The following is a 61,390-nucleotide window of genomic DNA, read 5'->3' on the forward strand; positions in this document are numbered from 1 at the left end:
CGGGGGACACTTGTCTCAGGTTCACGACGTTGATTGAACTGTTGTGAACTCTCGTCGACTGCGGTATCTATTAACCTCTGTCTGGTTTCGAGTTGTTTATGTTCACATTGATTCAAATGCTTATGTCCTGTTGAAAAAATGAAAATGAAATGCTCAAACTCTCCCACTTTGACCCCCTTTAGTCTGTCGACACTTCTTCTCCTCCTGCATGTGAGGCAGCCTGCATCAGTCAGTGCCAGCCACTGACGGATAGTGACATATCGAAATAGAAAAATGGTCAAATACAATTATCACCAGGTGAAATAATACAAGTCATTTTACAAGTGTCTATCCGCTTGGCTCTCTCTAGAGGAGGCTCATAGGTCAGGATCAGACTCACAGCAGCAACCCTGAAGTGAAAAGGCATTTCATCTGTGGATCAAAAACACAGTGGAACTGACAAATCCTGTGAAACAATGTCTGTGGTTTAAATGTCTCTGTTTCCTATATTGAAAACAAAACAAACCAAACTAGTCAGTTGTGGTACAAAGCGGCACCGCACACAGAATGTGAGAGAGAGAGAGAGAGAGAGAGAGAGAGAGAAAATGCTTTGAAGTCTCAGAAAATTCCATGAGTTTCCTGTTAAGGATCCCGGGTATAATCTGAACCAGGACGGCATGTGTGCGGGAAGAGGGAGGTCTCGCTGCTCAGTCTCTCTCTGCTGGTGAGAAAGGCCACAGTCTTTGCTGTTCATTTACCTATGAGTCATCTTCAATCAGGTCCCACTTTCTTTTTGTACACAGGATTCTTCCGTTTTTAATGGTGCTTTGAATTTGGAAAAGTTTTTGGGGCTTTTAAACACTTAAATCCCTTTTTGCCTCTGAATCTTTCTGTTTCAGATGCAAAATCCGGGCCATACGATCTGGCACAAATGTTTTTTATAATCACAGGAGAATTTGAGCGCTGCTGAGCAACACCCGCTGATCCACATTCAACCGAGTCAGCAAGGATGTTTCATCTCCACAAGGTGCGATCGCCTCTGCTGCTGTTAGCTGTTCTGTGGAGCTGCCCGGGTTGGCTCACCGCATGGCCCGGCACCAGTCGCAGCAAGCCTGAGGATCAGCTGGACCCTAATGTGAAGGAATGGGGGGACTATTCGGACCTCCCCCCGGGCGTCGAGCACGGGTTAGAGTTGGACCAAGATCACGCAGACAACACAGGGGTTGGAAAGTCCTCAATAAGCCTTGCTCCAGAGCTGGATTTCCTGGCAGACTTTGCAGGCAAGACGAATGAACTGATCAGCTGATGTGTCTTATATGTTTTACCTACTTACAGTACTTGCGGTACCCGTTTTCTCCTACAGGTATAAAGCGACTGTGGGTGATAACAGCCCCATCACACAATGACCACTACCTTCGTATGATGGAGAAGCAGTTGGAAGACATGGAGCAGGTACTGCTCCAGGACTTCTTCATACTCATTTTTTGGGGAGAAAGCATCCTTTCCATCTCCTCTGTTTTTCTCCGTCTCTTTTTCAGAAAGGGCTGAACTGCCGTCTAGCCGAAAGAGACACATTCATCATCACCATCATCCAGAATGCAATGATGGAAGGTCGAATCCAGAAGACAACTTTCCAAGGAGACGCCACAGTGGAGAGCCTGGACCCCGACACAGTTAGCAAACTGCTGCACTACCTGGAGCTCACCAGCCAGGTAACCAGTTACTATTATGACTTGAATTAATTTTTATACCTGCAATTGTTTAATTCTCCTACGAGGGTACCTGTGCCTTGGTTTTAATACTGCAACCATCATTTCAGGAGCAAGGGTTCACCATGCTGGTTCTGAAGAAGAACCTTCAGGTCAGTGAACGCTTCCCTTATCCGGTCCGTGTTGACGCCATTTTGGAGCTCATTGATCAGTTTCCTGTGAGGAAGCTGGAGAAGATGACCAGAAAAGGATCAAACTTGAGGTCTCACATACTACTACTACTACTACTACTACTATGACATTCCCTGTACTCATAGAGAATGGAGGAAAGATATAACAAGGTCACTTTCCATTGAAAAACATTTGTTGAAGGTTTTTTTTTTACATGTAAGATGTTGATGTGTGCCTCTACACATATTTCTTCATATTATTACAGTTACAGTTGTTACAGAAACATCTAAATGAATCCTTATTATGTTTGATTATTTAGGTGTAAAGCCACCAAAAAGAAGGTTGTGATGAAAAAAAGAAAGATGAAGAAAAAGATACTGAGTCCTCAGAGGCGAGGTAATCTGACTTCTGTTGCGGCCTTACAAAAAAAACCTTCCCTGGACATGAAAGCTGCCCTGAAGAGTAAAATCCAGGATATACTGAGTGGACGCTCGAGGTTTGTTATCCGTAAGGCGCCTGCTGCAGGCTCCGCGAGGGGAAAGGACTCCAGCAGCGGGGGTCCGACTCCTTCCAACGAGCTGGAAAGAATCCAGGGGCTTCCATCGGTGTCCAGCACTAACCCCAAAGTGAAGAAAGACAGGTACTATCTTCAACATTTCTGTCTCCATTCCTCAAAACATACTCAGTAGAAGTTACAGCCCTGCTGGGATATTGTTTTCCCACCTGGCAGGTCATGGCCCCTCGATCCTTTTACGCCAGAGAGAAGTGCCTTTTTAGTGCTGGACGAACATCAAAGTTTTTTTGGGTTTTGTTTTTCTGCAGGCCTGACTCTGTGGAAGAAGGGAAGACAAGAAACAAAGGGACAAACAATGAAGACAAAAAGGAGCAGAATGTAAAGGATGGCACGCAGGAAGAACGTGAAACCAAGAAGAAGGGTAAAGGGAAAAAAGGGAAAAAAGGGAAAGGACGAGGGAAAAAATCAAACAGAGAGCCAAGTGAGAAGGATAAAACAGCTCTGAAGGACTTTTTGCACGCTTTAAAGGGGACAAGAAGGTTAATGGTGAGAACTGGAGAACTGTCTGTTTTCGAATTCCACACCGTGTTTGATCTGTAATCCTGACCGTCGCCCACATTGTGAATGCATGACAACAAATGTCACTCATGAGACATAAGACATTTGCACCTGATCCGAATCTTCCATCTATTCGGAGTGACCTGTGTGTGTTTGTGTGTTGCACTAGTTGATATCAACGCCCAGCAGGGACGCAACACTGTACGTGCAGCAGAGAGACGAGAGCGAGAAGCAACACTGCAACCTCGCTGTTAGGAAGGTCACCGTGGCAACCGTTGTGGGGGAGGGAAGTGAGGCCACGCTTACGCTGAAACACCACCAGCTCGGTAAGGAGGGCTTGACACTTGTGCATTGTGTGTTTGAACGTTTTGTGTTTAATAATATTTGATTATGTTTTTTCTAGCTCAGAATCCGGAGCCATTTATTGCCACATGTGTTACACATAGAGGAATGTTACTGTGGTGAATAAAATAAAATAAAAATATGCAAGAATTATTAATGTAAACAGAAAAGTATGTTAAAACGCATATGTATGTCCATATGTTTCCATGCTGAGAGAAACCACTGTGCAAATGTTACGAGGAGGAAGTATTTGGGTCAATGGGGGTCACGGACTTTGCTTAAGAAACCAACTGTGTGCAAGCTGTGTTGCAACTAATCAGAATGTTATAAGATCATAAAAGTGTTTTTCAAGCTTATTCCACTTTGATGATACTTAAAGTACTTAAACATTAAGCTCCAGTCTGCTGTGCCTGAAAGGAACGCGTTTGTCTTGTTGGTATTTGGTCGTAAACCAAACTACTAAAATCCACCACAACACCCAAATGCAATAAATATATAAATAGTATTTGAAGCTTATGTTGATCAGAGGAGATGATTCATCTTTATGGTTGTTTTGAGTCAAAGGTTATATCCTTGTAATCGCATAAGATCTCCCGGATAGCTTGTCGGCCTCCTTCTAAATGCAGACATATTCTTTAATATATTATTTGTGTCTCAGAGTCGGAGCCTGCACTCAGTGGCCAAGCAGAACATTTCTCAGATTCAGGCCTGATCTCTCTGTTGAGAGCGGAGCTCGGCCTGTCGTCCTCTGACCTCTTTTCCATGACCGTCACGGACTACGACGTGAAACCAAAGGTAAGACCTCTGTACGTGGTTTTTAGTACCAACTTGCCCACACTGTCTGTCTTTGCTCCGCCTGATAAGCGAATATTGTTCCCGTAGAAAGTCTTCGAGGCTCCTCCTTCAGGCCCTGCTCTGTTTGAGTACATAGACAACTTTCCATCAAGGCGTTTGGAAAAAGAAAAAGAAAGGAGGAGTCCCCCGTCGTGCTCTAATGAAAAGCAAAAGTCTGAGAACTCACTGCTAAGGTACTCTGCTGTGATTCAGTGCTCATCAGTAACTTATTCTTCATGACTTATTATGTAGAAATAGATATCACAATGTTCTATATATATTATATTTAACATCATGAACTCGTATCACACAACACTGACTTAAAGCGCAGCACTTAAAGTCACGTGGCTATTTGTTCTTGATGTTTAAGGTTCATGTCTAAGAGGAGACTGCTGCTCATCTCTGCTCCCTCAGAGGACGACTACTCCTTCCAACAGCAGCTCTCTGCTCTCAATGGGCAGGAGTGTCATCTGGGTCAGTCGCTCAGCGCGCACATGTAACGCAAGTGTTTGGCATCTTTTTTTATTTTATTGTACATTTCTATTTATACAAAGCTAATCTGTGCTACAGTGCCTGACACAGTAATTTAACAGAAAGGGGAAAGCATTCAAGTTATTTAGTACTGTGATTGAGTGCAATTTTGTGTATTTCCATTGTATTATATCTACATTTCCATTTACTGTTTTACTAAACTACAATTATTTTACAGATTTAGCTGTAACATTAAAAGAATGCTTACAAGGGGTTAATGTATCATTTATAATTCTGCTTCAACATAATATGTGTTATTCTCAAATGGACCACTCTGCCGTATGAGCATTTCTTGTTTTTTCTTCCTCAGGTATTCGCCACTTCGCCATGTTAAAGTTGACTGGAACTGGAGACAAAGCAGCAGGAGCTGTTGAGCTTTTTCCCCTAAATGGTGAGTCACAGTAACATGGGGAAGTCTTTGTACCCCAAAAGGTATTGGAAACAACTTTACTTGTCAAACATTTTTTAAATTTACGAACTTCAAGTTGTGTTTTGGAATCTCCATGTTCTTGTGTTCAATCAAGTACACAAACTACTTTTCACCAGGTCACAGTCAGAGTGAAGCAGAGCCGTTGTCCCGTGACGCGGTGAACGATCTGAGAGAGCAGCTGAAGATCAGCAAGGACTACTTCAGCATGCTGGTTGTGGGGAAGGATAGCAACGTCAAGGCGTGGTTCCCATCGCCCATGTGGTCCATGGAGAGCATCTACGACCTGGTGGACTCCATGGACCTGCGCCTCCAGGAAGAGAAGCTGCAGAAGAGACTCGGGATCCAGTGCCCCGAGGACAGAGAAACAGGAGGCGTCGAGGGGGGGCCATATCCGGGCTATGGCGAAGACGGGGCGGACAGTGCGTACTTGTATCACCGGTCAGAGGAATGATGAGAAATAACAAGGTAGAAGATGCAATGGAGTGGGGATGAGCTAATAAAAAAGGAATCACATTGTCAAAGACTTGTGTATGAATCAATGTAAATTTTATGGACATTGCAAACGTAAAGCAGAAAATGTTCAGATGGTTAGAGGCAAAAAGAAAAAAAACATGTGCATCCTTCTTCGTTTTTTTATGAGAATATGGCATTCTGTTGTCATTTGCTGATTACAGGACGAAAATCTATCTGAAGCCAAGAATATTGAGTCTGTGGCAACACTTCTATCAACTTTATTGAACACATTCACTGTGTAAAGTATAAAAATAGAAAGTCCCTTTAATGAAATGATGGTAGCATTGAAATTGTATTCAAACAAAACGGTTCTTTTCTTAAACGCTGAGTGAGACATCTGTTTGTTTCAAATAAGTGCACCACCTCAGGGTTGGTAAATCAAGGATTTATTGTGGCTGACCTCAGACTGCTTCACAACAATAATTTATAACAGTCTCTAGTAAATAACAATTTATCCTTGTTCCAAGTTTTCAATTGTTGGTAAAAGAAAATATTACAGGTTAAGTTTTCCAGTTTTTAGAGATTCTTTAACAAATAACAAACAAACACACAAATATAATTCTATAGCAAAAATAGAGTGATCAGTGTCATAAGGGACCAACAAGGCCCTGAAGTGGAAATGGTCAATATGACATAGCAGAAGGCAATGCTTAGTGAAATCAAGAAGATATACTGTTTTGTGTGAATTGTGTATGAAAACATATAACACACTGGCCTAAATGTGGATCTAAGCGCAGCAGCTTTGTGCCTTTGGGGGTCTGAACTACACTACACTAGTTATGCAACACCAGAAACATTTAACAGCCACATAATAAGCATGTGCTGTAAATATCTTTAGTTGAAGCGACAGACAGACGATCTGGCTGCTTGCCCAAATAACAGGAATGATCAAGTTTGCATGTTGCCATTATGCACCTCCCACAGTCACAATGGATGCCAGGCGGGTGGATCAGAGACAGATTGCCGTGTGAGGATCCCCATCCCGGTGGGAAAAGGTTTACGAGGAGTCTCAGGATGAAAGTGCGTCGGGCCGCTGACAGCGTTTGCTGTCAGCGGCCCGAAGCACAGCAAGAGGCCGAGGCCGTTAAAATGACTCACTTACACTTTACCTCTGTTTACGTTTGGATGGATTGTTTTGCACATCGACAGGAAGCCCCCTGAGGTGAAGCTAGTTATATTTAGTGTTTAACTTTTAGTCGCTTTTAGTCCTGTGACAGTTCAACAGTTCAATAATGGGGGGGGGGTCTGTTGTTAAGCACAGAGGGAAGCTGCAGGGAGTTTACCAGGTACATGCAAATCCATGGGATCAAAACACACATAACAGAGGCTGAGACTCTCTCTCTCACACACACACACACACACACACACACAGACACACACACGTACACACAGATCACAGATACCACTGAGAGAGGAAGTAGTCTTCTAGTTTAGAACAGGAGTGTCCACCCGCCAACTACATACAAATGCAGAGGCAGACACCTAATGCGCTGTCACACTCTTTGTCATTCATTTCATATCGGTTACCTCCTTCTCTCTCTCTCTCTCTCTCTCTCTCTCTCTCTCTCTCCCTCTCTCTCTCTTTGACAGTAACTTCAACTCGCTCTGAACAAACTCACACTCTGCACCACTTTTTACACCAACCGTTCGAACGAAGCAGCTTTCGCTTGGATTGCTGTCATCAGCATGGTGAGTGCAACTCAACTCTCAACTAACTGTAAATCTATCAAGATCAATAACTTTGTAGATACTTGATTTCATTTCAAGCACAATTTCAATGACTAAAATAGCCTTTTATGACTGGATTATAATTCTCTATTTTATGAGAGTGTTTTTTTGCAACAACACCCTCAAGCCGCCATTGTCTTATCTATTCATTTGACCATGGCATTTGTTAAAGTTAATGTTTCTTTATTTATGAGAGGATCTATTATCTTTAATAACTTGGCTTGCATCAACAGTACTTTGAATGCAAAGTCACTGTTGTAATTCACTTACCCATCTGATCATTTGAATTGTTTCATTTCTTCATATAGATATGTTTAAGAAGTGTAGTCGTAGTTAGAGTAGTATTTCTAGTGGTGGTGTCAACTAGATTGCAAAAGACAACTCATTTTAATCACGACGGAAATAGGAACGGAGGTTCCTCTTTGTTTTGAGTAGAAGACTTCTCTCGTTATTTCTTTAGCAGCTAATTTGACTGCAAATGTATTTGTAAATGATTAACAAGTAGATTTGGCCTGCAGGCAGCAGAATTTTCATTTATATTTGCAAAACATGGAAACTAGCTGAACATCTAACAATCCCTTGGATGTAGTCTGTATCTCCCCATGACCCTGCACAACAACAATAGATTGCATGATCGATATACCAATTGATACCTGCTTACCCTGAAACTGATGCAGTCTGAAACAACAGGATAGTATTAATTCACACCTTAGTGAAACTATAGCTGAAGTGTTTTTTTTTTTTACAAAACTGCAACTGCAGAAACATTTAGAGAAGTGGTATTTGCAACAGTCTTTAAGAGAACATATTGTGTAACTTTGAGTGTATCTTGGTTGAGAAACAGAGGCAAATTTCCCCAGATTACATATGCCCGATCATGTGAACACACTTCATTATGCCACACCACATGTTGTTACTGGCACCCTTAAGGTGACCCTGACCCTAACCCCAAAGCCTTTCTATTTACAGGCCAAAAACAGAAACTAAAAAATGGCGATTTTTAGGCCAACTCTCATTGCACAGAAGGCAATGGGCCTTCTATGCAAAGAGAGACACTGTCTAACAGGGAATGCACTTACAACCATCAAACAGTTTTTCACAACCAAATGAAAATATCGATGGCGATTTTTAGGCCAACTCTCGTTGCACAGAAGGCAATGGCCTTCTATGCAACGAGAGACACTGTGTCAAACAGTTTTTCACAACCAAATGAAAATATCGATTCTACATCTTCACGCAAAACTGAGATCACTCCAGTCGCAGTTACACATTGCAACTTCTTCTATTTTCCTGTGTGTGTTAAGTGTCAATCTTTTTAAACTCTTGTAGCTGTTTTGAATATTCGTCAAGATCTGACGTTCAACTTACCATGTAGGTTCATGCAGTGCGTAGTGCTATCTCCATTTCCTTGTATGGCCCTGACTCCAGATAAACCTGCCTTATTACAAAAGGTGTGGCTGCTACTTGGTCAGTTCATTGTGTTACTTTGTAAAGCAACTGCATAAGTTTGACCAAACCTGCTTGCATGGGAATGACGGACATTTTGAGTTTCATCTTTGCGATGTTTGAATGGCTTATCCATTCATGCCAGAGCCAGAGCAACACGTAAGACTCCGTAAACTAAAGTGGGATAAAAAGTCAAACCCTTAAAGTTCATTCAACCTCAAAACAGGCATATTTGCAAGTGTATATCTTCCTGGTCAAATACTTGACAAAAGACACTTCTGTTTACCTACGCTGAAGAATGTGCCAGGAAGTCAACAGGAACTGTGGTCTCAAAATAACCAAGTTCTTTATGTACCATAGAACGATAACATTTAAAATATTTAGCTGTGAGTCGTTTCCATCATAGAGAAGCCCTCAACATCTAACCAATGGCAAGTCCTGTGTGTGAAGTTGTTTGTGTATTTGACATGGTGACAGGAGAACAAATAGACAGGTTAAATAAGTAACCGCACAGAGAGCAGGAGTAGCACTGATAGGATAAACAGTTTGGGAAATCCGAGCAGAAAATGCAGAGATAGGTAACCGGGTATTCTAAAACTTTCTGTTCCTGTGTGAACTTTCCCATCGGTCTATTTGTGTTTTCTTTTATTCATCTTTCTCCTTTTACAGCAGTTAATGTTTTAGTACTTTCCTGATAACAATTTCACTTCGGGTCATGTGATATTTCACTCTCTTTGATCCCTTTCCATTCTGTCCAGGAAAAGAAAGCTGACGTAAAAGCCATGTTGGCTCGCTTCCAAGCGGCCGGGGCGAGCGTTGATGAGACTTCTTCCTCGCCGGCGGTGCAACTCAAACAGCCCCTGAAACCCACCCTCTCCACCGGCCCCGCCGCCCCGACCAAGAAACCCGTCTCGGAGAGCAACTTGGGCGGCGCGATGAATGCCACCCCGAAACCCAGTTTTCTGAAACCTAAAAACGACGTTGAGTCACATGAACCAAACAAAGCTAAAGCGCTGGCCAGCCGGTTTGGAAACGTCCAGGATGACAGCAACGCAAAGCCCACCTTTGGTAACAAACCCTTGAAGTCACCTCTTTCACAGGCTCATGAGGCTAAGAGCCCTCTTTGGAAGCCCCCGATCACTCCGGCTGACTCTAAACCTGCTTTCCCCAAACCGTCGGCGGCATTTAACTCCAAGCCAAGCTGGGTGAAGGAAGACAGCGGTGGGGGTTCACCAAAACCACCCAGCAGCTCCATTGTGAAAATGCGGCTGCAGAGTGAAGAGACGGCCGAGGGCGGCACAAACGCTGCCAACAAACCCTCGCCACCGCCGAGCTTCGCTTTAAAGCCCGCGTCCAACTTCAAGGCGGCTCAGGGCAACTTCGGCAAGGAGCCGGATAGGGACGGGAAAGCAGACGGCGCCAACAAACCCACCCTCGGCCTTGCTAACAGCGTCCCTCCCCCGAAACCGCCTCCCAGTAAAAAGCCTAGCCTGAAGAAACCTCATAACTTCTCTGCTCATAATAGCAGCAATGTCAGTGAGGATGCATCAGGCCCCAAGCGTAACCCCCTGCCCAACAGTCTGGCTCTGGGCCCTCCTCCAGCCAAGCCCAACCGACCCCTCAAAGTCAACCTGGAGAGCTTCAAACCGGGTGCGGTGGCCTCTGGTCATGGTAAGCAAGGTTTAATTACCACAGGGGGAAAAAAGGGGGCTTCTCATAATGAGGAGGCAACCACCAGTCCAGTGAGTCAATGTGTTCCAACGCTAACACAAACTAAATCCATTGTCTCAAGCTCCAGTAATACGTTAAACTCCAGCAAGCAGTCACTATTCAATTAACTGTGACCTGTTTTCACTCACAGGCTGTAAAGAGCTCTCTTACAGGTGGATTTATGCTTGTTTTTCTGCCAACTCTTCCAAAGACGTCTTTTAGTGGGTTTCTTCATTGGTATTGCCAGATTGTTTCCGGTAAATAGTCAAGCAGTTTTAAAGTTAAAACCAACATGATTGCGTTATGAATTATGAAGTCTCGGCTGGGAAGTTGAACAGATGTCAGCTGAAGGATTTCGGAAGTGCAGAAGACCATTTATAACTGGAATGAATTGGTTACACAGTAAATCCTCTTGCCGTGCTGGTCTCTTCTTTGATGACAGCTGCCATTAAGATAAGAAAATATGATAACTAAATGAATCTTAAAACATTATACTAAATCAAACATGTCTCATGGTTTGCAATGACTTCACATAATAATAAGATAAGATAATAACTTCTCATCTAATTAAACAGTGAAATGGAATGAGAATCAACAAGCATAATGTATTGTATCCTTTTCAGTATAATTCTACTTCCTATATACTGTATGACCCTGAATTACCTGACCTGAGCAGCGTATCTCTGCCAGGCAGAAGCACTTCAACATTATCAGATGCATTCACAGCATTGGTTTTCCATTCGGGAGTTTATGTCTTTGTCCTTCTGCTTTCAATCCATAAGCAACAAATGCAGCAAACCAAACACTGCAAACGGTTTCAGAATTAATTTGTTTTAAAATCGTATGAGCAGTCTCTTAAAGCGTTAAGACGCTGGCTGTGCAGAGGATTAAAAGACTCATATCGTAAGAGCGTTTCCTCTTTGTCACAATCAGCAGTACTCAGGTCAGACCTTTTGGACGCTAATCTGAAAAAGGGAAAAATGTCTTGCTTCACAAGTTAATGCGGTGTGTTAATGATGTCAGCAATGCACCGCCTCCAGTTGTTGGGTTTGCTTGTGCATGGTAGCTTTAAAGTACATTATTCGTAGCAAGAAATGTTCAGACAAGAGCGGACTTTAGCTTTTTTTGGGGGGCCGTACAAAATTAGTGCAAGTCTCCCCCGTAGCTGCAGTAAATATAGAGCTTAAGTCACAGGAACACCCTTGGTTCCTCTATTTTGTCCGACCAAGTTCCCTGTCCAGTTTCTCCTTTCTCTTCCCCCCTCGTTTTCTGCTCTGACAGAAGAGTTTTGTCTCACCACATGAGGAAGTAAGTTGAAGCAAAGAAGGAATAGTTTCGACTGAGAACTCTGTTTTTAAACACACACCTGACCTGAATTGATTCCCGGTCCGAGGTGAAGGAATGCCCCGGGCTGATGATGTCTCAACACACGACACAAGACCAAACATAACATGTTTGTTACATTTAATATTTGCTTTCCAATTAAGTATTCAATTCAATTTACTCAATTACTATTATTTTCAGTTTTCGCTACTTTAGCTACACTTGCTACTTTATAACATCCTGTGGTTTTTACTCCCTAGGTGACTTATATTGATATTGATTTATAAAGTAGTAAAACATCTGATATTTAATAATGTATCACAAATAATCATACAATAATATTAGCAACACTGAAAGGGGGCCTGCGTCTCCATCTTGAGTATTTCCAGATTTTTTACATTTTCTATGATAATTTAATTCTGAACAGATTACAATAGAGTACTCTGCCATCTAGTGTTTGTTTGGACTAGTCTGATTTGGGGTTTCATCTTGATGAAGGCAACTAATCAACCGTCTGAGGATTGGTAGATCTATTTATTCATCCATTCATTCATGTACACCTGCTCTTAATTTTTCTATTTTGGGACCATCTATTTTTGTTACAGGTCCCGGTGGCTTTAAGAAACCAATCATCTCAACACCTCTGGCCTCTAACCCCAATAAGGACAACAACCATGTGACCTCAACTAAATCTCCCCAGGCTCCAATTCCAAGTCTGCCCCCACGACACCCCGGAGCCATGTAAAACTCACACACACACACACACATGCACATGTACTGTACACAGACATGCCGTGTGCTTTCTAGAGAACGCTTCTCCTCTTAACATAAAGGTGACCCTGACTCTGTTTTTCAGGTCCCAGCAGGAAGAGTGCTATGACGACATTGATCACCTTGAGTTAAACAGCGCTCCTCCGCCTCTACCACCATCGACAGGTTCGGTACCATGTCGGATCAAATGTGATGCGTCATGAAGTGGTGTCAAAACATGTTCATAGATAAACAGGAAGACAGACGAGGACTGCTGAAACTTGTACCTTATCTATAACACACATAAACGGAACAATAATGGACATATCTTGTTAGTGGTTAATTACTTTTACCAACTTTCTAAAACTACACTGGGGTGGTGGTTTTATATATTTTCGCAAAACACAACATTTTTTCTTTTTGTATCAATTGACTTTTTTGTAGGACATACATGTTGTTTAAATAATTTAGAAAGAAGAGACATTTTTGAAGACATTTTTCTAAATGTCTGAATGTTACTGAAATACCAAACCGAGTAAAAATAGTCTAAAGTATGAGTCTGATCATGATGCTCATGAGGCTAATGTTGATTCATTGTTTCTCCCTAGATCATCCAAGTAACAGGGCAAAGGTGAGACATGATGATTTACTTTAACATGAATGCAGATCTAATCCCAGTCACATGAGCAGATGCACACGTAGGTGCACAAACATACTGAGACAAAAAGAGGCATGAAGACAGTGGACGTGTGCAGCTCATGTCATTTTAAAAATGTTAATCTCAAATTTCCGCCACTAAAAAAAATAAATGAAGGGATTGAAATTATGACATTAAAAATCAAAATTCTGAGAGAGAAGGCCATTTTTTTATTGGCGGTAATGGGCTTCCATACAATTTACTACATCAGACTGTACGTACTGCTGAACTAAAGACATTTAGAACCATTTACTGAACTCTGGGTCATATGAAAGGTGATGCATAAACTGTACATACTGAAGTGTAGTTGAGCTTCGGAAACAATGGGAATAGACAACAAAGTCATTCAAATCAGTAAAGCCATTCATGGTGTCTTCCCCTCAATTACAAGTGCTTAATAAACCAAGTGAACTGAGCTTTGCAATATGTAGTCAGTAGTGAGAAAGTAGGCCAGACGAGTATCAATGAGAGTCATTTTCAGTATATGAATACACTTGCATTTCTGGGACGTACAGTACAAACGTTATGGGGTCATTGGTGTGTCTTGCTCTTCTTTTGCTTACGTTTTTTTAGGCCCAGGAGGAAGATGGTGATAGTAGTGACGGAGATATGTACGAGGCGCTTGATGAACGATGGTGAGAGAGAGCGTTCCTCATTAAATCTTCACCTGTTAATCACACAGCTCCCTAATTCTGTCCTGTCTGTGAAAACCAATTTAGTGCCATGTATTTTCATCCGTAGCTGAACTATTTCAGTCATTTTAACATTTTGATATGGCTGTCCTCTTTGTTAACGCATTGTTATCTGCCAGTCAATCAGTAAGGGGATGTGTTTAGGTATCAATCGCTTACATTTAGAATGACCGCCCATACTCTCTGTCATTCTCAAAAGGGAAGTGGTCGAACAGCAACAAGAAAAGAAGAAGGACAAAGAGGACAAGGAGGAGAAAAAAAGACTGGAAGCTGAGAAGAAAGAGCAGAAGGAACGTGAGAAGAGGGAACAGGATGCCAGAAAGAAATTCAAAGTGAGAAAACAAGACTAAATATGTGTTTAGACTCTCTGGGGTGTTAACTTGTGAAAACGTTCTGTCAAGGATGTAGGACGGAAATAAGTGTGATGTTTCTTTTGCTTATTTTTATTCGTCTGTGTGTTTGCACATGCTTTTGTGCCTGTGTTAGTTGTCCGGCCCTCTGGAGGTCGTCCACCAAGGGAAGGCGCTTGTGGATTGCCGGGGCAATAAGAGCGACCTCGCTCTGAAGCAGGGAGACAGTGTGGACATCATCCGTGTGCAGGGAAACCCAGAGGGAAAGTGGTTGGGACGGACGCAGGATGGATCCAGTAAGTTCACATAATTATCTCACACTAGTCTCATTTTCTTTACTTATTTTCGCCATAACATCCTTCCAGTCTAAGCTGTAAAATATGATACAATACTTTAAATGACATCCCTTAACTTTTATAGTTTTGTCTTGAATTTTATATTTACTCTTCTCTTTATTTCCACAAGTCGGTTATGTGAAGACCACTTCAGTAGAAATTGACTTTGACATGCTGAAGAAACATTCAACTCAGCTGGCGTCCGACCCCGAGATTTACGATGACATCGACGTGGCCGTTCCTGAAAAAAGGTCTATATATACAGTATATACATATCTCACAATCTATGGTGAGAAATGGGTTTACTAATTTCTTAAAATCTCTCTCTCTCTCTCTCTCTCTCTCTCTACAGTGGGATGAAAGGACCAGGAGGTATGATTAATTAAAAGCTTTCAATAGTATAATTTATTCCATCACATCCAGTTACAGTTTAAGTCAAGATTGTTTCACTGAGACAAAACCATGTCCCCAGCAATGTCATTCTTTCTGCTGTTGTTCTGTAGTTGTCCTTCCTCCGCCACCAGGAGATGATGGAGAAATATATGACGATATCCTTGATCCAAACGTGGAATCCAGGTGGGAACTTATTATATACAAATACCTGGTGAATGAGCATTGAGTGTTGTCAGTACAGTATTCCTGGAGACAGGAGGGATTAATGGATTAACGGAAAGCAGAAAGAATTGCAGGTGTTTTCATTCTTGGTTGGTTCTCTAGTACCCTGGAGTCTAGGTCTTCTCCTGTGAAGCCTCATAGCTTCCTACGGAGGTTTGACCGGAGCAGACGTCCTTTCAGCACTAAAGTGTAAAATACACTCAGTAGTAAGACCGATCACAGACCGACTGTCGACTCTTTTTAACCCCTAATCTTTCAACCGCCATGACCCTTCAAACGGGTTGACAGTTCTTCTCAGATGAAGTCGCTTTTAATGTTGATTTCCTCCCCAGATCAGCCACCCTACACCTTACTGAATAACAGAGAAGGATGTTAAATTGATGTTGTTTTGGTGATTACAATCAGTGCAACGGATTATCTGTGATTTAACCAATCTTCTAATTTGCATGCCTCCAATGATGTGCAACGTAATCATACATTTTTTTCAAGTATTTATATATTGTGTGGCCAATCATGAATTTAAATATTAATTTTGGTTGCTTTAAATCGTATTAGCTTTTAGTTAATGATAAAAATGTTGTAATATTTGAATGTTTTTTTTTTTGGGCCAGATTGCCGCCCCCAAGCCTCCCCCAAGCCGCAGAAGGGAATTCAGGTATTAATCTCTGTGATAACACCACCATGTTTTGAATTGAATTTGTAATGATGGAATATACCATATTCTTTTCCATTTTAAGAAATTCACAACCTAATTTAATTTATTTTTAATGCCTTTTTCATTTTTCACTTACAGTGGTTAGCCTTTAGTAAAGTAAAGTAAAAAATGATTGACTTCTTCCTCGCTTTGTCACAGATCACGTAGGAGCAATCGATGAGGAGATATACGACGATGTTGACTCTCAAAATCTGCCTCCGCTTCCTCCCATCAGCAGGTTAAAACGAAATTATAGTATTTATTTAGGATAGGATAGATGTTAAGTCTCAGGCAACACATTTTGGTTCACAAAAATATGAAACACACAAACAATTTTTTGCTTTTGTTTTCCAGCATTCCACTGAGAGGAAAAAGCAAGACGGAAGAGTTGGACCCGAAGAAGCAGAAAAAGTTTGAGAAAGAGGAGAAGGACTTCAGGAAAAAGTTTAAAGTTTGTCAATTCATTACGCCTTAGAGCACATTTATGTCGGTGTTAGCAGGATCTCACCCGCTGAAACCAAACCGCATTGATGATGTCATTCTCTTCCAGTATGAAGGCCAGATACAGGTGCTGTACCAGGTGACCATCTCCCAAACACTTACCAACAAGAAGTGGGGTGCAAAAGAGCTTTCAGTCAAAGCAGGAGAGAAACTTGATGTCATTGTGAAAGCCGTAGATAACAAGCTGATCTGTCGTAATGACGACGGCAAGTGTGAGTGTCTTCTGCCTGTCTTTTGTTTGTGTTTGCAGAGGAAATCAAATCAAATCATGAGTTCAGAATTCTACTGTTGCTTTTTTTCGTTCATTCTTTGCATCACAAAATGAGACCTGGAAAGTTAAAGTCTATTTGTGTGCATTTTTCAGTCGGCTACGTATCGACCAGCCACATTGATTTGTGAGTACCACGTACATTCAAACCAGAAACCTAATAGAAACTAACAATGTGCTGTCTGTACTGATCGTTTTGTCTCTGTTGACAGTGATGGAGACATCTACGATGATATTGGAGACGGCAACGGTATGGTTCATTGCTAATCTTTTGTCATTTGATATACATTTGTTATTGATAAATATCCAGACATGATTTAATTTTTTTTTTCAAATCACATTTTCATTTCAGATTGCATCTATGACAACGATTAGAAACATCCTGCAATGGTTTTTCTTTTTTGATTTAAATTGATAGTGTTCTTCTTATTTATTATGTTTATCAATAATACTCATTTTTGAGGGAGTTCGCCTGAGCATCATACATAATTGTCATTTTTAGTTCATTATTTATTAATGAGCATAATGACCATTTTAATTTCAATAAAATGAAACAATTTTGTTGGGGTTCTTTTTCAAGCGGCATATCAAGTGGGAAACGTTTGTTGGAGCAGATTTGCATTTCTCTTTCTCTTTGCCTTCGACCACAACAGCATTTACTTGTAACCGTGTTTTGCAATTTTAGAATAATAGCTATATGATGTTAATATTACTTGCCATTTTTTTCTCTAGTTAATGTCCACAATATGGAACTAGGTTTTCTCTATTTCCACCTGTGCTCCCACCTGGGGGGGGGGGGGGGGTCAAAAGTTCAACAACTGTTCTAGTGTGAATGCCCCCCCATAATACTGTACATACAAATGTGAAAAACATAACATAAAACAAAAAGTTTTTCTCTACATCTAAGTTTGTCAGAGAATATCTGCTATGAAGAGAATGCCCTTTTTGTTATCAGTTCATCAACAATATATCTACTGTCACGTGGTGCATGTACATTTTTAGGATGTTTGTGCAGGTGTTTAATGCATAGGTTAAAATAAGACCATTTAAGACCATTTCCCCAGAAACAAAGACATTCCAACGCCTCAATCATCACATCTCTGTGCAGTTTGTTGCAAGAATGGGAGAAAGGGACATCTGGTGGCAGCCATCTGCACTACATACTTGATTGGCATTTGGAATTTAAGGAAAAGTATTTTCTTTCAGTGTGGAGAGGTACGCAGGCTGTAGCTGGCACGTATTTCAAATAGATTGTATCGCCTGAAATAGGCTCCATATCAGAAACTAAATTGGCCACGTTTGCTTAAACATACATGGAATTTGAGTCGTTTCTTTCCATTGCCTTCCACACACTGCATATACACTTACAAACACACAAGAAACATATAAAAAGATAAACACAACAGTTCCAACATCAATCATGTCCATGTTTAATTATCGATATCGATTTAGCTAATTGTTCTATGAGCTTGTTCTTCTCAACAGCTAACGTTAGTCCACTATGAAACAACCACAATCTGTTGCTGATGAATAGAAATGATAGATGTAAGAATGACGTGTGGCTAACAGTAATGCTAGCTCATTAGCCCCGTCGGTGTCAAAGAAAAAAATAACAAATAGACAAGTACTTCCGCTCTGACCGGAAGTTATTCACTTCCCAGCTTCAACATGGTTCCTCCAGTCGCAGTGTCGCCGCTCATAAAGGTAATAATCACTCATATTTGTCCCTCTTAATATGCCATTATTAGGATGTTTTCCAGTTAAGGGGCATTAACTGATTTATCTTCCGTCACCTTTCCTGCATTTGCAGTCTAACGTTAATGTCAGTTGGAAGAGTAGCATGTTAGCTAATGCTAGCAATGACATTGACAAGCTTGAGCATTTCTCCGAGGACAAACGGCTGGAGGCTAAACTTAGGAAAATCGTCCACATCTGTTTGATGTGGTGTTCATGATTCTAGCTTAGTTAAGTTAACTATTTGTGGAGCTGCACTTATTCCGGTATGGCCTTTCAGTTAACGGCTAATGTAAGCTAACGCTAGCGTTGTCCACTTGAAGAGCAGAAGGGTCAGAGAGTGAACTTCGCTCCTCTTATTGCTGTAACGTCCACTGTGCGTTATTTCATTATGGGATGAGTAGCACTGCAACCCGTGACATTAACAAAGACACAACCGAAGAAACAAACAGCAAGAAGGTTAACTAAACGTTACATATCAGCCAACTAAACACATTCGCGTCAGTGAGGTGCATTGCAGTTGGTATCTAGAACGTTTTTAAAGAAAATAAAACACAAATATTAACACACATTTAGCACGTTATGCTTATCGGTTTCCCCAGGTGACACCTGTGCTTCCCTCTTTTTTTATTTTCAGACGGCCCGGTGGTCCGCTCTGCTGCTCGGCGTGTTCTATGGCAAACAGAGGTTCGGTAAGTTGAGTCTGCGCATGCGCCACGAAAGAAAAGTTCATATTCAAAGAAATACATTTAGAGCCATCTGAGAGTCTTCATGTAACTCAACAAACCTTTAAAAGAGTAAACGTAGGCCAGACTTACTTTTAGGAAAGAGATACTTTCAATTATATCTTTTAATAATCTTTTGTATAATCTTCCTGGATAGAGTACATTTATCAAAAGCATATATTTTATGAATATAGATGGATACTGTAATGTACTCGCAAGAATAGTTTTTACAGTGTTTGTACAGGGGTTTGATTTTAAAATGTTTTTTTTTTTTTCAGAGTACCTAAAGCCTATTGCTGAGGAGGATAGGAGGGTTGAGGAAGCAGAGAAGAAGGTCCGAGAGGAGCAGCAGCGTATCAAACAACTGGCTGAAGGTACAATCACTTCCGGTTTATTTCAATGAAGCAACATCCATTTCAACATCATGTTACTTATTTCCCCTCCTGTTCTTTCTCTTCTCTACAGCTAATTCTGAATCCATCTTGAAATGAACAAACTCCAAACCTGTGGCACTATGTCCTAAACTCAATAAACAAATTTTTCATGTATTAATCAAAGTGTTCTTGTTTTTCTTTAGGGTCAGTATTCACACTAAAATAGAAAATGATTTGAAACAATTAACCTTTGCAAGTGAGTCTTCGGGTTTAGTTTGTCAGTTGTATGTAATACAAGACAGAATATACTGCAGCACCTTGTGATTACAGTGTGTGTTTGAGTGTGTACCCGTCCTTCAGCAGGAGATGAGCACGGTAGTAATCCTGGCCCAGTTTAGCAGCAATCCCAGGATTGGGGTCAGGGAGCAGTCGTAGAGAGTGCAGTGTGTACAGAATCGTTCCCTCAATATGCCTTGGAGTTGTGTAATATTGTAACCTTTATCATGAAGGTTAACATATACCGTTACATGCCTTTTTAATTGTGGTGGCAGAAGTTATCGTACATTTTTATACACAGAAATATAATGAATAGTGCGACTATGGTAGTTGATTTACTAAAGTGGTGCCTCCATTAAGTAAAGTCTTTCTTGGCACATTTTTGTTTAAGTTTTGAAATTTCTGAATCCTTGGAAATCAATTCACTCGGTTTAAAAAATACATTTGCTTTATTTTGGTAATATTTCACACCGGACCTTTCAAGTGGCAAGCTTTAAAATACTGTGGATGAAGTAAAATAAGTACCTAAACGTGTTCAATCTATGCAGCATATTAGGTGCATGTTCTGCCTAATATTAGCTGGTGATACTTGTACATCAGTAAATTTAGGCAAGCAAAATAAAAACGGTATTTCAATCCCTTAAGTAAATGAGAAATTACTTTTACTAATTTGCCAGATTTTTACAAATCACACTTCCATTATTCCAAAAGTAAGCATTTCTTTTTGAACTACAAAAATGTTTTAATGTATTTACAAGGAGGAACAAAGTATGTTCAAGTCGTTACAAGAAGTTGTTCTTTTCTCTCAATCGGCTTCATTTGTCTGCCATACATTGAAGATGATGATGAACAACAAAGTTTCCTCCCTAAACGGACCTTGATGCAGATTATTGAGCCGATAGGTGACGTTTGCTTGTCCTCCACATTTGTATGTTCCCTTTCCTCTCTCATCTAAACCACCATTGACAGCTACAGTAAATAACTCCAGATTTTTCACCAGTAGGACATTTTGGTGGAGAGAAATGGCGAGAAATGGCTTAAAAAAAATCCTTTGATGTCCAAGCATTCACGTCATTGCTAACTAATCTGATATTGAACCAAACCATTTTTCAGAGTTAATATGCTCTTATTTAAAAATACATGTCATTCTATATAACATTCTCAGCTACTGTCATGTATGTTCAAGATGAAGGCATCATGATTAAGCAACTATGGGTATTTCACCTAAAGTATATGCATGTTTTACTGCAGCAGTCTCAAGCTCGTCCTCTACCTTTGGCTCTCTGCAATCAAGGTAAACAAACTCTCATTTGTAAGTGACTGGAAGTAGTGAACATGACATTTTCATTTTTTTCATTTTTTTGTACAGTAATGACTTTACATTCTGAACCCCTCAATTAATATTACATGAATGTACAATATAAACTATGTTTGAAAACAGTTCAAAACATGATATAGAATCTACATTGAGACATGCTATGCAAGAAACCTTATAACTAAGTTAAAGAAACCGTATTAATGAATATAAAACGAACAAGCAGACACAGCCACACACAGCTTTGCCCTAAGTGAACGAACATGAGTATGAGGAAGAGTAGAAACCTGAGATTCAAAATGTACCTTTTCCTCTTGATTCCTATTTAATTAAAGTAAAAGTTGTAATGATTTGAAGTAAACATGTGCTTGTGTCCCGCTTTGCTTTCAACTCATTTTTGGCTCACCTGGTTAATGTTCCATAAAGATAAAACGTCTCTTATTGGTGGTGAAATCAGAAAAGATACAGCGCTGTCCATTCGCCCTCGTGTTTGTCTCTCTGACTCTTGCATCTCTTTCGTGGCGGTGAGACTGAACGTCTGGTCGGCTGCGGTTCCCAAATCATTCTGATGTCAGTACGCCATGAGCCGTCTGTGTGCAGGCTTTTGACCTTTTAGCACACCGAGCAGGTCTTGGAGCCTCCACCACTGTTTGCAGCACCTGATAAACAAAGACATAGTAGAGTAAGAGTCAATATATTTGTGGATCAGTAACATTAAGATTTTTGTTCTTTCACTTTTGCACAATTTCTTTATTCAATTAAACAATTTTAACATTTTTGCTGCAGTTGTAATGAACTTCACAGTTTAAATATTTTTAAGTAGTGCTGTATCTTTACTTCCAGCGGCTGCGTCTTTAGCAGCCTTCTCATCCTCTATGGCTTTCAGTTTAGCCTCATACTCTTCTTTCTTAGCATTCCACTGCTTCCTGTTATTTAGGATGCCGTCCAGCATGGGCTGGATTTGTGGGTGAAAGCGTGAAAACTCCTGAGAAGAAAAGGGTACAAATTGAAATTAAATAGGTTTGTAAAGATGAAAAGAGAGAAGTTGAGGTTCCCTCTCGGATGAATGTAACTGAGCAGTTGTGCTTTTGTTTTGGCAGAAGGTTAAATTACAAAATTAGACAAAGAATAAAAATATATACCAAATGGAATATTAGCTTTTTGTAAATTGAAGAAAAACAAAAACATTAATTAAATTACCTTATAGACAAACGTGCATACAAAGTCAATAAAACCACACTGTAGCTTTGGAAGTTCTGCTGCCTTGTTCCTGTCCATCATGGGCTGGTGGGAGGGAAAGAAAGTGCTTGTGTCACTTAATCTTATTCATATACAGGTTTTCAGTTGCTGGTTAAGTAAACATCTCTTTAACATCAGTCTTCTTTTCCTGAGAAGTTCATATTCCCTTTTGTGAGTGTTTTAAACAGTCTTGTGGTCTTAAACTCAATGAGAATTAAACAAGAAACGTGAGCAAAAATGCTCAGTCAGTCATTTGCTACTTTTCTATGTAAATATAATTATTTTTGTCTTTTGAAAAGTCGGTCATAGGAAACCAGATATTTAAGTATATTGTAGACTCCGCACACACGTTAACAGCTATGTATTATCTTTTTAAGTGCTTTCACATACACACACTTTTACACAGATTCAAATATAAACGGCCCTTTGTTAACTCACAATAGGTTGCTGCTCCAGTACCGACCTCTCCAGGTCCCCCTGCTCCCAAAACTCTGCTGCTACAGACAATGCAACCTGAAAGACACACACACACACAGAAATAAACAGTGGGAAAGCAGATCACAAACATTGGTCAGATTTTCCTGCTGCTCACCTTGCTCTGTACCTCCCAGGGCTTGGCGATGGCTGACAAATCACATGCGGTCATCATCATAGCCCTAAAAAAATGTTAAAAAACTATTGAGGAGATCAAAAAAATAGGAAAATGATCATAGTACATTGTACATGCTGGTTTTACTCACATGACGATTTCTTTTCTGGTTGTTTCTAGAGACATGAAATCGACCCACTTCTTTTCATCCTCATATGTGTGGGAAAGGTCCACGATCTTCTGGAACATGGTTCTTTTCCTATCAGGGCAAGAGGAGAGGAGCTATTTTACCTTTTATCATCATCGTTAAAGCGTAAAGATGAGATAAAGTGGTAAAAACAAGGGAATTAACAAGTAGATGGGAGTCAACTAGAGACTATGCTGACTTGAAATAAAGAGCCAGGTCAGTGGCGATGATGGCGATGTCCGTTAGATGCATCACATGGTCTATCTGTCGCCTGTGAAGGTTCTGGTAGATATTCAGTGACTGCAGATGAAATGAGAGGCATCAGTCATGTGACTCGGTAGCGCACAAGTGGAGTTCAACTCTCCTTCCTCACCTCGTCAGCCAAGAGGAACTTCCCCATCTCTAGATGGTGCCGCTCCAAGATGGAGGAGCCATGCAGCTTGGCCAGAGGGTTGCCAGATCTGTTGGGAGGGAGGGGGGGGGGGGGGGGGGGAGGGGGGGAGGGGATCCCACAGATATCAAGAAAATTACACACAACATAAACAACAATTATCTTTAGTTTTAAGCTGAAGGTGACAAAACATAAGACTTTGTGGTTTTTTTAAGCATCATTGACCCATTATCCCTCTTCTTTCAAAATATTCTATTTCTTGTTTGGGTTACCATGTAGCTCATTACCAACAACATTTAAATAGGGTTCTAAATGAAAAAAACAAACCAAAGTGTGAAGCTGTGCTTTTAAAATCCAAGTTTTGGATATCATAGGCAGGATAAGAAAGGAGATGTTTACACAGCACATACTTGACTTGGTACAAATTGTTGGTGCCTCTGTGATCAAGGTCATGGAGGAAGCCCGCTGTTATCATGGCCATCACCTCCAAGTCAGTGTAGTACCGCTTCAGCAGTCCCGTCTGAGCACAAAGACAAAGTGGTCCACACAACATTTTTCAGATAGATTCCTTGGCCTTGATATGATATGCAACATAAAGTCAAATATTCTATATTTCAATGGTAGTAAACAGCTGCACTACCGTTAACAGGGTGAACATAGTCTGTCCCACGTTGAAGCCATGGCGCCAGTTGTGGTAGGTGATTTTTCTGTAGCCCTTATTGAGCGAGTACAAGAAGCGAACGAGCACCTGAGTGGAGAGAACCGATTGATCACCTTCAGCTCGAGGGTTTTTTTCATAACGCAGTATTTACAGTACGACGCTGCATGCGTGTCTAAACCACCTCTTGAGGAACCTGGAACTTCTTGACCACCCCGACCTCGTAGTACATCTGCACCGCGCACTTAACCAGCTCCATCTCCGTGCAGTTGAAATCCGAAAAGTGGAACTCGTAGATCTCAAACTTCTTAACCAGTGGAGGTAGTTCTTTTTTCTTAGAGGGGAATGAACACACATCAGAAGAAGAGTTAAGATAACTGACTCATTATTTTAACGAAGTATCCATTAGGCGCCTCTGGTCTGCAGACTTGGTGCCATTGAGTGGACACGGTGTTACCAGGATATCGAGGAGCTGCTCCTCTTCACACTCACTGGGCTCACAGCCATAGACCTCTCTGGTGTTCTGCGAGGTGAGAAAAACATGGTGCCTTTAAGTTTGAATTGACAAAAAGTAGAGGGACAGTCCTACTGATGCTGGGTGACATGGATCCATTTCCGTTGCCTCGTGGTGGGCCGACTGCTAGAAAACCTGGAATAATTATGCTGTGATAAAAGAAAATCTAGAAAAGCTGTGTGCTACTGCATAACATTTTTGTTAGAAGCTGGAACTTTTGAATGCTTATAATGGACGTGCTCACCAGGACATTCTGGATCTCGTCGTCCCGGCATTTGATATGGTACAGCACCATGTCTTGAGCAATTTCTTTCCGATTCTCCAGCTTGTTCATCTTGTCGTAAGTGTCCGTGTTCAAAACCGACCAGCCGAGGAACTGGGTCAAAGCCTGAGAAACAAAGATTGTGTATTTCACAGAGAGTGAATTATTCAAAGTGTAGACAAATCTCCATGGCTTTAAGAGACGGAAATTCAGCATCGACAAACCTCCATGAGCTGCTCATCCTGATCGTCAAAAGGCTTTCCGTCTTTTCTGTTGTAGAAAGTGGCCACGCCAACAATCTCTTCCTTCTTGTTGACGATCGGCAGCGAGAGAACATTTTTAATGGTCCAACCGCTGCTGTCGAGCGGCTCGGTCTGAAACAGGCAAGAGCATGTGACGCAATTTGAGTCATCTCAATTTGAGTCGCCTCTTTCAGCTTTCGGCTGACTCCGGCCCTCTCGAGTGCCTTACCTGGAACTTGAACATCTCATCAGCGGCTGTGTTCATGATGTTACAAATCTAAAGGAGCAGGAACGAAACAGGTTGATGGAGGTATAAGGCTACGTTCATTTGGCTTCAACAGCTGGAGGTAATGTCAGGAAAAGAAACTCACAAAACCGCTTTCAGCCACGTAAGTAGGCAGACCACTACTCAAGGCCCAATGGTCCGGAGTCGGATTGCTGTGTGACCGAAGAACGAGTTGACAAGTTAGCAAGATTTTGGCACATTGTTTCTCAACTGAGTTAATACCAACATTCTGCTGTCTGCCGTTTTTAACATGGCACTCAAATATATATCAACTTGACTTAAAGCCCTGTTGCCAAACACAAAGCTACTTCTGTCTATGACTTAAATGCTGATTTGTTGGTATTTTCTTGTCCTGTTCATCCGTGACCACATTTTGAATCAATATTGGGAGTAAAGCCAAAAGATTTACTTACGGTATAACCTTGATGTCTTCTTTTCCGTGTAGAATGTAATCAATCACTTTGTAGAAAATGACCTCCTGGGGAAGGAAATGGGGTTTAAAACAGGTAGCAGAGTGTTGATAATAGTGTGAGATGAATGAAATGGAAGGAGCGTACCCTGCCGTCAGGAGTGACCGGGCCAGAATACGGTGCCTGCTCTCCCATCAACACTGGCCAAATATCAAAGAACTCCTAGAAGGAAGATGGTTTAAAAAAAAAAAAATGCATGAACTCAAAAGATGTGATGATACTTAGACTCGGAAAGACACCGCACCTTCTCCTTCGTCATGTCCAGCAAGCCGACAGAGTAGCGGTCACAGTTGAGGTAGGCTCGCACTGTGTACAAGGCTTTGTGGAACTGTCGCTCAATGTCCGTCAGCTCTTCAAACACCTTGTTGGCCGACCACAGCAAAAGCTGGAGAAACATTGCAAGCATGCAGCAGTCAGTGCACACCCGCAGAGTCGATGCGGTCATCCTCCACGTGAGGATGTGAAGAGCAAAGGTTAACATCGGTCACCTGTCCTTTGCGGGTCTCGCAGCTGTGGAGGTAGCTCAGGTGGTAGATCTTCAAGTTCAACGTGGCTATTTTCAAATACTTTAAAAAAAGCTGAAAGGGAAAAAAACAAGGGGAATAAGAAAGTATGATATGTAAATAAGAGATACATACTTGAGGCAATACAAGATGCGGAGATGTGGAGACATAGAATTCAGATGGACAGACATTTTGGGGGAGGACAAGGTGCGCTTGGAAAAAACGAGAGCTCAAAAATATCCATAACGCTCCTCACCACCTCAATCTTATTTCCATTTCGAAGCTTGGTTTGCTTCGAATTAGGATTAATGACCTAAAGTAAACTGAACACACACCGGCCCTACTTTTAAAGACCTCAATGATCTACAGATTCTAAATATCTGAAATAGTGGTGCGTGGGTGCTTGTGTGGTGGGGACTCACGTCCTCATCCTCAGCAGTGAAATGTGGTCCTGTGGTCTTGTTCAGAGCCATGATTACAGCCACCATGTCTTTGCCGTTGAGGATGGGCGTAGCCAGAATGTTCCGGGTCTTGTATTCAGTGAGGTCGTCGACGAATGAGCTGAAATGCTCGTTCTAGAAGACAGAAAACACGTGTTTTTTGTTATTGATCAGAACGCTAACATGCTTTCAATTCCACTTATCAAATATTGTACAAAGGTAGTTTAACAGGTAATAAAAAATGCAGATATTGTTCTCTAATTTATGTGAAAACAATATAGTATATATTAGTATATTGTAGAGTTTAGAATAATTGTCTCTTGTTTAGATATCACACGGTAGGTAGGTAGTCACTATATTGAACTAGAAGACGTTTTATTTTTAAACAGATTGTCAATGTGAGTTAATCATAAAACTACAGCGCTGTACTTTGCTAAATGGGCAAAATGCATATTTAGTATCTAGTTTTGTCTATAAGTGCAAAGTGAGCTGGTTTTGATCTGTTTTAGATTCCTGCTGACTAAATGCCAGAGGCGTCTAATCCACAGCTAGAGCAGAGGCTGATGGGATCTAGAAATAAATGGATTATGTCTGACCAGGGGATTTACATTCCCATGGACACGTGTCATTAATGCTTCCTTTACTTGTCTGCACTCATCACCTATGAATGAAAACATACAGATTCAGTAAGGACTTACAGTATGTAATGACTAGTGTCGGGGAAAAAATGGTTTGGAGTAAGATTATTATAATGATAATACTATGCCAAAACATTTCCTAACATTTACAACAAAAAAATGCATGTTGGTCCTGCAACATGCTCTTTGTAGTTTTGATCCATATCTGTTTATGGAACTAGAGTCTAGTTGATGTAAAAATCTTCTTTTATCCTATTCTAGTCAAACAAAATAAACTTAAACCAAATGACATATCACAGTATGAAAGAAATGACCATGTCTCGGTTCATCTTAGTGTTGCTAAAGAGTAAATTTCACATGCTGATTGAAGAGTTTGTTACGTCGTTTTTAAGATTCCACAGAATGGCATCCATGTTTTGCTTTGGGTCTATTGCTGGTAATTGAACATAAAAACGGTACCATGTATTTTTTAATTGTTTGCCTGGGAAAGCTTCCGCAACACCTCCTCTTGAAGGGCGGCTTGTGCTGAGTCGTATTAAATGAACGAGTTATTAACCTCACAAACTGTGCAATGAGAATTAAGATTCTCATTGCACAGATAGAAGTCTCTCACTGAAAGGACTCTCTTCCCACTGGCCACTAACCTCCGTGACATCTTTCACATTCACGGTCTTCTTGGTGAGGGCCACGTGGCCCACTATTCCCATGTCCAGCGGATACACGATCTCAGAGTCCGGCTGCACCACGCAGTCGTCCAGTTGGGCCTCCGTGTTGACGTTGAAGAGCCGCGTGGCGAGCTCCCCGACGCCGTTCCGCTGGCGGTACATGAACAAGCTGCACCGGTCCGCGTGGATCAGGGAGCTGATTCTCTTCAGGATCTTGAAAACCACCTTTTCCACGTTGATGTTCTCTTGCATGTCTTTGATCAGCTCATACATGATTTGGATTTCTTCAAGCTTAAGACGGAGCAAAGAATTTACCGATTTTTAGAATTTGTTTTCAAATGAGAGCATCTTCCTAACAAGTGCAGAAGTTCTCTGAGGTTATATCAATATGATATTAGATTGGTTTATGTGGGGTAACTTGCTGCTAAACTATGGCCCTGTTAGGTCAATAAACAGTACTCCCCCCCCCCCCCCCCCCTGATAAACAAGAAGTGAAATGATGAAATGTACCTGGGTGAGGTCCTTGAACTGGCTGAAGTCAATCTGGTCTTCTGGGAGTCCTGACAGCTTTGACATGGAGGCAGGGCTCATCTTCTTGTCAAAGTACTGTTTAGCAAATGCAGGGTTCTCCTTGAGGAACTTTTCCACATCTTCCTTTTGCGAACCCATTATCCTCCTCTTCTCCCAAATGTCCCTGTGGTCTCCCTCGTCGGCTCAGTGATGGAGCTCCCGCTCGGGCCAACGCTTCCCCGAACGAGCCACTCCCAGCCTCTCTGAACAGAAAGGAGATCTGATGAGACGGAGCTAAACCAAGCACAGAGTTACCGGTTTGTCAATAAAATACATCTTACCAACGTATAAAAGGGGAAAACGGAAGTAGATACATTTAAATGCAGGTAAAAAAGATCAACGCCCCCTCCCTCCCCCCACCTTTTGCCCCCCTTGTTGGCGGGATGAGCAGACTAAGTGAGGGAGAGCCCTGAGGAGAAGGCAGAGGGCTGAATGGAAACAATCCATCTGTCATCAGCAGACAGTGCTGAAGGTTAGCAGGGATCGGCCTCTGCTAAACTAGTCAGCTGATCATCTGGTATCGGGCATCCGGGGCCACGTTCTGCATCGCCCGGCGTGCTACTCTACATTCTGTAGGATGCCTCGAGGGACAGATGGTTCAAAAAGATCAGCAGGAAAATATCCTGCATGAAAAACACATTGTTTTCACTCAAAAGCTGGGATACTAACACTAACCTTACACGCATTTCCAAGCAACTCCTTTATATGTAGGTTTAACTTCATATAACTTTCTTAGTCTCACTTAAATGTGCATTAAGTTACATGAATGGTAATTAATTGATAAGAAGTTGGTGTTAAATGCCACTTTTGTGTGCCAAAACCCTTGTCTGTGTTACTTTGCCTATACAATCATTTCCATGGGACAAATTCAAAAATGATCCCCAAAACAACTGTAGGCTTCTGTCATGAGATCAAAACGTGGTGACGCTGTATTTCCATTTCCGTTTTATTAATTTCCAGAAGTATGAGAAACAATTAACTGGTTATTATTACGGACTCTTATCCTATAGCTTCCATAATACTTTGCATAGTATAATGTTTCTGTCTGTCCCTCACTCACCTGCAGGTCTAACGTTACCTGTTCAAGCTCTTTAAGTCCTTATTAAACAAGGCCTCCTCTGGCATAAGCCCTATTTAGTTAGGACAGAAGCTGATTATCTCGGCACCCCGACTCTCCGTCTTTCTCTGCGTGTTAGTTCACCTGCAACTAGAGAGACAGTGATATCCTGACAGGGCTGAGAGAGTAAAGACAGCCGTGAGATAGATCTTAAACATTAATGAGTGAATACTGTCAACAACCCTCTAATACACAATGTGGGGAAAGAGAGACGTTTTGTGCTTCTGTAAGAAAGTTAATCCTGTCATACGGAGCCGGGAGGACCTCTCTGTAATAAGGCTCCATAAACACGTTGAACAAAAGGTCAGATACATAATCTGATTCTACTATAATAGATTAGGCTAACGCAGGTGCACGTTTGTGAGTGTGCGTCAGTTTGTGTACGGCTTTTATTTCAAGAATGAATCCAGAATAATATTATGTTATGAAAGAGACTCCCGTAATATTCAATTCACAATCAGAAAAAAATTGTTTTATCCAATCAATTTCCTTCATTATAGACAAACAAAAGTGCTGTGACCAATAAGCCTACACTGCCATGTGAATGTTGTTAAGATACGCAATGACCAGATCTTTATTCAGTTGATATGGATTCAGTGTTGGGCATCACTACTATTCTATCCCTACATGTACACACACACACACACACACACACACACACACAAACATTATACTATTCTATCCCTACATGTACACACACACACACACACACACACACACAAACATTATACTATTCTATCCCTACATGTACACACACACACACACACACACACAAACATTATACTATTCTATCCCTACATGTACACACACACATACTGGTACACACAAACATTATACTATTCTATCCCTACATGTACACACACACACACACACACACACACACACAAACATTATACTATTCTATCCCTACATGTACACACACACACACACACACACACACACACACACACACACACACACACACACACACACACACACAAACATTATACTATTCTATCCCTACATGTACACACACTCACACAAACATTATACTATCCTATCCCTACACGTACACGCACACACACAAAAAAGTAAAAAAGTATACATACTTGTTGCAGTGCTCACACTCACCACAAGGCGGCAGCAGACCCATTTCATAGCATCCGTCAGAGTGATCTCCCACTCCTTGACTGACAGATGAAGTACATTATAACCAATAGGCGGATGCATGTGTTTAGAACAAGTGTTCATTGTCTTGCCTATAATACTAGTTTAAGGAATTGCAATGCAACAAAGGACAGGGGGAGAGAGGCGTTGTTTTTCATGGTCATTGTCTGCCAGGACACCTTTGTGATAGAATACCAATGTTCTGGATATGGTCAAATTGTCTTTGTTAATGGATTTAACACAGCAATTGGAAATGTTTGTCGGAACCTCTCAAACCTCTCCAGCCCAAGGACTGGAAACTACCTTCCCAGCATAAGAACAACAGAACCCCAAATACGGGAAAAGGTTTCCAATGATTTGTAAATGGGGTGCAGAGTTTGAGCTTATGGTTTTAGCCGGTGTGTGTCAGCACAGTCCCTGAATACTTAAATAGATATAAATACTGTGGCCATGATGGTCAGCAGAGGATGTAATCGTTGTGTGAGCCTCGTCACGGGTCCGTCCAGGTTACCGGCCACATGCAGACCTGCATAGTGACCTGAGGCTTGGAGCCACGTTTGGGCTCATGGGGGTCCTCTGATCACAAGTTAATGTATATAAGAGGTGTTATAGGAGACAGTAGATCACATATTAAAGAATGGAGGTATATGGAGTGAATATCAGGCAATACATGTGGATTAAAGTGGTGAGCTAGAGGAGAATATTGATTGTCTGTCTTGATGGGCTTGGCTGTGTGTATCCTCGCTGAGGAGACAGTGTGGGCTGATTCAGCAGTTATTTATGTAATTATTCTTTAGATTTTTTGGATAAATGCAACAAATTCAATATATATGTAAAATGAAATAGCAAATCAACAAAAAACAAATTAACACACGAAGAAGACTTTGAACAGTGCTATTGCTGCAGTAATCTCCTGTGATCGGGGCTAATCCACAAAATGAGTTCATTATTTCACAGCAGAGAGGCATATGTGTGTAAGTGCAAAATTGTATGCATGCAAAATAATACTTGTTGATTATACTTTTGCCATTAAGCTGGATGTGTGTTGCTCGCGTTGTTTTGTTATCCTAAAACACTTCTCAAACATGGTACATTCAAACCCTTATCTAACTGTGTTATACGTGTTGTTGTTATTAAGCGGATCATCCCATTATTGGGAATGTTTGGATAGGCTTACAGGCTACTTCTTCCAGGATTACACACTGATTACTCAACCACAAGAAGAGAAAATAAACAAGTAGTTCAATTTTGTCTCTCAGCTGGTGTGAGATAATGTTCTCAGCCTTAAACTGTGCTGAATAATAAAAAGTAATAAAAAGTAAAATTTTTGCATAGTGCTTTAAAAAGTACTCAAGGGGATTGGACATGGTTGAAAAGGGAACAATTAAATGATAACAATATAAACTAGGCAGATTGACAGTAAGAAACAAAATACTTCAATCAAAATCTGAAAAAGGTGATATTTACCACATTGCTAAACCCTATTGAATCCCCAATAAGCTTGTGTGGAAATACGTGTACACCTGAAAATGCAATATATCTGCATTCACCGGTGTACACACACGTACAGTCACGTGGGTGTTTTGTTTTTTTGTACACGGTGAAGTGTTTATTTATTGTGACACTTTGAGTAGTCCTGTTAGGGTTTGGATGCATGCCTGTAGAGAATTTATAACTCTAAGGAAAAGTACAACGTTAAGCTGTAGCTAAATACACTTCAAGTGGGATATTGACATTCCACTTTAATTCAGCCTGACAGTTACAACCAGTCCTTGTATTGGAAGACTCATCAACATATCGGCCAAGTTATGAAATGAATAACTCAGGCATTGTGTGTACGGTTCAACCTCATGAGAAGTAAATGAATTGTCTGAATTTAAAGATGCTTGAGAAGAAGTGTAATGGGAATGTGTGAGATTTCCAGATAAAAACATGATTTTGACCTTGACCTCACATTTTTGTTTGGTCGGTAAAAATGGAACCATTAAAACGTGTTAATCTAACCGTGTTATTATTGTGGAATCTATGCCTTTTAATTAGCACTAAAGTTGTTCAGCTAGTTGCAGATATTTTAATTTACAAAAGTGCATTAATAGCACATGACCCATGTGAATATTTTCTTAATCAGCCAGTGAACTATGATCAAGTTTCTGTTGATACTTAGTAGGCATTTGAGGTATTTTGTGTACCAGCAATTTATTTCAATTTATGACACCTAAAATGTTGTAGTTGAGAAAATCCACACTCCAAACCCAAACAGTAATTTTTATCTGTGCTGTGCCACATGTTATTCAAGTTCTGTTTATGTGCGCGTGATCCTGCTCAGATATTTGCCCGTTTTATTTTGTTTCAGTTGCATAAAGGTCTGATTGTTTTTATAGAAAGTCCTGGACAGGTTTCAGCATAGAAGCCAGATTACGGTAAGTATTTCAGCTCAACAGGATTACCTCTAGATTTAAGCACCTTATTTAGGACCAAGCAATGAAAATCAGCCATAAGCTTGTCTGTGGAGTGTGTATATAAAGGTCGGCCCTCACACACAAAACCCAATCTGGTGGATAACCACGAGCAGTATATTCAAGCGTTGGTGTTGCTTCTTTGACTCAAACAGGTGAGACTGCCATTTCATTTATTTTACCTTTTACTAACTAGCTTGGGATTTTTTTTTAAATTATATTTGAAAAGACCAGCAAACGCTTTCAAGTTGGGTTTATTTGTAAAGTATACTCTTTATCTAAACTTTCTGTTCTGTCAGCTGTCATTGTTGTCACAATTCTCCAGAATGTAATAGCCTGTCACAATTTCTCTGCTTCCTGCACCGAATGGAAAATACATTTTGTCCTCGACCATGTGGGAATAATCCCTTTCTCTCTCTGGTCTTCACACACTCCCGTTTGCCTCATTTTAGAATGGCATCGTCTAAAATGTCCCTGCTGCTGGTCCTGCTGTCCTGCGTGCAGCACTGCCTCTCTGCCTCCTGTGTCGTCGACAGCTTCACAGTCAAAGGGGACTTTGACCCCAAGAGGGTGAGTGACTTCCAACTCGTCTTCGGCATGCATGTGGAAAAGACCCTCTCTGACCGTGCTCCTGGTTTTGTTTTCATTGCAGTACGCGGGAAAGTGGTACGCGCTGCAGAAGAAAGATCCAGAAGGCCTGTTCCTGCAGGACAACATCTCGGCTGAGTACACCATTGATGATGACGGCTCCATGACCGCCTCCTCCAAGGGACGCGTCACTCTGTTTGGGTGAGTCAGAGGGCCAGCAAGGGAACTCACAGGGATTACAGTCTCATTTAACTAATGGTCAGGTTGGTCACACAGACCTTCTTGACTTGAGTTTTCAGGGTCAGCAGTTAGGAACAAGTGGGATTTTGTAAAGGCGCATTCGGATTCAACGTTGTCTACAAACTGGGTTTACCCTGAATTATGGGGATTAGGAAGAATTGATTTTTGCATTGGAATGTGGGCTTCAATACAAACCCAAAGACATTCATCTGATTTAAGCAAGTATTCCCCTGCATACCAAAATAAATCTAGGCTTAGTTATGACAAATGTAAACCAATACTGTATGCATGTACACATGTGTAATTGCAAGACAATGACAATGATACAACTTTGTGCACTGACACGTGTGTGCCTGCAGCTTCTGGGTCGTGTGTGCAGACATGGCCGCCCAGTACTCCGTCCCCGACCCCGCCAGCCCCGGCAAGATGTTCATGAACTACCAGGGACTGGCCAGCTACCTCTCCAGTGGAGGTGAGCTCTGCACACATACCTCCTCTCCAACTCCTGCCGTACCTCCTGGCGCTCTCTAACCTCCTCCTCCTCCTCCTCCTCCATTTCCAACCAGGTGACAACTACTGGGTGATCGACACCGACTACGACAACTACGCCATCACCTACGCCTGCCGCACCCTGAAGGAAGACGGCAGCTGCGAGGACGGCTACGCCCTCATCTTCTCCAGGAACCCCCGCGGCCTCCCACCCGCCATCCAGCGCATCGTCCGTCAGAAGCAGGAGGACATCTGCCTGGCGGGAGAGTTTCAGCCGGTGCTGCAGTCTGGAGCCTGCTAAAAAAAAAATAGAGAAAGAGAGAGCAGAGCAGGAGAGCGTGAAGCCAGCCGGGTGCAGTCAGGGCCCCCTGAAATCAAGAAGGGGGGGGGGGGGGATGAAGTGTGTACGTGTAAGGCCTGTGTGTGAGAGTGATGATGCGAGTGGACGGATACAGAAACATAAAAAGAGATTGAGAGGAGGATGCCATTATGCAACAGTGGTGGAAACAGATTCACATCCGTTGTTTTATCATTCTGTGTTCATCCATTGTTTGTAAGGAAAATGTTACTGCTGCTTTGAAAGAAGAAATAAACGATATTTTTCTAAACAACAAAACCTGAACATCTTTTTTTTTGTAAAAAAAAAACATGTAAATGTGACGGAACCATGTGATGATAAATGTCTCATTTATAAATCACATCTGTCAGCAATTGAGGCTTGAAAACATAACGTAAGTGGCTGTGAGGCCTCATAAGCCAGACCCAACCCCATGCACACTGAGCAGTAATACGCTTACTGGGGGTCTGATCTTCAGAGACCTTTGTCCTCTTACACACCAACACACCTGTTTGGCTACTTGGCATCATCCCGGGGGTCATCCCATCATACCAAGAGCTCACACCCTCAGTACAACGTTGTCAAGTTCGGTAAATGAAGCGACGTTTCTATGGCTGGTGTGCAATCCCCTCGATGTTACGCAACAAGAAATGTACTGAAGCCAACAATTACTGTGACCCAGGTCAATACGCCTCATGTGCCGGCTTACTTTGTGCAAGACAAGCAAAACAGTGTTCTTCGCTTGGACCCATAAACTCATACAACAAGAGAACAACAATAACATGTCTTCTACTAAGTTCAAAACAGTGACCTAGTAGTTATAAGTCATTGGAAATGTATCATTGAACTGTTGAAAAGCATGCTAGATGGGCTGATCTGAAGGTAATAATCATGTCACCTCTTGTGCAAGAACACATATCCAACATATCCTCAGGTGTTTTGTTCATCTCTTTTTATTTCAACATACTGAATCGGTCAACTTTTAACGGTCTACAATGTAACATTTTAAAAGATATTGTGGGATCGCTCAGTTATATTTTTTGATGCGTTTTCAGTTGTGTAATGGGAAGTCCTGTCAGGAGATAATCAGTCTTTCTTAAAAATAGTGCAGCTCTGATGGCGTCAACTGTTTGACCTTCCTGTAAAATGAGACCATTTAGAGAATAGAAGAAACTAACACTGCGTAGACATCACTCGGCATGGGGAACGAGAAAAAAAAGATGCGTTCTCCCCGTTGCTGCAGACTGAGACGGTTTTTACTTAAAATAGGCTACTTGAGGTAAGAATATTAGTGGATTTATCTGCTTGAGTCTGATGACGCTCAAAGCTAGAGAGCCAACGTCTGGAGAGCTAAGAGTTATGGTCCTTCATCTCACGTTGGCCGTTTCTGTTTAACCACTCTGCCTTATATAAAAGTTTACAATTTACAATTACTACATTTTCTGAATGAATTGTGTATTCATTGGTAATCACAGAAGTGGCCACTAGAGGATCGTCAAGCCACATTGCACACAAAGAAATGAGCTTGAATTCCCATCATAACTACTTATAGTAATCATAACATTATTCATGTTCTTGCTCGCATGGATTTTAATGGAACACCAGAAAGCAGGAATATAAATGGTGCCTGAATGCAGCATCTGAACCTCAGGAGGTGAGCTTGTTATTGAAACATCACCAGACTGCTTAATCCAATGATCTGTGTGTCTCCTACGCAGCATGCCGTCATTATCTCCCCGTGGAGACAACAGGGGAGAGACGGGAGGCGACTTGTGTCCTCTACTTGCCTCCATAAGATGCAAGAAAAGTGAAGCTTTGCCTTGTGGATCGAGCTCCATGAGTCTTCATTCATGCAGCCAAAAAAACAGAAGCCACTGAAGACAATGCATATTATTATTGGTTAATTAAATAATTAAAGCTGTGTTTATTCTAGTATGAATAAAAGTGTACAAATGTGGATTAAAGAGTTTATTTAGTCAGAGTACAAACAAAAAAAAGAAAATTGAATATTATTCTTGAGTAAAGGTATGCATTACATTAAAATAAGTAGACTTTTCCATTCTAAGTAATAAATATATTGTTTAAGTACACAACATTTTGTTAGTAAGACAGTATGAAGATTAGTTAGTTTTTCTCACTCAAAAACACATCTTTATTTTTAAATTCATATAAGCATGCATAGCTACATCAGTGCTAAACATAAACTGTATGTTAACTCCAGAACAAAACAATTGCTCAAAGCATCACTCATAAGTCAACTGTGGGAAAGCACTACTTTAAAAACACAAAACATTCATGGTCATGATATTTCCCCTAGAAATCCTCAAATAGAAACTACCATCCCTCACGCTGCTCACAAGCTGTGTCGCTTTCTGTCTGTTTCCTCTTTCTATTTCTTTGTCTCCTCGATCTGCTCCACCTCGCTGGATTCGTCCACCACTTTGCCGTTGATCATCGTCTGGGTAACCACCTTCACAATCTTCCTGGTGCGAACGTCAGGCTCTTCTGCACAGACACGGACGACATGACATGGGATGAGATGAGATGAGATGAAATGAGACAGAAGATGATAAAAAAGAGCAAAGAGGATGATTTGGGAGAATGAGATTTGATCAAATGAATTGAAAGGGCTATAGTTTCAATGGGACTGAGAGACTTACACTGGTGAGAAAGTAAACTGCGATGAAAAGAAATGATAAAATCACGAGAGCAGACAAAGGTTTGATGACATGAGAATAAATTGGAATAAAATAAAATTGGAAAATATGATGTAATTTGCAGGAATGAGATGCAATGAGGAGGTATGAGGGGAGAGGAGATAAGACAAAACATTAGAGGCAGTGAAATGAGAGGAGCATTTAAACGTGGTAAAGCATTTTAATGTCACATTTCCTCTGTCATTTGTGTTTAACCATGTGCCCGATTATCGCCTCCTCAGTCACTGCTGTTTCAGTTCACCTGATGTAGTTCGATCTGTTGCTCAGTGAACTTCTTCTTGTCTGAACTGTACTACATACAGACATAAGGGCTCCAACCATCAACCCCCCCCCCCCCCACCCACCTTGACGTAAGCTGTTTTTAGTCATAGTCTCTGCCGTTTGTTCATCCAGCAGCATGAGTCAGTCCTTTCTGTGTCTCAATCCGCGGTGGGTGTGAGAGCGTCTCCGCCGATGTCGTGTGTGCAGCGTCGGGATAAACGCTTTCACACCCACTTTGGTTGCTATAGGAGCTGGACTGTTGTGTTCGCATTGTTCTGATGCAATTGGGTGTGTGGATTTATATGTGTCTGTCAGCCTCACTTCAACACTTTCAAATTACAAAATAAACACATGTGAACAGTTTGCTGTCCTTATCTACTTCATCGTTAAAGCTTTAGTCACTCCAGGCTTTCTTTGTTTTGCTTCATGTCGTGATAAGAATACGTGAATGAGCAGCGCTTCACTCTTTGTACTCTATGTGCTAATATGCTGTACCATGTTGTGTTTGAATGCCATTCTGTTGCTGTGAGATACCAGCAAGTACATTGCTTTTTATACAGTTAAAAATTAAAAGCCATGTGCTCACTTTTTGGTGGAGGAGGAGCTTCCTTGACTCTGTGGGGCAGAAAGGAAACACATTAGAAAGTATATCTTTAAATTGACCTGGAAACAACTTAAACAAGTTTAAATCAAGAATGTTTTTTTTAGCTTTCAAGCTGAGGGTTTGAGATGATCAACCCCACACATTGTATTAGACTGGTACCATCAGCCAGTTAACTTAGCATGAAGAATTGTGAAAAAGAGGGGAAATCACCAGCCCTGCTGAAAGTAAAATATAACAAAACCCCTCAACAAGGATCTCTGAACTGATTTCCATGGTGCAGACAGAGGACGACCTGTGGTTTCACAGCGGTTGCCCTTTGCATTGAGCCTAGCTATGCTAAGCTAACAGGTTTCTGCCTCTCGCGGCCTGAGGCGAGAGTGGTATCGATTCGTCCATCCGTCGGTGTTCAGCTCTCATCCGGTCCCGATGGCGGTGGAACTCACGTCTCCTCTCCCTCCAGCAGGCGCCTGTAGGTGGCGATCTCCATCTCCAGGTTCTGCTTGATGCGGAGGAGCTGCTCGTAGTCGGTCTTGGTGCGCTGCATGTCCACCCGGAGCTGCGAGAGGTCGTCCTCCAGCTGACTCAGGGTGACCTGCAGCCTCTCCATCTCGGAGGAGTATTTGTCGCCCGTCTCGCCCAAGTTGCCTTCCAGCGCCGCTACCTGAGGACAGAAAAGGGGGAACCGTGAAAAAGCTGACCTGCCCTTCTCCTGCCTGGCTCCATAGTGCGGGGTCTTCACGGCTATATTGCCCCCCTGAATGTGTTTGACAGTAGAAATGAAGCTTCTGTGTCTCCTGATTCTAAAATGACTTCCCAGACCATTATCCACAAATACCTGTGGCAAGGCCTTGGCATCCAGAACAAAATCGCTCAGGCGTGATCACCCATCTCACCACCGAAACTCACCCCTAGACCACTTAGCAACTCAATCCACCATGTCTCGCAAGACTTGTCAGCGTGGGAGAGCATGTTTACTGTCAGCGCGGATTAGATCAGCCTAAAACAAAGTGTTTTCTTCTCAGAAGATGCTGTCATGTTAGTTAGTGGAGACTAACTGGGAGTCCTCTGTGTTCATTAAGCCATCTAAATCCACAGTTGTGGTGTTTTCACTGCTTTTTGTTTGCACAGCTAAAAGTGTAGAAACATCCCTTGCACAATTCTTTTTTAAACCAAAGAACAACTTATGTCAAGCACCTGCTTTTTGGAAAGGGGAGCAGGCCCGTTGTTGTGTTTCATTGTGCATATTGTTCTGTTAAATTGTAAATATCGATCTTCGCTTCATCCGTTCGTTCGTTCTCATGAGCCCTGTGCGATCATTTGCCTCTCAGTCGTAGCAGCTCACCTGTTTGTGCAGACTCTCCAGCTCCACCTCCAGGTTCTGCAGGAAGCGCTGCCTCTCGACCAGCTCGCTCTGAGCTCCTCTCAGAGCCTCGTTGCTCTCCTTCACGTTGTTCTGCACCGTCTCCAGCTGGATAAGAACGTCACAAGAAGGCGCACGTGGGGCAGTGTAAGAAGTGCGTTTCCCTTCATCTCGGCCCGCCATTTATTCTCCGCACAATTGTTCCGCTCACCTTCTTGCGGTACCACTGCTCCGTTTGGTCCTTGTTCTTCTTGACAATCCCCTCATACTGGGAGCGCAGGTCGAACAGAACGGTGCCCAGCTCCGGCCCAGTGGCCGAGTCCACCTCAACGTTCACCTCATCTCTGGCAATACGAGACTTCATCTGCTCCAGTTCCTGCGGGGCGGAAACGTAGTGACTTCTTCATCATATCTTGTGTCAATGTGTTTATTTTCTAACATTAAAGAACCTAATAGTTGTCTTGTCTAAATGAGCTTAAAGTTTAAAAACGTGTGAATATAGAGACAACTGGAACCAGGAGCAGTGAACCCTTTCACAGCGGGGGGTGGCCGGAGAGAACGGGAGGACTTCTTCATAATTTAGATGTTCTCCATCAATAGTTGATGGCGCCGAGCTCACCTTACTCCTGGCTCTTCCGCTCACACACACTGACCTCTAGTCACGATTACCCACTGGATCTCTGTCACTCTCGTTTGTTTGCGACACACACAAACGCATACAGCCGGCCTACAAACCGGCCTCTGCTGGAGAATTAAGTTGAAATGTGTATTTCATTTTATTCACAGAGGTTGTATCCTCGCTTGGGACAACACTCCACTTTCTTCACACAAGGTGAAAAAAGATGTGTGTGGTCAAATAAAACCAACAGACAATTGTTAAATTGAGTTAAAATAATGTATGCGCATGCCTGACACATGTGCACGATGTGTTAAAGGATTAAAAAAAGCCTTAATAATGCCGTCTCAGTTAGTGAAGTGTATTGGATTGATGCAGTTTTGTCACATTGAGTTTCACTGAGAGGAATCGTTCTCTTGGTGACACCAGGTAAATTAATCTTAGTTTATCATTCATCCCTAGAGGACAGGAGTCCTGTTGCCTCGGATCAGCTGATTGGTCATAAAGAGCAGGTGGAAACCGGATCTGCCTGCTTCTTTTGTCTATAGTAACCAGAGCATCACCTCACTCTTTCTTACACCCCACCCCCCCCCCCCCCCCCCCCCCCACCCTCCTATGCTTTTTCCCCCTGTCCTCTTAGGCATTAAATAAGTTCTCATTAGTCCATCTGACTGGGTCAGACAGATAAACAACTTGTTGTTAGTGAGGGCAAGTGGCAGAATAAGAGAGGGGCCCCAATTGAAAATGAGATGAGGCCAATAAAAAGTAATGGAGAAGTAAATGTGTGTGAAGGTGATAAGAGATTAGGTAAGAAACAAGTACAGACACAGTTGGATCGGACTCACTTCCTCGTGGTTTTTCTTGAGGAAGTAAAGTTCTTCTTTAAGGCTGTCAAGATCCCCTCTCAGGGAGGCAATAATCTGCTCGTGGTCGGCCTTGGCCTTTTTCAGAGCAACACAGTCTCGCTCCACGGACTGACACATGACCAGCTCCGTCTCCCACCTAGCACCATCCAGATAAATAGAGAGTGAGGTCGAAAACGTTGTACTTTATTCACATTGCTTGAACGCCTCATGAAGTTACATCAATAACTTTCATGAAACAAAATACTCTTTAATAGCGAAATGCTGCAGTGAAGAAGAGGAAGTGGATGATTAAAGCGTCGTAAAGTGATCCTTTCAGTTTTCCACCTTTGTACTTTGTACACTCACTTGATTCTGAAGTCATCAGCAGCCAGTTTAGCGTTGTCAATCTCCAACATGAGACGTGCATTCTCCAAGTTCCTCTTCCTCACCTGCCAAATATCAAGGTGAAAAAAACAATAGACATCATTCATTAAAGTCACACATGTGCTTTTAAAGCTTCATTTGTTACACTGATGTGTTTTAAAAAGGATGCTGGCAGTAAAAGGGGGGGGGGACCAGTGTTTCAGACGACAAATCATTCGGGTAAATCATTACCCAAAGGAACTACATCACATTTTCGTTTTACCTTACCTTCCAAATTGGCAAAAATAATAATTAACTCTGTTCAGGCTTGGTTTGCTACATTCCTAACACATATAGAAAGGGTTGGGGCGAATTCTCCCTGTGATGGATTAAGTGATGGCAACTACTGCACATGTACACATTTGCATTGATGTTTTGCCTATGTAAAAAAACAAATGTCCTCATTGTGAACTTGTTCAGGCCGGCCCTCTGAATTGCATTGCTGGTTGCATGTCCCTTAATGCCCACCTCTTGCTCAACAGCGTGAGCTTGAGCCATCATAGAATCAAGGTCGTGACCTTTGGGAATGCGGTCCAGCATCAGCTGCTTGATCTTCATCTCCAGGTCTGCGTTGGAGCGCTCCAGTGAACGCACCTGGAGGAAGACAAGGAAAGAGACACCTCGATGATCATAGTGTTTGGTGACAAATGGAGACACGTCACATGGCCCATCCGCCTGCAGACCAACCGCTTAACAGCGCCGGCTCAGTGTGTCGCACCTTGTCCAGGTAGCTGGCCAGACGGCTGTTCAGGCTCTGCATGGCCTCCTTGTCGTTGATGCTGTTGCCGTGAAGGCCGTTGAGCTGCAGGCCCGCTGGCCCGTTGAGATCCTGGCCGATGGAGGCCGATCGGCTCAGGGGGCTCGTTGCAGTGAAGGACACGGAGGCGCGGGAGCGGGCGCGGCCGGTGTCCATCAGAGAGCGACTGGAAAAGGCGGGCTGGCGGTTCATGGAGAAGCTCCTCACTGACATGCTGGAGGTCATGATGGAAGGTGGGGCTGTGAGGCGAGAGGATGCAACAATGACTCTCTGCATGGACACTGAATGGATGTTCCAATTACACGTGTCATAAGGAAAATACTTAAAATACCAGATGTATTGCAGTCATTTAAACTACACAAAATCTCGCTGTGGAAAAGCTCTTTTGTGGCCCTTAAATAAATGAGTTTTATTCCAGCATTCGGGAGCTCAATGCAAGTAGGGCCTCATATTCGAGACCACTAAAAATGATGAAAGGAGTCTTTTTTCACAAGTGTACATTTGGCCGGCTAGTGGCTTTTGAATTGAACCATCTGCATGGAAGACATTGACTCATTATTGTCACAGCCTCTTCAGTCTGTCCATCTCGGCTCCATTCAAATACGGATGCAACTCAAGTCATTGTAAAATCTAAATGGAAATGAGCGCTGCTCAACCCTGGGTCGAAGAAGAGCCTCTCAACCGCTACTAAAAACGCTCTTATATTGTCTATTACTATGATAATAAGGTGCATTTTAAATTCAAGACACTAATGGATTCACTCAGCAGAAAAAAAACTGAGGAGATAAAAAGTGGCTCCAAAAACTACTGGTGACGTGCTTAAATGTATAAAAGATTATGACAGTGACGTCTCTGTTTGACTCCAGCTCACAAACACATTCTGAGCGTTACTGAATGGAATGTACTTTGTCTTACTCATTAACCTAATTCGATGGGAGCAGGTGTCGACATTACTCCCCAGACCTTCAAGTGTGACTAGTTACTGTACGGAAGTCAAACATGAACAGTGTGTCTTTGTTTGAGTGTGTGTTTCTGGGGATTAGCGGTCAAGGGAACCTTTCTGTCCCGGTCACTTGATCCCCGCAGCACCGTTCCCACAAAAGTACAAAGGACCAAGCAGGAGACAGACAGCCCTTGTTCAGGTGAAATATAGATCTTGGGAAAGTGATTGGGAAAATATTCAGAGGGAATTCCAGTGACACAAAGAAACACTTTGTTTGGCAGTAATGAGACTTTCATTTTTGGAAAATCATCTCTTGATTAGCTAACAAATAGTTTTGTCGACAACTGTTGAATGAAAGATAGCAAGAAAATAAGATTCACTTCTTTAAAAGTGTTTAAAGCTTTAACATCATTTTAAGTCATATTAACGCATTGTTGCATAAAAGTGGGTTTGCTGAAAACTATTTAAATCTTTCATTCTATTAAATTGCCAAGAAATACTTTATTCAGCAAAAGAACATCCTACTCACCCGGGTTTTCTTCAGATGGAGGAAAAGTTTGGTCCAGAGGAATACCAGAGGATCTGTGCTGCAGATGCTACAGGTGAGCTTATATGCAGGTGTCCAGGATGTGGGAGGGGCTAGATCTGATCAGGAGGTGCATGTGTTTACAGCACCTGAAGGTGTTCACATGTGTCGTTTGAGGTCCAACCCTCTTCCCCTTTGTCACGATGTCAACTTAAAGATCCCCATCAGACAAAACTATATTTGGAATAATAATGGAATGTACCGTGGAAATGTTCACTTTCTTCATTTCCCTTGAGTAAGTTGCTCATTTGGACAACAACTTACTTTGAAAACCAGTTGCGATGTCACAAAATCCTTCTTCTAAGCAAATGTGTGAAACTCATGATTAAGGTCTTCATGTGGAAACTTTCCTCCTCCAACAGATGAATCTACAGCCTTCATACGAAACCACATGCACACCGAGTATAATATATATAAATAAGTAAAATATATTGTCAATCGAATTCCATTTTACACACCCGGCGGAGACAGAGCAACATCATTTGAAGCAGTGTTTCTGGCCGCCTTGTGAGTATAAATTCATTACTCACTTTGAAAGGAAAGAAATGGCTTCTCTGTGTCATTAGCAAGCTGGTTGCTGCCTAAATGCTGATCACAATAAAGTACGTTCTATCTCTCTGTGCTGTTACGTATCTCATTATCATCACCAGCCCTTTGGTGTTTGCACACTCTCCTCCTGTCTTACAGTCAGTCAGCTCGCTGTAACCCAATGCTCGTACCTGTCTTACCTGAGATAAAATATTCAACAAGTTGCTCACAAGGAACATGCATGCTTGACAAAGGAACAAACATGATATGGAATCATTGTAGTTGCAAACACAGGAACAAAAGCTTTTGTACGAATAAATGTGCGTTGGTTAATAACGTTTTTTACAAATGTAGTTGTATTTGAGCTGGAGGAAGTGCTCAAGTTGGAAGTAGCTTTCGGTTTATTTATTCTACGTGCACAAAAACACACCTAAATCTACATGTGGCCCCACGTGCACACGTGCACACAAAACACACACACACACAGTTATTGTTCAAACATTGCTGTTACTATAGCTCTTAATTTATGAACAGAGCTGCAGGTGTGATAATATGATAATAAGACTCCTTTCTTCAAATTCAAACACAAGAGGAGGAAATGTTCCTTTTTTCCAGCATGGTGTTGTCATTCTGCAAAGGACATAACTATATTATCATGTATTTGTCCATGACTTGTCTGTCTGGTGTACTCTGGTCTCTAAGCATTTTGTATTTCCCAGAAGCATAGTTTGATCATATGTCATCGCTGTTGTGGTACTGATAAACAACGCGGAGCGTAAATTGATTATTATATTAATACTCCATAGTGTTTTAACTTGTCGTCTTAGGATCACTCTTAGGAAATATTTTATAGAGTGTAAGATATCAAGCACAAAAGGTGGAAATATGAGGAAAATTGGGGGCTAATTAATAGAAGCGATTTATTTACATTTCTAAGCGGATAACAAAATGCATTACATTATTGCTCATTATTGGTTCAAAATATGTCCTTAGTAAATATATCCTGTTAGACCACACATTGATTAGTCAGTACTCCAGAGTTACAGCTGTCATATATCTCCTCTCTGTGGTGAAGAGTGGTCGATACGAGTCAAATTCACAACCAAGCAGGAGGCAGATCTTCCCAGAAGAGGGCAGTAACAAGCTGTGCTAACTCGAGTCTTCTCATACCGACATACTAACTGGATGGATTTGTCTTCTTTAGAAATGATTGGTAGATAAAATTCATATTTAAATGAAAAATATGTGTTTTGTGCTACCACCATAGGTATATGACACCCGGCTTGTGTCAAAGCGTCAAAAAATGAACATTGGAAAGGGTCAACATTGATGTATCTTTCCAGGAAATTATAACCCCAGACGTTGTTTAAAAAGATTTTAAGGCGGAGCTATTATTGATACATCCCTACATGTGAAATTAATCAATAATCAATCAATACAAAATAATCAATAACCTGTCAATCAAATTTAGAGGTGTTGCTTCTAGAACTTTCAAGATCATATTGTTGCTGTTGTTTTGAGCTCCACACACACCATATAGTCCCATTTTATTGTAGAGAATGCAGACATGATAATGCATGTTCACAGAATATTCATCATTCGGACTGCATGAGGAGAAACGCATGGATGCAACACATGGACGTGGGCACAATCAATGCTGCTGTTATCTCTACGGAGAATACACTCTGATGCATAGGCTGCACATTTTTCCGGCAAGGATTAACTTATTGTTCCTCATTTCGTGTACTAAGAGCGAGGGCGATCCCAGTTTCACTGTTCAACTGTTGCCAGAAGACACCCAGAGTTCTGCTGCAGGTTGGAAGGCTCAAACCTGAGCTCACATGGAGGCTCTGAACGAGCCGTGCTCCTCCCACTTCTTGCTCCTCTTTGGACTGATCTGTCTCCAGAGTTGTTTCTTTGTGGTGCACAATTTAACGAGGATTACATATGACAATTTTTTACACATTTTTCCCAAATCAATGTTTATTGGGGGAGCTCAGTTTAAATCAACAACAACAAAAAGCTACTTTGTACCTAAACTGGACTAAATGTAAGATGCACATCCTTAAATGAGATCCACTATGATCAACCTTTCCTCTCACTGTCACTTTCTCACTCTCTCCTTGGTCCCTCTCGTTCTCCCTCCTTCAGCCAGGGCTGGATCAGAGTTTGGTTGTTAAAAAAATAAACAGGTGATTAGACTGGCAGGATGTCAGGATACTACTCATGACCCCACTTGACCCCTCAGAACCCCTGTCACAAGCGATCATGTGACCGCAGCAGTAAAAACGCAAGCCCCAGCAGGGTGGACAGAGACAACACTGTGGTACCAAAGACAGGTCACTACTTCCATAGTGACACAATCATGTGGTTTATTTTGGATGATGAAAATTCCCTTTAACATCGGCACGACCGTTTTGGACAAAGAAAAAAAATTCACTTGTGATTTAATTTGAGCGGAAATTGAACTGAAAGTTGCTGAGACCACATGACGCAGAGAGTCGCTGCCACAGAATCATAACAAAGCACAAACGTGAGAGCCAGCCTCGAACATGAAAGCTGTCGCTTTTTTTAACGCAGACCTCCTGTCAAGTAAAGTCCGGAAAAAAGAACTTCGAGAAAAACAAACAGGCAGGCGGAGCAAGCAGCTAAGAGAGAATCAGTCCACTACACAACACTTCATTGCGCATTGCACTGTCCTCATCAGAGGTTCTGCAGTCCAGAAAATGTGGTTGATAAACAGGTGAAAGGAGCCTGCAGCTCCAGATTTCCCCAGGAAATAATAAATCAGCTTTGTGTGCTAGGAAACAATCATTCATACTAAATGAATGACGTAACTCTAAAATGTCATTGATATTTTTATCAATTGAGTGCTGTCGGCCAATAAACCCTTTTTGGATATCAAAGCTTTGATCTACAGATGTAGGGCTATGCTTGCAATGATTCATATTTTATTAAGTAGTTTACTAAGATCACAGCAGACCATAAAGAATGATTTCATATCATGAAGATTAACCTTTGGCTGACCTACTCGACTTCAGACTGGCTTGAGGCCTTCAATGAGGCGTGTTGGACAAGACAGATTTTGTACATTTCTTCCAGTCAACCTTTCCATGCAGAATGAGTTTTGCATAAAGTAAGTATATTATAGAGAAATTCTGGCTGGATTATTTGAGGCAGTACAGCCCCCCCCCCCCCCCTCCCTGATATTTCTGCAGTTTGTTTCTCACAGTTTCCATCACAAGTTTAAATAGAGGGTAATAATTGGAAGTAGATTCAGCATTACAGCAATTTTAGGAACTTAAAGCAGACCATGATTGATGCCATTTTGGCCCCGAGTCACCGTTTGATGGGCGGACGTCAGCACACCAGCCATCTCTGATCAGGAGATAAGAACCTGCAGCGGAGAAATTACACACCGATAACAACATATGTGAGCAGCTCAGCAGGTCAACACCTGCACTCGCTATTATTTTTTTTCTCCTTTGCTTGAACTATATTCCCCCCCCCCCCCCCCTCCCTCCTCTTCCCACGTTAGAGTCCCCCCCCCTTCCCCCTCCCCTGCCGCCTGACTGCAGGTTGCTATTGTGTGACTGCTCAGTAAGTGTGTGGTGATTGTTATCACAGGGGTTGGTCATATTTTATGATATGGATCTATATGCTTAGCTGATGACTGTGTGAAACGTTGAAAGGGAAAGACGTTTGTGTGTGTGTGTGTGTTTACCTTTATATGAGAGGAAAACTTCCCTAACAGCACGCTCTGATCCGGCACACGGCCCGGGGGAAGTAGCAGCAGAGAAGTGTGGGGGGGGGGTCAGCGCCATTGGGAGCTGTTTTGTGGTGAAACTCTAGTCCTGTTGACAGCTGGGCTGCTGTAACAGTTTGGAGTCGGGCCCGGTTGCGCCCCGGAGCAAAAAAAACTCTGTGAGGCTCCAGTTTCAAGCTGACCGTAGTATACAGCCGGATTACCGAGTGAAAGCGACCGCCCCGAAAGCACCTATTTTACCTGCTTTTAGGGATTGGGTTCATTTGAACTTTATCTGTAATTCTCATCCACTGAAACAGATTGTTCATTGTTTCTCAAACTCTGGCAGTGACTCTACCGGGGGCCACGCTGCAAAGTCTCAATTGAAAGCCCTTTCCCCTCGTGATGATGGGGTCCTTTGGACATGAAGCCTTTAAGTAGAAACAATATTGTCTGTTTTTCTCAATGCTTTGATCTTCAGTTGAAAAAGGTCGCCAATCAGGATAACGCAATATTTGTATCTGATAATTTTTTAGGCTTAGACTCTGAGCATTAATCATTTATTCATAAATATGTTGAATTAATATAGGATTCACACCAAATTTTCAGGGGATTTAAGACACACATTGTTGTTAAAAAATAACTCATTCAATCTCACTGCAGGATGTAAATACATTAAATTACAAAATTCCTTTAATGAACGTTGACTACTTTCCTATATTTCTTTTTTTAACTGACAGAGGCTGTAAACAAAACAGAAAGGGGAAATGACACAGCTCTGTGATCCATCTCTAATGTGATCATTGGATGTTTGTTTTGAGGGAGAGAGCTCGAAATCTGATGTTGCTCATCTTTCCTTCATTTGGTCCCATTAACCGCTGGCAGCACTCTTGTTTTTCCGTTGTTGTTGAAAGAAACCCTTTCATATTCATATTCCATGTTCTGAAGCATGTGCTGCAGTGTGTGTGTGTGTATGTGTGTGTGTGTGAATTTAATTCTTGTGTTTTCAGGAATGACTCCATAAGAAGTATGGTCCTCAAAATATGAGTCCAACGGACACAAGTGTAACTAAAACCGGCAGTGCTGAGGGTTACAAAGCTTGTTAATAGCATGAACACATGAAAAAAACCTGTAATTGTTACATCAGAGTAATGAACTGCTATTAGTTTAATGACATAATTCTAATTTACAAAGACCGTGAGATCGTGTTAGAACTAAATTAAACTGAATTATAATCTTTAATAGTCATGTGCGAGGGGAATTTCAAAAACTGACCGCTGTGAATGATATAAAGAAAGTCTGTCACAATTCAAGACAAAACTCAAGGCCGAGAGCCAATGTTCATGGCAGTGAACTTTGCGTGCAGTTAATTAAGGAAAGTAAAAGGCAGAATTATCATCTGAATTAGGAATATTTTCAATGCCAATCAATCAATGACATGTTTTGTCACATCTTAAATGGGACATGTTAGCAATTAGCCTAAACCTGGGCCTGATTAAAATAAACAGTCAAAGGGCTTTTCCTGCTGGATGCTACTGAGTCACATTTGACAACAGTAAAATGAAACATATCTATATATATATATTTTATCACTGACTGACATGATATATCTCAGGGCTTCTTGCTCAAAGTAAGTTGTTGATCAATATGCCCAGCGGGTACGATGAATATGCACGAGGCGTCCGCCGCGGCGGCCCGGTAATTGCCGGTCGTCAGGGGTGGCAGCCACGGTAATTTGCATCTTGGGGATCCTGCAATCAGCGTTCTATTCATTAGCGCGCCAGCCGCTTCATCTGCTGGGCCCTCAGAGCTGCCAATCTCTCCTCAGCAGCCAAAGCATTTGAAAAAAAAAAAAGAAACGGAATTGAAAAGTTTCAATTACAAGCCTGCGGGTAGTGGTGTAACAAGTCTTAAACCCTATATTTAGGCCGTGTTATGCAGGTGATTGACTGTTACTGCATTGTGAGAGAGAATAGGGGGAAAGGCTCAATGAAACAACCATCATCTCGTGGATTTTATATCACCTTTATCTCAGGGTCCGCTTTTCACAGGGGGGGAGAGGACGGGGCGTCTTTGGCCGTCTCAAGAGGGCCGGCGGCGAAACAAAGGAGGGGGGGAGGGGAGAAAGAAGGAAAGCTCATTATTCCACCATGAGTGAACACTGACACTCAAGGCTATTGTCTCATGAAGAACCGGCCATAGTCTGGAAATTTGTTGTTTCTTTTGCAACAATAACCTTTTCCAGTCGGATCTCGACACATGACGTTGTCTATCAGGGAAAGGAAAGGACACGTCACGGCTGTATGAGCAGCCATAATGTTACAAATTGATTTGAGAGCTCAAATATGGACGTACAGGAATTCTCACTCCAGTCTGTGCGGTTTCCCACGTGCTTTATTTCTTATTACTTCACTTACTTTTTAAAAAGAGAATGCCCAACTGTTAAAGCTTCATCTTGATAACATGTGAGCCCAGGGGATGTATCACTCAGAGTGTGTGTGTGTGTGTGTGTGTGTGTGAGCCGGCATTGAGGCAGGAAGGGAGTTCCTCGTGGCAGAAGCGGAGGGGTTTCAGGAGAACTGAGTGCCAAAAGCGTGTGCTGTGAATCTTCTATTGTTTTACAGTGACATAGTCGCTGTTTCCTGCACCATAAATCTACACGAACAGAAAATAATATACATCATATGAAACACTGCACGCACAATTACTGAATGCACAAAACCTATAAACATGTGCAGAAACCAAAAGGAAATAATACGCATTCAGATGCTGCTAATGACTAATATTACTCCCACACACATTTGTCCATTCGCAAATAAACAGTCACACACACACACACACACACTTGTCTGCACACACAGCTCCTTTGCTCTGCCATTGTGTTGCAGAGGAAGCCTGCGAGTGGAGAAGGAGGTGGGATCTTGTCCTGAGCCGAAGGAGTACGCAGGGCAAGAGGGGCAGATGGAGAGAAAACACCAGGATGGAGAGACAAGGCCGAGAGGACGCAGAGAGGAAGAGGAAGAGGAAAAAGAGGAGGAGGAGGCAAGATGTTGTTTCCCAAAAACTGATCTTTACTGACACAGAGTTTCAGTTTGAATCTGAGGTGAGGCTATGCTTGCACATGCATTTAAATACTCATTTTCTGTTAAAAACCTGGATAACCACTTCTTGTGGTTGAGTATTTATTTATTTGAAGATGATTGAAAAGGAAATTTTGAATGTCAATTGATATCCTACATAGCTCATTAATGTCTTTCTCTCTGTCCCTCTCTCTCTCTCACACACACACACACACACACACACACACACACACACACACACACACACAGCACCAGCCCTGATGGCTTCATAATGACGTCCGCTAACTGTATAAAAATACTTTTAATTGGCTAGGAGCTATTTAACTGATTAAAGCCACCACATCAATCTCTGTGTGTAGAGTTGTTTGTGTGTGATTGATACATTATTTATATGGTCATAAAGAGCCGACTGTCACAGGGATTTATATGTGAAGGCTGAAACAAAGCAAACAGTAGTCTAATTAAAACAATATTATTGACGTTTTATGTATTTGAGCCTAGCTAGCTTTTATTTTTGTGAATTCAGCATAAGCAAATATTGTGCCCCTCCCGATCATACAGTCTTTCCTTTAGCGCCACCTGAAAGTAATACTTGTTTAACAAACAGAATTATGATCCTATTTATGATCACTTTAAGTAGTCTTATAACCTTTCATCCATTGTTGAGATATCTATCCAATGTTTTTGTTTATTAATATTCCTTCACCCCCAGCCTCTGTTTTTCCTAACATGTTTTTTTTACTTCTACTGCTTGGTTTCTTTTTAAACTAAAACATAATAAATCAATCAAAAAATTAACTGCTGAACATTTAGATCTTATATGGCCATCAGGAGGCACATTTCTTTATTTAACAGTAAGGGCCACTCCTTTGCTGTCTTTGCACCACACCCCTATACTGTATCATTGAAACTCTACACTAAATGCAACCTATTTCTGTAATCACTGCAAAAACACCATTGATTCGTTATATGTCTTATTGTTGTTATCATATGTAACACCTCTGCCAACTCTGCTTCGATGCATATCTTTCCTCTGCTACTGCAACTCTCTCTCTTCTGTCACTCACACACTTACACACACACACACACACACACACACACACAGGGAGGCAAAACACACAGAAACTCCCTTTCTCCAAATGACTGAAATAACACTATTACCTTTACCATCATCGTGTCAAAACCCTTTTCAATGTCAGTCTGTCTCGCCCAGCATGGATGACCGGACCTGCAGCTGTCAAAATTTACCAAAAATAATAAAGACTCCTTGAGACCCCAGAAGAAGAAGAAGAAGGAGAAGAAGGAGAAGAAGGAGCAGTTGAAAGGTACGGTGAATTCCAGGGTGCTGAAACTCCGGGAATTTATGGCCCTCCTTGTCTGATTTAGAACAACAACCTTTTTCTTTTTTCTCGCTGAGAGGTGTGAGCGGTTTGCCAGCACCGTCGCGCCATCTTGGGCCTGAAAAGAAATAAAACCTGTAGAGATCTCTGAAACCACGAGGAGGCTCACGGCCCTGCCCACAGGGACACCTTGACACGCACCTGTCAAAGACGTCAATGGGGTTTGTGTGCACGTGCACAGGAGAGACCCAGAGGTGGAGACAGCGAGTGTGAGTGAGCGGAGCGTGCAGTGCGGCTCTGTGGGTGGCAAAGGAGAGGGATCACTGGATCTGACAGGAGCTATTTGACTAATCCAAAACAACAGCTGTAAGGTAGGGATGAGGGGATGAAGGAGAGGGGAGAGGGGAGGGAGGGGGGGGGGGTGTACAGGAGGTGAAGCAGGGGTGGAGAGCTGTCAGTTAAGGAGGAGGATTTTGGGAGAAAGGGGAATTATGGAAAGGGAATATGAAAATGAATTCCGCATGTAAGCCCTGAGGGGGAAACGATCTCAAAACGCTGAAAATAAAAGAAAAAAAAAGACAAGAGATAGGTGGTTTGCGGGATTGTTACAGGGAGGCGGGGTGAGGTGGGGGTGGGGGGGGCACATGGAGACGGGCAGAAACTCGGTCAATCCTAACAGGGTATCGCAGGAGGTTGCGTCCATTAACCCCCACACAGGGGGGTATCAGCACGGGTCAGAATGGTTACACATACACACACCTTCCTCGCGCATGCACACGCTTCATTACACATCTGGTTGAGTTTTATTGAGGAAAGCGGCCTTTGGGGTGGTCCTGGCTCCTCTAACAGGTCCGCCCTGTTAACACGGCAGGCCGCGCACAGTCCATCACCCTGTGGGGCTGAATCTTAACATCTCAACATCTCAACCCCGCGCGGCTCAGCTCAGTGCAGCAAACGGCAGCAACAAGGCGGTCGGCATCGAACCCCTGGCAGCTGGTAGGAGAACGCAGCCGTTTGACCTTTAGGGACCTGTGACTAACACATAAGATTGTTTTTGTAAAATCCATTCAAATCCTGAAGTGTCAAAAAGGACAAAATAAGCCAGTTAAAGACAACGATCCGGCCAATAATTCCCACAGCGTTGGCTCCATTTCATTTGTTTTTGCCTCCGTTGGATAGTTAGCTGTAGGTCAGTGACTCGCTGCGGGTGTCCCTCATCTTAAACCTCTGGCCCGTTGGTCCCCCTTCCACCAATCTGCCAGAACCACAACGGCAACCGGCACGGATCGATGTTGAAGCCCGTGTGAAAACTTTCTTTTGCTCCAGGTTTTTTATTAAGTGTGACAATGATCTGAGAGTGTTTCCAGATCACTATAATTATATCGGTTCCCCAAGCAGCAGGGAACAAGTCACTCACCATCACCACTAAAGGCAAAGAATAATGCCACGTTTAAAATTGTGCAGATATTTAAGTAATGCAACTGAGGATGAATATATTGACATTTGATGATGTTTAATATGTTTTCAAAATAAAAGTTGTAAGATAGAAAATAGGACAGTGAGGTCTTCACTAGGACACATTTCTCAATACTTAGGTCACTTTTTCAAAACTCTTCACACAGTTCTCCTAACCAAATTTCAGCTCGCCACAGCAGTTCATTTCACATTCAAAATGCACTAAAACTACCAAAACACTTCATTCATGTCTCAAATCAACTCATTCTTCCAGAACACTAGCAAAGGTTGACAGCCAACAAACACACTTTGTCACCCACAGAACAATGACCTAAAAAACACCAACAACATGTAGCATTATACAATGTTTTCTTGTGTAAAACAAGGACACATCTCTGATCAATCAGACATGATGCAGAATGATTCAATATATTTTATGTATTTCATTAATTTTTTAATAATTCCAAAATACTAGAATTACTAGAATTTGTATACACACCATCCACTGATACAGATACAATAGTAATGCTAATCTACTCAGTCTTCTCTATTTGGCCACAGGTTCTCATCCACATCACATCTTATGTCACCCAGGGCAATGCACCTGGGAAAGAACCTTCTGGTACGCCTGATCCATCCCTGGCAATCTGCTGCTGATATGTCCAGGCATCCAGCATTCATTGCGTCCAGAAGGGACATTTTATCATGTGGATGGTGGTCATGAACCTTCCACATCCATGAGGAAAAGAACTCCTCTATGGGGTTGAGGAATGGAGAGTCAGGTGGGAGGGAAAGTGACACCCTTCTGGGATGGGCTGCAAACCACTTTGTGGTGAAATGCCACATTGTCTCATACAATTATGAATGTTGGCTGATTTCTTCTCTCTGCATCCCTTTCCTCACCCAGCACAACCCTTCCATAGAGATCATGCAGGAACACAAGGAGATGTATGGCCCAATTAGTGGTTTGTGTAAAAGCAGTCCATCAGTGGCTATTGCTGCACACATTGTGATGTTGGCGCCCCTCCGGCCCGGGAGTAACACCTGTGTAGATGTTCATCTACAATGAGAATCAGCTGTGGTTGTTTTTAAAGCATTTCATTTTAAGATTTAAAATATGTTTCATTAAATATTACTGTTGAATTGTAGAAAATCGCTGTCTTATTCAGTTTTGTATTATGTTATTGTTTTGAACATAAGTTTAGCGGTTTTGTTGTGTCTGAGTGGGAAAAGAAATTATGTAATTTGAAAGATGTAGTCTTTTTTTCTAAATAAAAAAAAATCTGGGCAATGTAGTTTTCACTAAACTTTACACAAGCAGACTCCGGTGCCACTCCGGTGGCACATTGCATTTATGTGATAGAAATGTTCTGTGAGTCTGTGTCTGCAGGTGATAAACGGCACAATGTATTCTGTTTGTGTCGAATCATCGAGTAAAATGACTTAATCTCATCGTGTATGTTTTCATCTTTTTTCATTCATGGCCCGAATGTGAAAAAACAAACATGAGGTCAAACTGGAATCCAAAGCCCTGCGCATACCGAGACAGAGGTCTGCGATTCCGTGGCTCCGGGTTGTGCTCAGGGACTTGGCTGTGAACGCACAGTTCCTGCGGCTGTGCAACACACAGAAACTCCTTTTCCCCCCAGATCACCTCTCAATGTCTGGTTTCCCCTGGATCCCCTTTCCAGAAACTGGGAGAGCAAAATGTGCTTCTTCTTCCTCTCTTCCACTGAAGTATCAGAGGGGTTTTCACTATTCGGAAGCCTCCGTTTGATGGGATCAGGCCATGTTTGGTCATGAATGTGGTTTTGGGCGAAGAGACATAAATGAAAGAGATGAAAACTGACAGGGTGAAATATTTGAGGGTGAAGGGCTGATGCGGTGGAAGGCTTTGGCCAGACCGATGCAGCCGATGTAACTATAACTCCAGGTGTTCTGGTCATTACGGCTGTCTGCATGTCGCTAATCTCATTTAAAGGAAGCACACACGGTACACAAAGTGTGCATGCACATATACTTATGGAGAGAAACATTACAATGTAAAAAACACACCACAGCTTAAAGCAAACACCTGGAACATTCTGATTGTATCATTTAATTAGCCAGTTGTTTATAATACCAAAATTAGTGTTGACCCTTGAGGAGGATAATTCATTCCTTTACATCCACCCTCTTACTCTCCCTGTTAAATCTGAAGGTCTAGACCTGGACTTAAATCTGGAGGTCTAGACTTAGACTCTCTCTAAAGTCACTTTGGGAACTTTAAACACGCCTTCATGTCTGATTGGTCTCAGCTCCATAGCAACTTATACAAAGCAGCTCCTGCACTGTGCATGCATGCATGTGTGTGTGTGTGTGTGTGCATGTGTGTGTGTGTGTGTGTTTGGGTGTGTTTGGGTGCATGTGTTATCAAGTGTTCATGACTGCATCTTGGACCTAAGTATCAACAGATGTTGCGCTGACCTCAGAGGCTTCCTGGAAAGGCAAATTTGTCAAAATGAAGCAGGAAAAAGGCAGAGCAGCAGTTTAGGTAAATCTAACATATAGGACACACACACACACACACACAATTGCAGCATGGGCACACTTCATACGCCCCTTCACATAGTCACACAAACCAAGTTTGGATTAGTTTCCAGTTACATGGGATAAACACTGTGAATGATCACAAATAAGCACAGTTTCAAAAAGAGAAAAAGTATACCAAACACACACACACACACACACACACACACACACACACTTTCTGTTATCACTTAAAGAACAACAACATAGTTTTTAATTTAAAAAAGTGCCATTTCGATTTATTAATTTGCAATATTTAAGGTTTAAGACATTTTCGCTACAGGGGCTAATGCAAAAACACATGTTACAAGTCGGACCATATTTTAAACATATAGCAACTGCTCTAATGCTTTAATATAATCTAAAATACAGAAAATTGAGAAATTCATCTTACCTCGTCTTACCTACCTGTTTCATGAAAAGAAAACCACAAAATGCATCAATGCACCAGAAGATGTAAGCTGTAATTTTAGATGCTGATGTAACAAAAGAACGTTGAATCTTAGCACTCAAACTCGTCGCGCTCTTTCTCTGGCTTCGCTCCGGGTTGGAGGAAGTTCTTAGATCGATGGCGCCAAATTGTACGACATGTGATTTGATGCTTAAACATGTCTCCTTTTCTTTCTTTCTTTTCTTTTCTTTTCTTTTCTTTTGTTCCGCACCGGAAACAATCACACTATCTCGGTGACGAACTAGCGGCCCGACCACATGATCTCACCTCTTCAGGAAAACAAGAGGAAACGCGTGCCAGTTACTCTCACATGTGATCAATTATTTTATGCTGATGTCGGGCTGTTGGGTGGGGGAGGGGGGGTGAAATGTTCAGCCATTAGCCCTTCAGTGCAGGGATCATTCTGAGGGTAATAGTGACTAAACACTGAATAAACACATTTGGCTAATAGGTCATTCGAACCTGAAGCGTGGACGGTGGGCCTGTTGATTGGCTGCAGCAGGGTTTTAAGTTCTTCTGTTAGGAATAAGTCAATGCTGGCTCATTCAGTGAAAGATGCACACGTGTTAATGGACAAAACAAGGCGTCACCCCTCTTGGTGTTTTGGTCGGGACTGTCCCCAGAGACTATAGCAACTACTGTAAATGAGTGTGTGTGTGTGTGTGTGTGTGTGTGTGTGTGTGTGTGTGTGTGTGTGTGTGTGTGTGTGTGTGTGTGTGTGTGTGTGCGTGTGTGTGTGTGTCAGATTAAATAAACTGTAGCAAAACCCACTAGTGTTAATAAGTTATTTTGTATCAATGGATCATTTTTGCTAACCAATCATCAGAGACGGGAAGACATCCGTCCCCCCAAATACTGGACGTTAGGACCATGGATTAGATTTGTTTTTAAGATCCCTGTTGTTTGACTTTATTTTTTAAAGTTATTTAACATACACAAACAGATACACACACACACACACACACACACACACACAGAGCGCTTCAGGCGCTGCTTGAACAGGGTGAACTTAACTACTCAACTAATTAACGCAGGCTGAAGGTCCCCTCCTCTAATTCCGCCACCTTTAACCTCAACATAAGAAGCGGGTACTCGTAATAGAGTCTTGACCCTTGTGCTCACGGCCGCAAATACAGTACAACTATTTCCATCTTGTTGAATATGGTCTTTGAAATTGTCATTTTAACGAATCTGTCATTTTGGTGCCTCATCCTAAACCCTGACTTTGTTACATGGTCGGGTTTCGCTGCTTTCATCCTCAAAACCGTGAGATTTTTTGCAGCAGAGAGGGTGATATTCTACTTTTTTTTTACTTATTTGTTTTTGCTTGGGGACACATATGCTCTCTCTCTCTCTCTCTCTCTCAGTCTTTCTCTCTCTCATCGTCCTCTCTCGTCTTTCCCCGCCTCTCTCCTCCCCTCCCTCTGTTTATTCTTTCTGGCGGTGCAACGGGCCCCAGAGCCCAGAGGCCAGTCATGTTCTCAGGGAAACGGCAACTCTCCACAGAGCTGATATCAAAATAGTTTAAAATGTGAATCGTCTGATGGTTCCCAGTGAGCGCAGAGCTGAGCCAAACACTTCCAGATCCCCCCGGCCTGCAGCATGTAGCCAGGGCCGGGGGGCACGGGGGGGAGAGAGCGGGTGAACCTGTTGTGTTCGTTGGTCGGCAGACGCGTTGCTGCTGAGTCAAAGGGCGTGCAGGTGGAGACTTGATGGGGAAATATTTGATAGATGATCCCTTTCCTCGTCGAAATGCTTGATTTGGAATTCAGATGAAGCTTTTGTTCTGGATGTACAGGATCATTTTTGGAGGGCTCGTTAATGCGATTGATCGATGAGTAACATTGTACTTGATTTTACCACCTACGTAGTTTGACGCCACTGCAAACGTATTTTCAAGTAGGTATTAATGTACAGTAGCTGTCAATAGATAACTTCCTCGACTGAGACATTAATAAAACATGTGTTTAATTATTGTGTGTGTTACACTACACTTAGGGATGTCCATATTAGCACTCATAACTACATAAACTACATAAATAAACATTGTTTTTTTTGTTAAATGGAACGATTGATAGTAAATACCATGATGATAAAAAAACTCATGAAGGGTTTTGGACTGAAGAGTTTTTTGCACCACAACATTTTTTTTTCATCAACTTCCCAAATCAAAATAAACCTATTTATTACATGTATTTTCTTTTCTTGGTTTTTATTTTTATTTACAGTCATTTCATTTCCACATTATGTTTCTAAATGAGACAGACTTTCTTGTGAAATCCACATAGCATTTCACAGCACACTTATGTTATTGTAAATGATTGCTCCATAAAGCTCTTGAGAGATGCACTTGAGTAAAAAGGTGCTGAGCTGTTGGACTGCTGGCAAAGGACATTTATTGAAACACCAAACAGAGAAGCCGTTATAGAGGAAGAAAAAAGTCTTTATCAAATGTGAAAAATGTGTTAGTGAAGAATGAAGATTACAAATGAGTTTAATGACAGTTGTGCACCGGAGAACATGTCAACACGGAAAACTCAATGATCTTCAATTAGTTTCCTTGTAATTTGATTTATTTATGTGTTTCTTGTTGTGCGTTTGTAGGCAAGCACGCCAGCATGCTGACAGAAAAATAAATCTTACATGTTGCTTGGTTTATTGGCACTGGCATTCAGCACATATCAAGGTGGGAGCCAGCGTGTAGATACACAACATAGCATATGAATCAATTATATCATGATGTCCAGTGTGTGTGTGAGGCACATGAAGAACTTCCTATAACTAGTAGATATTTATATCATTTTGTTTATTTTTTTAAGGAAATTAAAATGTGCTAACCTTGTTTTAAATGTACCCATACCAATAAAATGTTGTATTCCTTACTTTTCTCCTTAGATTTCTTCTCTTGAGTACTAACAAATCAGTAAGTCAAATATTATTCATCCCTTTCATTTTTGCATTGACATGTCCCTCCGTAAGTCACCTAAATTCTTAAAATATCAAGCTCAAATGAACTGTTAACACCGAGGCAACCTCTCGGTTCTATGAGTTTGACCCTCAAAAAAAAGTACAAAATTATAAATACAAATAAAATGTTCCTTAGCATGGCTGCTTGTTTGGAGGCTTTGTGGGCTTTGCCCGAATAAGCACTGGAACTTTCCAGCATTTCTTTTCCTTTTATTTATTTTTTTGTCCGCGTTGTTTTCTCAGTATTGCAATGCATCACTTGACATTACCCAAGCAAGTTTGAGCTGCAGCGCATCAGCTGAAAGCAATTTGGTCCAGAGTGCAGCTGCCAGGCGGATAAGACTTTCCTTCTTTCATTTACTTTGAAATGCTGCTTTTTTTTTTTCAACATCCAAAACACACAAGGCAGCCAAATTGCTGACATGTGTGAGAGGTGCAGCGAGACTCCTGCATTCTTTCATGCCCCACTATGCAAAACTCCACATTGTTTATTTAAAGAACACTGAACACTTTAGCACTATTAAGAAACATGTCATATAGTAAACTAAAGGTTTCCTCCCAGGAAAAATCCTTGTCAGTTTATTTTTCTTTTGCAAAACGTTATTTTAGTTTTGACTCACAAACTGCCTGCATTCACAAATAAGCAACAGAGTTGTAGCGTGGCTTATGGAGGCCAGAGCAGGACCCTGTTAGCACGCTCAACCTGGGTATGGGCTGATCATGCATCTGTGGACCCAGACAAGACAACGCTGAAAAGAACCCTGACGGGTGAGGGGAAGAGGGATTTTTATTGTTGCGGAGGAAATTCGTTGTGGAGTCAGAAACACAAACAATAACATATATCCACACATATCCATACAATACACCCACAGTGTGTCGAAAAACCCACAGGTACACACTGCCCGTCGTAGAACACACCTGTAGCGTAGTGTGTAGGTGAGATGAAACATACGTCAAAAAATAACAAAAACATCTAACTAAAATGAGGCCAAAATGTTAAAAA

The 61,390-nt window shown here is 41.8% G+C and overlaps 6 protein-coding genes across 9 annotated transcripts; 4 read left to right on the forward strand and 2 right to left on the reverse strand.

The window, feature by feature from the left end:
- The first annotated feature begins 605 nt into the window (after positions 1–605).
- Positions 606–5,871, forward strand: ccdc80l2 (coiled-coil domain containing 80 like 2). Of its 3 annotated transcripts, none has more exons than XM_037484575.2 (13): positions 606–703; positions 879–1,259; positions 1,343–1,431; positions 1,518–1,691; positions 1,799–1,950; positions 2,179–2,499; positions 2,682–2,919; positions 3,101–3,257; positions 3,932–4,068; positions 4,156–4,301; positions 4,478–4,581; positions 4,949–5,029; positions 5,185–5,871. In XM_037484575.2, the coding sequence occupies exons 2-13, from the start codon at positions 989–991 to the stop codon at positions 5,517–5,519; spliced, it is 2,205 nt and encodes a 734-aa protein (XP_037340472.2). In that variant the 5' UTR covers positions 606–703; positions 879–988; the 3' UTR covers positions 5,520–5,871. The 3 variants fall into 3 exon arrangements, with proteins under 3 accessions (XP_037340472.2, XP_037340473.2, XP_037340474.2); XM_037484576.2 differs by having other exon boundaries at positions 666–758; XM_037484577.2 differs by having other exon boundaries at positions 685–703; positions 930–1,259.
- A 1,116-nt stretch (positions 5,872–6,987) lies between these two features.
- Positions 6,988–17,251, forward strand: fyb1b (FYN binding protein 1 b). 2 transcript variants are annotated; one of them, XM_037484566.2, is made up of 19 exons: positions 6,988–7,270; positions 9,514–10,426; positions 12,394–12,529; positions 12,645–12,724; positions 13,147–13,169; positions 13,809–13,870; positions 14,127–14,259; positions 14,414–14,573; positions 14,743–14,863; positions 14,965–14,984; positions 15,116–15,188; positions 15,330–15,416; positions 15,839–15,882; positions 16,081–16,159; positions 16,276–16,372; positions 16,472–16,634; positions 16,787–16,817; positions 16,903–16,940; positions 17,043–17,251. In XM_037484566.2, exons 1-19 carry the CDS (start codon positions 7,268–7,270, stop codon positions 17,063–17,065), a joined length of 2,286 nt encoding a protein of 761 aa, XP_037340463.2. In that variant the 5' UTR covers positions 6,988–7,267; the 3' UTR covers positions 17,066–17,251. The 2 variants fall into 2 exon arrangements, with proteins under 2 accessions (XP_037340463.2, XP_037340464.2); XM_037484567.2 differs by lacking the exon at positions 15,330–15,416.
- A 995-nt stretch (positions 17,252–18,246) lies between these two features.
- On the forward strand, positions 18,247–19,706 carry atp5mea (ATP synthase membrane subunit ea). Its single transcript, XM_037484700.2, has 4 exons — positions 18,247–18,394; positions 19,062–19,116; positions 19,428–19,523; positions 19,615–19,706. Exons 1-4 carry the CDS (start codon positions 18,359–18,361, stop codon positions 19,638–19,640), a joined length of 213 nt encoding a protein of 70 aa, XP_037340597.1. The 5' UTR covers positions 18,247–18,358; the 3' UTR covers positions 19,641–19,706.
- Positions 19,707–20,274: 568 nt separating this feature from the next.
- Positions 20,275–29,182, reverse strand: pde6b (phosphodiesterase 6B, cGMP-specific, rod, beta). Its single transcript, XM_037484559.2, has 24 exons — positions 29,050–29,182; positions 28,709–28,971; positions 28,178–28,489; positions 26,878–27,030; positions 26,441–26,530; positions 26,197–26,337; positions 26,040–26,114; positions 25,896–25,960; positions 25,568–25,634; positions 25,426–25,473; positions 25,179–25,328; positions 24,937–25,080; positions 24,636–24,701; positions 24,363–24,512; positions 24,161–24,268; positions 23,931–24,040; positions 23,503–23,590; positions 23,329–23,429; positions 23,094–23,201; positions 22,946–23,009; positions 22,792–22,866; positions 22,315–22,398; positions 21,952–22,099; positions 20,275–21,773 (listed from the first exon to the last, which is right to left on the reverse strand). The coding sequence occupies exons 2-24, from the start codon at positions 28,865–28,867 to the stop codon at positions 21,727–21,729; spliced, it is 2,553 nt and encodes an 850-aa protein (XP_037340456.1). The 5' UTR covers positions 28,868–28,971; positions 29,050–29,182; the 3' UTR covers positions 20,275–21,726.
- A 4,329-nt stretch (positions 29,183–33,511) lies between these two features.
- Positions 33,512–35,420, forward strand: rbp4l (retinol binding protein 4, like). The gene is made up of 5 exons (XM_037484680.2): positions 33,512–33,642; positions 33,940–34,057; positions 34,140–34,276; positions 34,675–34,787; positions 34,882–35,420. The coding sequence occupies exons 2-5, from the start codon at positions 33,941–33,943 to the stop codon at positions 35,103–35,105; spliced, it is 591 nt and encodes a 196-aa protein (XP_037340577.1). The 5' UTR covers positions 33,512–33,642; position 33,940; the 3' UTR covers positions 35,106–35,420.
- A 1,687-nt stretch (positions 35,421–37,107) lies between these two features.
- Positions 37,108–44,289, reverse strand: si:ch211-243g18.2 (uncharacterized protein LOC559906 homolog). Its single transcript, XM_037484614.2, has 10 exons — positions 44,197–44,289; positions 42,686–42,963; positions 42,436–42,561; positions 41,911–41,993; positions 41,545–41,701; positions 40,295–40,459; positions 40,066–40,191; positions 39,167–39,384; positions 38,706–38,734; positions 37,108–37,646 (listed from the first exon to the last, which is right to left on the reverse strand). The coding sequence occupies exons 2-10, from the start codon at positions 42,947–42,949 to the stop codon at positions 37,531–37,533; spliced, it is 1,284 nt and encodes a 427-aa protein (XP_037340511.1). The 5' UTR covers positions 42,950–42,963; positions 44,197–44,289; the 3' UTR covers positions 37,108–37,530.
- Positions 44,290–61,390: the final 17,101 nt, after the last annotated feature.

Source organism: Pungitius pungitius, chromosome 18, assembly GCF_949316345.1.
Source record: "Pungitius pungitius chromosome 18, fPunPun2.1, whole genome shotgun sequence".
NCBI classification, from domain to species: Eukaryota; Metazoa; Chordata; class Actinopteri; order Perciformes; family Gasterosteidae; genus Pungitius; species Pungitius pungitius.

Bases quoted from the DNA above. Each gene is read 5' to 3' on its own strand.
- ccdc80l2 (XM_037484575.2), top strand. From the start codon at position 989: ATGTTTCATCTCCACAAGGTGCGATCGCCTCTGCTGCTGTTAGCTGTT. The intron at 2,920-3,100 runs GTGAGAACTGGA...GTGTTGCACTAG, and splicing joins AGGGGACAAGAAGGTTAATG to TTGATATCAACGCCCAGCAG. The intron at 3,258-3,931 runs GTAAGGAGGGCT...TTTGTGTCTCAG, and splicing joins GCTGAAACACCACCAGCTCG to AGTCGGAGCCTGCACTCAGT.
- fyb1b (XM_037484566.2), top strand. The intron at 14,574-14,742 runs GTAAGTTCACAT...TATTTCCACAAG, and splicing joins ACGGACGCAGGATGGATCCA to TCGGTTATGTGAAGACCACT. The intron at 15,883-16,080 runs GTATTAATCTCT...GCTTTGTCACAG, and splicing joins AGCCGCAGAAGGGAATTCAG to ATCACGTAGGAGCAATCGAT.
- atp5mea (XM_037484700.2), top strand. From the start codon at position 18,359: ATGGTTCCTCCAGTCGCAGTGTCGCCGCTCATAAAG. The intron at 19,117-19,427 runs GTAAGTTGAGTC...TTTTTTTTTCAG, and splicing joins CTATGGCAAACAGAGGTTCG to AGTACCTAAAGCCTATTGCT. The intron at 19,524-19,614 runs GTACAATCACTT...TCTTCTCTACAG, and splicing joins TATCAAACAACTGGCTGAAG to CTAATTCTGAATCCATCTTG.
- pde6b (XM_037484559.2), bottom strand. From the start codon at position 28,867: ATGGGTTCGCAAAAGGAAGATGTGGAAAAGTTCCTCAAGGAGAACCCT. The intron at 26,338-26,440 runs GTGACCGATGTT...ATGTTTCTCCAG, and splicing joins GCGAGACCCGCAAAGGACAG to CTTTTGCTGTGGTCGGCCAA. The intron at 25,961-26,039 runs GTACGCTCCTTC...TTCCTTCCCCAG, and splicing joins CGGTCACTCCTGACGGCAGG to GAGGTCATTTTCTACAAAGT.
- rbp4l (XM_037484680.2), top strand. From the start codon at position 33,941: ATGGCATCGTCTAAAATGTCCCTGCTGCTGGTCCTGCTGTCCTGCGTG. The intron at 34,058-34,139 runs GTGAGTGACTTC...TTTTCATTGCAG, and splicing joins GGGACTTTGACCCCAAGAGG to TACGCGGGAAAGTGGTACGC. The intron at 34,277-34,674 runs GTGAGTCAGAGG...GTGTGCCTGCAG, and splicing joins GGACGCGTCACTCTGTTTGG to CTTCTGGGTCGTGTGTGCAG.
- si:ch211-243g18.2 (XM_037484614.2), bottom strand. From the start codon at position 42,949: ATGACCTCCAGCATGTCAGTGAGGAGCTTCTCCATGAACCGCCAGCCC. The intron at 41,994-42,435 runs GTGGGCATTAAG...GATATTTGGCAG, and splicing joins CTCACGCTGTTGAGCAAGAG to GTGAGGAAGAGGAACTTGGA. The intron at 39,385-40,065 runs GTGAGCTGCTAC...TTCTGTCCTCAG, and splicing joins TGGAGAGTCTGCACAAACAG to GTAGCGGCGCTGGAAGGCAA.